This window comes from Lathyrus oleraceus, chromosome 1 (genome assembly GCF_024323335.1).
Source record: "Lathyrus oleraceus cultivar Zhongwan6 chromosome 1, CAAS_Psat_ZW6_1.0, whole genome shotgun sequence".
NCBI lineage: Eukaryota > Viridiplantae > Streptophyta > Magnoliopsida > Fabales > Fabaceae > Lathyrus > Lathyrus oleraceus.
The window spans coordinates 79,027,132-79,099,220 of record NC_066579.1 but is presented as its reverse complement, the minus strand read 5'-3'; the positions used below and the strand labels follow the sequence as shown (position 1 = coordinate 79,099,220).

Here is a 72,089-nt window from a genome sequence, read left to right as displayed (position 1 = left end):
CCTCCAGCTCAGATACGATCTAACGTACGATCCACTCTGATCTTCAACAACTCAAGTAAGGTTTAATGTACGACCAAGTTAGACCTTTATCTCCTCAGATGCTACCTTCGGACAGGTACATTTCTGAATGGTAGTCTAGTATACGGCTACTCCCTTACTCAGATGCTACCTTCGGACAGGTACATTTCTGAATGGTAGTCTAGTATACGGCTACTCCCTTTCTCAGATGCTACCTTCGGACAGGTACATTTCTGAATGGTAGTCTAGTATACGGCTACTCCCTTTCTCAGATGCTACCTTCGGACAGGTACATTTCTGAATGGTAGTCTAGTATACGGCTACTCCCTTTCTCAGATGCTACCTTCGGACAGGTACATTTCTGAATGGTAGTCTAGTATACGGCTACTCCCTTACTCAGATGCTACCTTCGGACAGGTACATTTCTGAATGGTAGTCTAGTATACGGCTACTCCCTTTCTCAGATGCTACCGTCGGACAGGTACATTTCTGAATGGTAGCCTAGTATACGACTACTCCCTTTTAAGCAGATTCAGCCTAACGGACGGCTCGTTCTGCTACTCAGATGCTACCTTCGGACAGGTACATTTCTGATCCCTTATCCCCAGCAGCATATAGCACACGCTGACTCCCCAGCGAAGTCAACAGCATAATGGATGACTCACTATACGGTCTAGCGTGTGACCCGGTATGACACCCATGTCTCCAGGTATCGTCTAACGTACGACGCAGTCTGAGGCCCTCATCATCCAACTACCTGGATGGCATCTCTAAGCCCATCCCCATCAAGACTAATGGACAGGCGCAAATTTTCGGGGCATTCTAGTGTTCAATAATCTTTCACCTCCAGACCACGAACGACACATACCATTCTACTCTCTCGGTTCAAGAATATTGAACAGGGGCAGCTGTCACACCCCAAAATTTGCCCGTTGATATTACAAAGCATTCCTCAAGACCCTCTGACTTGTTCTGCAAGGCACTGATATCAAATGGACAAAAGCCCAGCTCACAACAGGCCCAATCCAAAGGCGGCCCAAAATAGCTTGCTCGCTAGGCGAGCAGTCCCTTCGCCTAGCGAACATTTCATCATGCCACTCGCCCAGCGAAGCATCAGATCCAGAAAAAAGCCCAGAATGACTTGCTCGCTAGGCGAGCAATTCCTTCGCCTAGCGAAGCTTGCGAAAATCTGAAGTTTTGGACCTCATCTTAAGCCCATTAGGTCACCACCACTACTACTATAAATACCAGCTCCTCAGCCACGAAAAAGGGGACACAGACCCAGAGGGAGAAACACAGAAACGCACAAACAGACAGACGAAGAACGAAAACCCTGGTGCAAAAACCCTGCTAACCTAAAGGCAGCCCATCCGCGCCGAAGCTACCGCCGCCCAACTCAAACCGGCCTCCAAGCAATCAGTCCCTTTCACTATCGCAATTGCACACAGGTTTGCGTATCACCGCTGTTTTACGTTTCCAATTGATATTCTTTACATACATGATACATTCCGATCAAAGTATTGATATGTAAATTGATTTCGCATGTGAATCCGAGTATGAATATCCTGTATAATTGTGTATGCTATGTCTATAATCCAATGCCACGAGAGTACAGGTTTTCGGAAGTCATGCTGCATTCAAATTCCAAACCCGTGGCCGCTCGCTAGCTCATCGCTAAGCGAGCCTGCAGCGAGCCTTCGCTATGCGAAGCCGAGGCGAACGGGACAGTGGCTGCTTTGTCTCTTTGTTTATCTAATCATGATTCTGCATCATTTGGCCTGAACTCCTGACTGTTATGTTTATTTTATGATGCAATTTCCAATTGTATTTTACCTCAATGCTCTAATCCGTGTGTTGCATGATGTAAAGGCTAGCATACTTCCAAAGACATAGCCGGCTAGGCATGCCGCTTTAGGTGTGGACATTCTTGAGGAGATGGCTTTTGGATGACCTAAGTTTAATGTGGAGATTCATCTTGAATCACCAAGCTTGATTTTTAATGTATTGATTTCATTGATTTACTGTGGACCTAATTACCTGACTGATTACGGCTATTTAATTAATTGTTAAAATCGGGACTTTAAATAAATAATATCGGACCTCTCTTTATTACCCCACGATCACGTAATACGGTCATGTCCCGCGAATGTAGAGATACCCTTAGCAAAGACCCTTCGGTTAAATCATCAGGGTCCCTCGGATGTTGCCTTCAAAAATACGATTTTGTCCCTCGATGACCCTTCGGTGTAGCCTACGGTTAAATGATGATAGTCCCTTCGAATGCTAAGGTATCCTCACAACTGTTGCCTTCAATGACCAATCGATGACCCTACGATGACCCTTCTACATCCCCAGGATAAAACTACTTACTACTCAATAGTAAAGACAGTTTTACCCTCACAAGGATAGGAAATGACGAGAAAGACCTCGGACAGGTATAACCCTTAATTGCTCATTCATAACCTAAAATATTTCTCCCACCTTACACATTTCAAACATCCTTTTTGGAAAATCACCACTTAGCATACATTCGTACTAGGATCATTGCCGAGTTATATTTTTCTAAATAACTTTCAAATCTAAATGAGATAACCACTTTGTATACATTCATGCAAGGATCATTACAAAGTTAAGTTCTCATTTTCAAAACGTTTTTCACACATTTCTCAACCACCTTTTTCAAACAAGGAAAACATAAATGATTGAGCAATTAAGAGCCCATGGATAACCATGGATACAAAGGGTGCTAACACCTTCCCTTTGTATAACGTACCTCCCGAACCTAAGAATTTAAATTAAGGTCTTTCCTGTTCTTTTCCACCTTTCCTTATGGGATAAAAGAAAAGTCGGTGGCGACTCTTGCTAACCGCGACATTACGATTAAAAAACACAAAAAAGTCAGTTCACCGTATGACACCCACTGAGTTTGTTTTCTCGTGGATGGTTTTTATTTCAATTTCCTCTCCAGTGATTATCTGGATGGAATTACTCGCCTTGAGTTATGTCCTCAATGGGTTGAGTCTTGATTTATTGTTGCTTTCTAGCTCTTACCTAGATGGATACTTTGGTCCCCTAAGAGTCTATTACCCAGTAATTGGTAATATTCTTCTTAGTTTGCAGTTTGTTACTTCTTGCCCAATACCCGGCAAAAGTACCCTTTTTCTCCTCAGTGGAGTCCCCAGGAAATATATCATTGATATGTTCATCTTAACCGGTGACGGATATCTTTCCTTCCCCCGCAAGAGTTTATCCTTGATATGTTCACTTTAACCAGTGACAGATATTCTCATCTTTGGTATTCTATCCAGTAACTGATAGATGTAATCCCTGTTTTTTCTCCCCTTTTCAGAGTCTATCCTTGATATGTTCATCTTAACCGGTGACGGATTTTCTCTTTGATTGGTCTTCTACCCAGTAACCGGTAGTTGTAAATCCTACTTTGTCCCCTCGCAGAGTCTATCCTTGATATGTTCATGCTAACCGGTGACAGATTTTCTCTCCGACGGTTTTCTATCCAGCTCTTGATAGATGTAATTCCTTACCCCTTTTTGTTCAGTTGGTTTATCCTTGATATGTTCATCCTAACCGATAACGGGTATCCTCCTTGACATTTCCAGGCAAGTTTATCCTTGATATGTTCATCCTAACCGATGACGGATTTTCTTCCCTGTTGAGTTTATCCTTGATATGTTCATCCTAACCGATGACGGATACTCTCATCTTTGGTCTTCTGCCCAGTAACTAGTAGTTGTAAATCCTATTTTCTGCAGTTTCCCCAGCAAGGTTATTCTTACCCAGTAACCTGTAATGAATATTCCTCTCATGGAATCCTCAGTGAGTCATCCTTGATATGTTCATCCTAACCGATGACAGATGTTCTCTCTGTCAGATCTTTATTATCTCCTTACCCGGTAACAGGTAGTAGATGATAAATTTCTGCTCCTTCTATTTTGAAGTTTATCTTCCCCAGTTGAGTTGAGTGTGCATTTCCTTAGTGAAACCGTTTTTTCCCCTACGTGAGATGAGTACATCAGTTTTATCCCGACTTACTCGCGTCCCCTACAGACGTCGTGATTTCCCTGGTTAAGTCTTTTCCATATTTGTATGGAATCCCTCTAGTCCCCCAATAATTTTAAGTCGTAGCCTGGCCTACTGTAACACCCCAAAATTTACCCTCCTCATTCATGCATTCATTTTTAGGTCATTTAACATTTCATATTGCATTTCATCATGTCAATCAGAATCAGATCCAAGAAGCTTGAATATCATCCAAGGCACTTTGTGGGTCCTATCTGGGTGATCAGTCAACACAAGGGAATGGCTTGAGATACTTACAACATGTTCAAATGGGGTCTATTCATCAGTCAAAACGTTAATCTTGAAGGAACAAAAGTTTGTTCATGAGATGTCATGCTCGCTAGGCGAGCAGAATGGGTCGCCTAGCGAGTCCCAAGAAAAGCCACCAGAATCACCTACGCTCAGAGGAAATTCTTGAACTGTCATGCTCGCTAGGCGAAACCCACGCGTTTCGAAAAAAAATAAAAAAATAATAAAGAAAAATAAATAAATAAATAAATAAAATATAACAGAAAAATCTTGGACTTGGACCTCTCTCATTTGAGCCCACAAAGCCACGAAATTAGGCTATATATTCTAGACTTCCATCTCCCAAAAAACCCTGACCTAACCTGGGAAAAAGATAGTGAGAGAAGAGCTAACAGAGTTCAGAGCAACCTCCAGAGACTGAAGGGAACTCATCTGCAAAAAGCCAATTCCATCTCATATAAACCCTCAGATTGCTTTGCAAACCCAACCGGGCAATTCAATTTCATTCGATCTCTCCAATCAGGTTTGCCCTATTTCCACTACTTTATACTTTCAACCTGAAATTTTTGATACCCTTTTAATGCATTTGTTTGACAAGAGGTTTAGGCCTCCTACCCTTGATTGCTTTTGGTGAGCTTTTTGTGAACTTTAATGGCATGATTCATGTGACTCTATTATTTGGTGCAACTCTTGATTGCACCCCATCTTGTTTCTCTAACCTGTTTGTTGAGTTTTTTTGTGAGGGCTCACATGACTCCTGAAGAGATAGCCTGTTTGGTATTCCACTTTATTTGTGGGATACCACTGGGAGATTTATTCCGATTACTTGTGTTGACTTGCTTTCTTTGATGGTGCCAGCTTGAGAGATCTCCGGGTTTCTTGTCTCTTTAGTTGCTGTTACTTCGGATCTTTATCCGTGTGGTACTTTTACATCTTTCCCGCATTTTACCGCTTTCTTAGCTGGAAGACCTCGATAGGAGGCAATGTTTTCTTTTGTTTATTTACTTTTGTGCCCAAAGACCTCCCTGAAGAGGCAATTGACGGATAAAAGGGATTAGTAGTCAATCCCCTGTTATTCAGTGCGTCATTCTTTAAGATCACACTACGTGTCGATGCTATAGAACAAAAGCTCAAGATCTTTTGGTTCGGTCAGGCAGTGGAGAGGGTTCCACCTTTCTGAACCCCCACGCCTTGTCATGAGCTCACCCTGTCCAGGGTTAAGAGCTATGAGGTCTTATGCTCATTACCCCTTTTGCATGAGCATCCCCAAACACCACCAACTCATTGATTTTTCTTCTTCTAAGAACACGTTTACTCCTTCTACTACAGGCGAGTAAGTCTCTAAAGGCCGAGCATCCGGTAGATTGCGTAGTAACGTCGTTCATCCAAAACCAACCCTGTAGTTAGCCGAACTACGTTTTGCTCTGATTCTCATTCCAGATGAGATACGTAGGCATGAGACGCGATGTCTTACCGAGCACACTTCCCCTTAACCCATAGGTAGCCGAGCTATGAAGACTCTGATTCTCATATTCAGATGAGATACGTATGCAGTGGATGCGACATCCGTGCGAGTCATTTTCTTTTGACCCCCCTTTTAATAAATAACACATTAGATAAACCCACACCCTTTAGACAAGAACCACAAGAGTGGATCCCGTAGAGTACTACGGATGCGTAGGGGTGCTAATACCTTCCCTTCGCATAACCGACTCCCGAACCCAAGATTTGGTTGCGAGACCTTGTCTTTTCCTTTCCGTTTTCCAGGTTTACTTCGAGCGTTTCCTTTCCCCCCTTTGGGATAAATAACGCACGGTGGCGACTCTTCTGTCATTCTCTTTTCTCGCCGGTTAATTTTTCGGAGGTTGCGACAGCTGGCGACTCTGCTGGGGACCCTGTTTCCCTAAGCGAGTCCCTCCTAGCTTTTGTAGGTTGTTTGTTTATTGGGTGTTTATTCTTTTGTACAGTTATTTATTTACCTGCTTTATCTTATTGCATTGTGTACATATGATTGCCGTATCTGCTAGTTATGTTTGTTGGGATGGGATGTTCTATGAGAGATAAGCCCATTACCCAGGCTTGAGTGTACACACAGGTTTAGAGTGGATAGTCATGAGGCTTGCGTGGCGTGTTGCTACGTTAAGTCGTTCATGAAGACCCACACCCAGACGAGGTTTCTTTTGGATATATCCTGTCCTACGGGTGTTCCGTAACGACAAGATGTTCCTTTAGAAATCGTCGACTCTGGTGACCATTTCCCGAGAACTCAGTCGAGGCCTCTCCTCCGAGACGCGTTTATGTTAGCTCTGGTGGGCGCATTCTTGCTGCTCAACCCGAGGACCCCGAGACTGGGAACTTGCTATTAGGGTGTCCTGTTGAGGGGAGTCAGTGGAGGTCTTTTATCCCGTAATAATGCCAAACCTTCAGTGGTAAACGTATTATTCTCGACTGAAGGGCCGAAGCAGGCGAACTTCTGTTCTTAGAACCTACCAGTGAGGGGCGGGCTAAATTCAGGAAACCTTAACCTCCAACCAACCCGGTTTGTTGAAGCAGAGTTCTGATTTCGTATTATATTCCTCAGTGGGTTTCTCTTCGGACAGTGCAACCTGACAGATGTTCAAGCGGATACAGCAATCCTGATTGACATGGCCTTTGCATTGCATAACATCATCTGCATATTTGCATCCAACATCTCATGCTTATTCATTTGCAGGGTATTCCGTTTCAAAAGGGGGTGCCTTAAAAATGAATAAGCAGCGCATCGCATACCATGCATATTAACCTTTGTTTGTTTTGCAGGTGTCACCGCAGTGTCTAAGGTTTGTTCCCTGTTTCAGGTATTATTGGCCCCAAGCGAGTCCACAGGTACCCGACCAAGGAAAATCGTCAGCGACTAGCGATGGACCAGGTACAGAAAGAGCTGGCTGATATGCGTGAAATGATGGATCAGTTCATGACATTGATGACTGGTATGGAAGAAGGCCAGGAAAAGCTGAGGGAATTGGTTGAGCAACCGAGGCCCGATCCAGAGGTGGAGATACCAAATGCTGAGGGAAACCTTGATAACCCTGGGAACACTGATAACCCTGTGAACACTAGTAACGCGAGTAACGCGAATGCTGATGGAAACCCGGGTAATGTTGGCAACACGGGGAATGTTGGAAATGGTATTGGCGGAAGGTACAATGTGAATCAAGGAATTCGGATTAACGGGCGCCCCGTTACCGAGGATTATCAGTATGATCAATTCTCTTTGCACGACAAAGCTCATGAGACCACTCGCCGTATGGATGAGCTTGCTGAGAAGCTCAAATCTTTGGAGTCTCAAAATTCCTTAGGTTTTGATGTCACAAATCTTGGTCTGGTTCAGGGAGTGAGGATTCCTCACAAGTTCAAACCCCCTACTTTTGAGAAATACAACGGGGCTTCTTGCCCACACACTCATCTCCAATCTTATCTGGGAAGGTTGGGAGCTCACACGGAAGATGAAAAGTTGTGGATGTACTATTTTGAAGACAGTCTGACTGGAGCTTCTCGTGAATGGTATTCTCATTTGTCTCGTATTACCATCAAGAGCTGGAAAGACTTGGCGGAGGCTTTTGTCAAACAATATCAATACAACTTGGACATGGCTCCAAATTGGACCTTGTTGCAAGGAATGTCTCAGACTGCCAAGGAGACCTTTAGAGAATATGCTCACCGTTGGAGACAGATTGTTGCGTCCGTCCAACCCCCTATGTCTGAAAGGGAGATGGCGGATATGTTCATGAACACTCTTCAAGGCAATTATATTGAGAGATTGGTTGCTTGCCCGTCAATCAGCTTTGCAGAGATAGTAATTGCTGGAATTAAGAGTCTGTTGAAGATGGGCCGAATTCAAGACAACAGTGCTTCCAGCTCATCAGGTCCCAAGAGACCGTTTGTTGGTAACGGTCAGCGAAGAAGAGAAGGCGAGACAAGCGTTGTGTATGCCGGCAGAGGCAGGGGCAGAGGACGCCCTAATTATTATCAAGATCAAGTGGCCGCAGTCACTACTCCAACACCTGCTCCTCAACAGCAACAACAACCGCAGTATCATCCGCAACAACAACCCAGGTACAACAATCAACAACAAAGAGGTAATCCGGGTCAGCAGAGACACTATCAACAACGTCCAAGGCAGACGGACCGGGTCATTGAGCCAATCCCAATGCCTTATTCTGTGTTACTTCCCAGGCTGATTGACCTGAATCTGGTTACATTAAGAACTCTGGCCCCGCCAGATGTGCTTTTCACTCCAACGCACCTGGCCATACTACAGATAATTGCAAAGCTCTCCAGCTAAAGGTACAAGATTTGAGAGATGCCCAGGCTATCAATTTTTCTCCGGTGCCTAATGTTATCCAAAACCCGATGCCAGCCCACGGCGGGCAGAGGATTAATGTTGTTGATAGCGGGGAAACTTTGAATTTGGTATCTGATGTGACTAAAGTGAAGACTTCGCTATCGGTGGTTAAAGACCGACTCTTGAAAGGACAGATATTCCCGGGCTGTGGGGAAGAGTGCAGAAATTGTCAAGCTGCCGAGAACGGATGTGACAGTTTGAAAAGGGGTATTCAGCGACTGATAGATGAAGGTTGTCTCCAGTTCGACCAGACCCGTCCAGTGAAGAATGATGTGTTAACAGTGACGATTTATTTCACTCCTGAAGAAATATATGTTCCCGAGAGACCCGCTCTGACAACAATATATTTCCCAAAAGGTACAGAACCAGCAACGGTGAACCCAGAAAGTCCAGCACCAGTTACAATTTACTCTGACAACCCTCAAACGACTTTGGTTAGTCCGGTCACCATCATGGTACCAGGACCTGTTCCGTATGAGAAAGACAGTGCTATCCCGTGGCACTATGGGGCTGATATCTACTGCCAGGGGCAGAAAGTTAACGATGAAGACACTGACACTGGTAGCTCCGCTGTAGACAATGTTGGAGGGGTTGGTAGCTTCACTCGTAGTGGACGCCTATTTTCACCATCAACATTGCGCACAAATACTGAAGTTGAGGCAGCTGCCAAGGCTAAAGGAAAGCAGGTAGCCACCGAAGAGGTTACTACTGAGGAAGCTACTCCTAAGACCGCATTCGAGAAGGAAGTGGATGAGTTTATGAGGATTATCAAGAAAAATGACTACAAGGTAGTCGACCAGCTAAATCAGACACCCTCAAAGATCTCCATCCTCTCACTATTGATGTGCTCTGAGGCGCACATAGCAGCCTTGTTGAAAGTATTGAATATGGCCTATGTTCCACCAGAGATAACCGTTAACCAGCTGGAGTCGGTAGTTTCAAATGTAAACGTTAGCCATGGGCTAGGTTTCACCGATTATGACCTGACATCTGAGGGCAGGAACCACAACAAGGCTTTACATATCACAATGGAATGCAAAGGGGTGGTGCTTTCCCATGTTTTGGTTTATACAGGCTCTTCTCTGAATGTTCTTCCAAAGAAAGCCTTAATGAAGTTGGATTGCGATGACATCATCCTGAGACCAAGTAATTTAGTTGTGAGGGCTTTTGATGGCTCTAAGAGATCTGTCTTTGGCGAAGTTGAGTTGCCAGTTAAGATTGGACCGCAGGTGTTCAAGAGCATCTTTTGTATGATGGATATCCAGCCTGCCTATAGTTGTCTGCTAGGACGGCCCTGGATTCATGCTGCTGGTGTTGTTACTTCTACTCTCCACCAGAAGCTCAAATACGAACTAGAAGGTCAGGTCGTCACTGTCTGTGGTGAAGAGGATATTTTTGTTAGTCACTTGTCTACATTTAAATATATGGAGATGGATGGCGAGATGCATGAGATGTTGTGTCAGGGCTTCGAAGCCATAAACATCAGTGAGGTCGCGCCCGAAGTTGTCTTTTCACCTAAGTCCGAGAAGGTCGGGACTTCTATCTCTTCATACAAGCAAGCTGTTGAAGTGGTTAAAGCTGGTAATGCCCAAGGCTGGGGCAAATTTGTGGAGCCAGTCATCAAAGAAGACAAGTTTGGATTGGGGTTTACTCCGGGGTCTTAGAAGAATGAAGTCGGTACTTTCTCCAGCGGGGGTTTGGTTTCTCCCCACATCATCAATGCTGCAGATGAAGACAAGGCTGACAGTGACTATGACTTAGATAGCTGGATTCGCCCGTGTGTCCCGGGAGAAAAGCTCAACAATTGGTCGTCTGAAAAAGTCGTCCGGGTTACTCTACTGAAAGAGTAATTTTTATTGTTTTCCTTTCATTACATGCATAATAAAGTCTTACACTTTGCCCAAGGTGTAATGACTCATCTGTAAGGCCATCCATTTAGTTACATTTCGCAATTATTTTCATCATCAATAAAGGACAGCTTTTGCAAACAATTTTGTGTTCTCTTTCTTTCAATTATTTTACTTTTACAAAAAATGGCGATGTTTCTTTTTCGTTTTTCTTTCCAAAAAAAATCTCTCGTTCTAAGGTAAAGCATGATCCTCCATCATAATCACCCGGATCTCACTGCTAACGACACTGCTATGGCCAAGTATGACTTCGACAATCCTATCCATCGAGCTGAAGAAGGGGTTGAGGAAGATCGTGAATTGCCTAAAGAGTTAGCCAGGTTGTTGAAACAGGAGGACCGAGCTATTACACCTTATCAGGAGGTGATTGAGACCGTCAACATTGGTACCGAAGACGACAAGAAAGAGAAAGATCGGGGCCAGTCTACAGGCCGAGATGAAAGAACAGTTGATCAGTTTGCTTCGTGAGTACGTCGACATATTTGCTTGGTCCTATCAAGATATGCCGGGTTTGGATACGGACATCGTTGTGCACAGGTTACCGTTGAATGAAGATATACCGCCGGTGAAGCAGAAGTTACGCCGAACTCATCCTGACATGTACTTGACGGTGTTAGAAAGGTCAATGGGTTGTGTGCTCGGTCAGCATGACGAGTCAGGTCGAAAAGAGCATGCAATATACTACCTTAGCAAAAGTTTACCGACTGTGAACAAAGATACTCACTGCTCGAGAAAACTTGATGCGCTTTGGCATGGGCTGCTCACCGACTAAGACAGTATATGTTGACTCACACGACTCTATTGATATCAAAGATGGATCTAGTCAAGTATATTTTCGAAAAGCCGACGCTTACCGGAAGGGTTGCTAGGTGGCAAATGATACTGACAGAGTATGACATCCAATACACTTCACAAAAAGCCATCAAAGGAAGTGTCTTGTCGGACTATCTTGCAGAGCAACCGATTGATGATTACCAACCTACGAGGTTCGACTTTCTTGATGAGGACATCATGTTTCTCAAGTCGAAAGATTGCAAGGAACCACTCCCGGAGGAGGGGCCTGACCCTGAATCCAAATGGATTATGATGTTTGATGGGGCGGTCAATGTCAATGGTCGCGGAGTTGGTGTAGTGTTGATCACGTCGGAGGGAGTTCATGTGCCATTTTGTGCCAGAATAACTTTTCCCTGCACCAACAATGAAGCCGAATACGAAGCTTGTATCCTAGGACTTGATGAAGCAGCATCCTATGCGAATGTTACGAAGCAGGTGGTAGCCAGATTTCTGAAAAGAGATATCATCTGCAGATACGGAGTTCCCGAGCGGATCATTATTGATAATGGTTCGAATCTCAATAACAAAATGATGGTAGAGCTTTGCCGGGACTTCAAAATCGAGCATCACAATTCTTCTCCTTACAGGCCAAAGATGAATGGCACTGTTGAGGCAGCCAACAAGAATATCAAGAAGATTGTGCAAAAGATGGTGGTAACATACAACGACTGGCATGAGATGTTACCATTCGCATTACATAGGTATCGAACTTCAATTAGAACATCCACCGGGGCAACACCTTATCAGCTTGTATATGGCATGGAAGCAGTTCTTCCGGTTGAAGTCGGAATTCCTTCTTTGCGGGTCCTAATGGATGTTAAGCTGGACGAAGCAGAATGGGTCCATTCTCGATACAATCAGCTGAGCCTAGTTGAGGAAAAGAGACTAGCAGCTATATGCCATGGCCAACTATATCAGAGACGAATGAAGAGGGCATTTGATCAGAAAGTGCGCCCTCGGGAGTATCAAGTCGGTGAATTGGTACTCAAAAGAATTCTTCCTCCCAACACATATCACAGGGGCAAATGGACACCGAACTATGAAGGTTCATACGCGGTTAAAAGAGTTTTCTCTGGCGGAGCTTTGATGCTAACAACCATGGATGGCGAAGACTTCCCATCCCCTGTCAACTCAGACGCAGTTAAAAAATACTTCGCATAATTGACCCGCTGGACAAAAAAAAAGAGTCCAGGCAAAAAGGGCATCCCGACGAACCAAAAAAAAAACCAAAAAAAATAATAATAAAGAGGTTCGGGCAAAAAAATTAGGGATATAAAAATAAAAAAAATGTACACCCGGTGAGTCGAAAACCCGAAAGGGCGGCTCAGGCAAAAAAGGGTATCCCGGTGGATTGAAAACCCAAAAGGGCGGTCCACGCAAAAGAGGGAATAAGAGAATGACTGCAATCTGAGTTCATCCGTGTTATATCACCGTTTCATTTAATCCGGCAATCTTCGAAGGTTAAAGATCGACTAATCATCCACTTCAAAAAGCAAGATGAGCAGAGCATCTTGAGGTCATACGAGCCATAGCAGAGTCAAAACTCAGTGGGACCCCGTTTTCACATTGCCATTAGGATAGTTTTCTTTTGTTCAATTTATAGCGATCGCCTCTTTTCAGGGATCAGCTTCCTGATGTACTCGCCTATTCCTGGCATAAATTTTTCAACCAATAAAAGTCGAATCATTCAGTTAAAAAGCCTATTTGTTTTTCATTTATCAGTTTGTTTGCAAAAAAAATGTCCGAATTTTTGATGAAACATATTGCATCTGAACATAATGGTGGCTTTTACAAATGATTTGCATAGGAAAACATTTAAAATTGCTTTGAATATGCTTAACCCCGGACGGTGAAGTCAAACCGAGTAATTCCCCCGGGACATATGTGTGTGATTGCAGGTCACAGGAACCGGATGCCAAGTCATGAATCCTCATCCCCAACCGGTTGACAAAGTCTCCCCTCAACAGAGCATGTCCCCCAGTAGAGTTGCGCCTTGTATCCCCAGCAACAGCGGAGTAGTTGCATACCCAACAGACAAGAGGGTGGTGTCCCCGGTAGTCATCTCATTCCCCAGCAGAATATTTTTAACAGATTTGTTCTGATCATCAGCCTGAGGATGATTAGCAAGTTCATATCCCCAACAAAGGTCGATTCCTACGACATTTCCCCAGGAAGTGTTGTCCCCGCAGACTCTCCTCACAGAGCCTCGCCAAACAAAATTCCCATAGTTGATACTCCCCCAGCAGGGTCAACTTTCCAGAGAGAGCCGATTTATTTTCGGTGGCTCCCCGGTCCCGGCAGACGGATCATTCCCCACAAAGCATTCAAGGATTGATACAGCGATCCGTTCCCTACCAGAGTTTGCCTCCCCAAGCAGATTTCTTTTTGCACCACGCATAACATTTGCATTTGCATGCATATCAAGCATACACATAAGCTGATAGACAGGTTCTTCAAAGTAGACTGAAGAATTACTTTATAACCAAAGTCATGAGATCCAGCCAGAGGATCAAGTGCGTGTGATCCAGCATGAGGGTCAATTCGAAGATTCAGCCTGAGAATCGTTTTCCAAAGAGCCAGCCTAAGGTTCAATTTGAAGATTCAGCCTGAGAATCGTTTTCCAATGAGCCAACCTAAGGTTCAATTTGAAGATTCAGCCAGAGAGTCGCCTACAAGCGTTATCTCCCCAGCAAGCCAGCTGGAGGAGTAGATTGACAGCTCAACAGAAAATCAACCTACAAGAGGATCCAGCCCGCGGATCGAAATTTAAACAACAAAGTCTAATTGAAGAGTCGTTGCATCATGTTCTAGCCTGAAGAATATGTACGAAGCCCAAAAAAGTGGAATATTCTCGAAGCTGCATATCTAACATGAAGATTGGGTGTAGGTTTCGAAAGAGGGTCAACCAGCGCATGCCTCAGATGCAAGATCCTGATGATGGGAATTTACCATCAAAACGAAGCAGATCTAGCCAAAAGATCGAAGTAGATCTAGCCAGAAGATCAAAGTCAGGTCTAGCCCGAAGACCGGAAATAGATTCAACCAGAGAATAAAAAAAAGAATAGATTCATCCAGAGAATTGAAACAAAGAAAGTAGATCTAGCCAGAAGATCGAAGCAGATCTAGTCAGAAGATCGAAGTAGATCTAGCCAGAAAATCGAAGTCAGGTCTAGCCCGAAGACCGGAAATAGATTCAGCCAGAGAATCGAAACAAAGAAGATCTAGCCAGAAGATCGAAGTCATGTCTAGCCCGAAGACCAAAAATAGATTCAGCCAGAGAATCAAAATCGTATCCAGCCCGAGGATCAAAGTTAATATCCAACTAGAGGACTAAATTGAGTATAGATTCAGCCAGAGGATCGAAACTCCAGATTAAGTCAGAAGACTGATTCAGATTCAGCCAGAGGATCGGAGGAAAAATAAACAGCGCGGTGTATTTCAGCATTTTTGTGGTGTTCTCAGAGCGCAAATTTTCGGTTTGTCTTTGGTATTCAACCACAGCTCACCCTGTTTGTCTGATAAGTTGTTCGCTTTCATCCTGCTCGGGTTAGCTGATGACTGAATCGGGGCAGCTGTAACACCCCAAAATTTGCCCTCCTCATTCATGCATTCATTTTTAGGTCATTTAACATTTCATATTGCATTTCATCATGTCAATCAGAATCAGATCCAAGAAGCATGAATATCATCCAAGGCACTTTGTGGGTCCTATCTGGGTGATCAGTCAACACAAGGGAATGACTTGAGATACTTCCAACATGTTCAAATGGGGTCTATTCATCAGTCAAAACGTTAATCTTGAAGGAACAAAAGTTTGTTCATGAGTTGTCATGCTCGCTAGGCGAGCAGAATGGGTCGCCTAGCGAGTCCCAAGAAAAGCCACCAGAATCACCTACGCTCAGAGGAATTTCTTGAACTGTCATGCTCGCTAGGCGAAGCCCACGCGTTTTGAAAAGAAAAAATAAATAAATAAATAAATAAAATATAACAGAAAAATCTTGGACTTGAACCTCTCTCATTTGAGCCCACAAAGCCACGAAATTAGGCCATATATTCTAGACTTCCATCTCCCAAAAAACCCTGACCTAACCTGGGAAAAAGATAGTGAGAGAAGAGCTAACAGAGTTCAGAGCAACCTCCAGAGACTGAAGGGAACTCATCTGCAAAGAGCCAATTCCATCTCATATAAACCCTCAGATTTCTTTGCAAACCCAACCGGGCAATTCAATTTCATTCGATCTCTCCAATCAGGTTTGCCCTATTTCCACTACTTTATACTTTCAACCTGAAATTTTTGATACCCTTTTAATGCATTTGTTTGATAAGAGGTTTAGGCCTCCTACCCTTGGTTTCTTTTGGTGAGCTTTTTATGAACTTTAATGGCATGATTCATGTGACTCTATTATTTGGTGCAACTCTTGATTGCACCCCATCTTGTTTCTCTAACCTGTTTGTTGAGTTTTTTTGTGAGGGCTCACATGACTCCTGAAGAGATAGCTTGTTTGGTATTCCACTTTATTTGTGGGATACCACTGGGAGATTTATTCCGATTACCTGTGTTGATTTGCTTTCTTTGATGGTGCCAGCTTGAGAGATCTCCGGGTTTCTTGTCTCTTTAGTTGCTGTTACTTCGGATCTTTATCCGTGTGGTACTTTTACATCTTTCCCGCATTTTACCGCTTTCTTAGCTGGAAGACCTCGATAGGAGGCAATGTTTTCTTTTGTTTATTTACTTTTGTGCCCAAAGACCTCCCTGAAGAGGCAATTGACGGATAAAAGGGACTAGTAGTCAATCCCCCGTTATTCAGTTCGTCATTCTTTAAGATCACACTATGTGTCGATGCTACAGAACAAAAGCTCAAGATCTTTTGGTCCGGTCAGTCAGTGGAGAAGGTTCCACCTTTCTGAACCCCCACGCCTTGTCATGAGCTCACCCTGTCCAGGGTTAAGAGCTATGAGGTCTTATCCTCATTACCCCTTTTGCATGAGCATCCCCAAACACCACCAACTCATTGATTTTTCTTCTCCTAAGAACACGTTTACTCCTTCTACTACAGGTGAGTAAGTCTCCAAAGGTCGAGCATCCGGTAGATTGTGTAGTAACGTCGTTCATCCAAAACCAACCCCGTAGTTAGCCGAACTACGTTTTGCTCTGATTCTCATTCCAGATGAGATACGTAGGCATAAGACGCGATGTCTTACCGAGTACACTTCCCCTTAACCCATAGGTAGCCGAGCTACGAAGACTCTGATTCTCATATTCAGATGAGATACGTATGCAGTGGATGCGACATCCGTGCGAGTCATTTTCTTTTGACCCCCCTTTTAATAAATAACACATTATATAAACCCACACCCTTTAGACAAGAACCACAAGAGTGGATCCCGTAGAGTACTACGGATGCGTAGGGGTGCTAATACCTTCCCTTCGCATAACCGACTCCCGAACCCAAGATTTGGTTGCGACACCTTGTCTTTTCCTTTCTGTTTTCCAGGTTTACTTCGAGCGTTTCCTTTCCCCCCTTTGGGATAAATAACGCACAGTGGCGACTCTTCTGTCATTCTCTTTTCTCGCCGGTTGATTTTTCGCAGGTTGCGACACCTACGCATAACTCCTTTTTATCCCCCAGAGTCTTTGTCTCCCTAGTCAGTTTTCCTTACGGAATGCATTATACTCCTGTGGGCTTTTGGTCTCTCTGATTTCTTTTCCTTTGTGGCTTTATTTCCCTACAGAGCATTAAGTTTTGCATTCATGTCATATGCATCATGAGGTCTCTTAGGGACCAAAATTTGTTTCTATATGTTGTTATTTAAGCCCATTCTACTGAGTCGACATGAAGATTTTAATCTTCGCCTCCTTAGTTAGAATGTCCTTAAATAGGGGCAGCTGTAAGACCCCAATTTTGATCCTAAGATCCCTCATGCAATTCCATCATAAGCATTAGCATTGGGATCATGTCTTGGCATCCTCCTTACCCATTTTTCATTGGGTTTGTTTTGGGAGAGATCACCAAGAACTTTGTGATTATATCATCCTTGTATTTCATCATTTCACTAACCAAAATACCAAAAATATGTCTTTGTATTTGTCTAACTCTTTTATAGGAAGAGCATGATCTCATTAATTCATCAAGATCACATCTAGGGTTTTGAGACCTTCATGAACAAAGAGCACAAACAAGAATTGATTCAAGAATGGTTATGAATATCATATATGAGTCCCAAAGATCTCTACATGTTATATTGATCAAGCTTTCTTCAAGAGTTTGAGGGTGATTTGTCTTGGAAACCCTAGTTTGACTAGGTATCTTGAGTAACTTCTCCAACAAGCTATCTCACCAATTGATCAAATTTCTCAAGGGACACTTCAAAAATCATCATCTTATGAATATATGATCTACCATGAGCCAATAAAGTCAAGAAAATTGGAAGTTAGCAAGTTAGTTGATGGTGGTTGGCCAGATGAATTCATCTGATCAAAACTGGGTCTCCCTAGACCCTATCTCCTATAATTTTCACCATATGAAAATGATTCCAAGAGAAAACTTACTCTAAATGACATTCTAAACAACTTTCATGTTGAGACCTAGAGCTATTTTTGCTTGGAAAATCATTTTCTATGTTGAAACATTATAGGTTATTTTGTCTACACCCTAATTTGAAAGTCAACTTCCCAAGGCCATAACTTTCTCAATTTTTATGATATGAAATATTTCCAAGTTGAAAAATCAAATTCAATGTGTATACTTCAACTTTGATGTTTGGGGTGGGAGCTAATTCAACTTTTTTGAGCATGTTATATGAGGTTACATTATAGGTCACTTTTGACCTATACCATTGACCAAGTGATTTTTCCAAACTTCAAAAATGCATAACTCTATCATTTCAAATCCAAATGATATGAAAATGGTAACCATTTTGAAGTTATTTGAGAGATATACAACTTTGATAAAGATACTTTTCTCATTTGAAGCTCATATAAAAATTTAAGCAAGATGGAATATTGAGACATATGGCTTGACACTTAGAAAAATTTTGATATGTCAAAAATTTCCAAACTTCACCTCAAATTTCTCCAATTTCCAATCTCCAAATGAAAAAGTGTTGAACATAAAAGTTGTTCCTCTTGATCTCACCTTTCCAAAGAGCTCAATTTCATTCATTTTGGACAAGAAATGCATAGGCTGCGCATGGCATAAATAGGGTGACATCACTTGGCAAGGATCAAACTTCAAACATCAATGCACACTTGCCTTGCAATCCAAGCTTAATTCAGACCATCCAATATTCATTTGTGGACCTCAAGCAATCATTTCATGGGCCTGTGCGCACCCATGCACCCTTGCATCACCATTTGCCAAAATTGGAATGTGATTCGGAGTGTGCAATTATCAACTGTTTTGGCTATAAATAGAGCTTCAATTGCTCATAAATTCATACACATTCACGCCAGCTTTGATCCCCCATCTCAAACCCTCACTTTGCAAAGGATAAGCTTGAAAAATTCTCTTGAATTTGAGATTAATTTCCACTGTTTTGAAATTCAATTCTCCAGGAATCCACAACCTCTTAACCATCTAATCCTTCTTCTGTAAGCAAGTGGAGTGAGATCAAGCACAAGCAAGATCAAGATCAATTGAATCCAAACCTACATTGAAGGTATTTTCTAGAAATTTTGAACTCTTCGATTCTCTCAAATTCTTGCTCAATTCTATTGATTCTTTGGTTGTCTGAAGTCCTACCAATGTAGGCAAGAAGATTGAGTTGCTTTGAGGCCAAATTGAAGCAACTCAGTTCATGTACCTCAAATTTCAACTCCATGTATCTCTCAATATACTTGGAGTTAGAGTGAATTGAGGCCAGATTCGAGCTCAGTGTCATTTTTTCTTTAAGATCATGTCCTTGTTTTTCATTTTGGTGATGGTTGATGGTGGACCAGTCCGGTGAGGTCCACCGGAGAAGATGACCGGAGCTCTGGCTCCGGCGATGCGTTGGCAAGACTCTGAACCACATGATCCATTCCTTTTGTTTTAATCTTGAGCGTTGGTTTTAATTACCACCTGTGCAGCGTTGTTGACTCAAGACCATGTGGAGTGCGCGCTAGGGACCATCTGATCTGCCACCTCAATTAATGAGGGAGATCAGATAGTCCACGTATTTTTGATTTTCAGAATTTTCATTTTAATTGCATTATTTTCAATAATTCATATCAAATTCAATATTGATCCAAAAATATTGGACTTTCACCAAAAAAATTCAAATATTTTTCTCTTTCATATTCTGAATTAAAATTATATTTTGGATCATTATTAATATTTTTCATGAATTAATTGATTTTGCATTTGTTTTTAATTTTTTAAAAATATTTTTAAATGTCCAAAAATTATGAAATTTTTTCTCCAAGGTCCTTTGACCTTGGTTGACCTATGATAAATCTCATGGCCATTTCTTTGGTGTTTTGATGAGATTTTAGGAATTGGACAAACCATATTTAATTTAAAAGCACTATTTTAATATTTTAATTTGAATAAATGCCAAATAAATTTCTTGACCAATTGTGATGACATTGTTTATGTTTGACTCTTGTTGTTGGGTCTTGGTCAAGGTTGATTTGACTTTGTCAAATTAATATCATTGGATTTAGGGGATTGATGGAATGTACATTCCATCTCCCAAAATGAATGAATGATATTAATTTGGTAAAAGTCCTCCTTTGACCAATTTGTGATTTCATTCATCCCCCTCCCACTTCATCTCATTCCTCTTATCCATTCATTCATTCTATTTGGCCTATGATATCTCAAAGTCCTAATGCTAGTTGATTGAAAAATTAACATGAGTATGGATGAGATTAGGCCACACCTTTTGCATATTCTTTTTGTGTGTGGTATGTTTCATGAGCATAGCTCATTATACTATGTCTCTAACATGCACTAACACCAAAATTCTTTTGCCCAGCCTCAAATAGTTGTGACTTCTACAATAAGTCCAATTACGATTGCTTAACATACCACTAAATTTGTAACATAAAAGGCATAAGCATTCTAGTTAGTGAGATTGTAAGTCTCCCCTCTTTCATGGTATTGTGTGGAAACATGGCTTTCTTTCCTTCCTTTGGAAGATATTTTGGTTTAAGGATCCATGCTTGTGATAAGTGAGTTGAGTGTCCTCCAAAGAATGTCTTGAAATGAAAAGCAAAAACAAAACAATACTAACTCTTAACCAATTAACTACTAACTTTTAACTTCAAGCCTTTACTTTAATGTAATTTAATTTTAGCACTCTATTTCATTTGCCATTGTTCATATCATTCTAATTGTTTATGTTAATGCAATTTTTACTTTGTCCATTTGGACCATATTGTGTGATATATTTTGTTTGTGTATACTTTGCTTGTTTGTGTGGTCTTTGACCATTAATGTACATAATAATAAAAACCCTAAAATACTTTTGAGTGGACTGTTGGCTTGATCTTGGACAAATGGACTTAGAATCTAGGAAACCTTCATGTGCTAATGGACTTGGCAAATGCCAATTTATTGAAGAACCAAGTGCTTACAATTTGAAATTCATCTGATACATCTTTGAATACATCTTTGAGTTCATCTGCAACATGATCATTGTGAAGCTGTTATTTTGAACCTGTGACTTGTGGAATTCATTTGTTGCATGGGATATTTTGTTGAAGATCATGGAATGGATAAGCTTGGATGAGGCCATCTTTATTTGATGCCTTGCTCTTCAAGATAATATAATTGTGCATTTGTATATTGCTTGATTCTAAAAGTCCAAGGGAATTCTGGGTTTCTATTGACATTCTTGTCTATTGGATTGCTACCCATTTGGTCAAATCTTTTCAACTCTAAACTTTTAATTTTGTACATAGGGTAGTCTCTTCATCTTCTCCCCATTTATTTAATTTCAAAATCTCTCCCTCCATTTTTCAAAATCTTCTTTGTGTGAACTATTTTTGTTCTAAACTTTGACCACTTTTGCAAAAAGATAGAAACTTTGGCCTTAGGCCATTGCATTTTCAAAATTCTTTTCTTAAATCAAACTTGTGAATAAACTTAACTATAATTGACCTAAACTTTTAAAAAGCCAAAAGAACTAACTCATTCAAACCATTTTTAGGCCTTTGTGCCTTTCAAACATAATTTTTGTTAAAAGTAATGCATCCACTTTGAAATTTGTACCACGAAGTACGATGTTTTGATCCCTCATTTTTATGTTGGTACGTAAACACAAGTCTAAAGGTCTTGTCAAACATAAAAAATATAATTAATGAATTCTTTTCTCATCCCCCCATTCTATTTGTTTGTAAACATCACTTTGTACAAAATACATATGCACACAAAAAGGGCTCCCTAGGAGTACCTAAGACACTTTGGATGCTAACACCTTGCCTCTGTGTAACCAATCCCCTTACTTGTGATCTCTGACTTTTATTAGTTTTTATTTGAAAATTTCTTACTTTTTGGGTTTTGTTCGTATTTTTCCCATTTTCCCTTGGAAACAATAAAAGCATGGTGGCGACTCTTGTTAATTGATCTCTAGCTTGTCAATAGCTTGATGATCATGAATTTCCCGCTACACCATCCTACTTCTCTAAAGATTTCTCCACACAATCTCAAGAGAAAAATTTCAATCGGTACTAAGCCGATAGAGAACTGCATGTCTCTCTGTACTTGGATGAAAAACTCTTCAAGTGTTTCTCATTTATGGAAGTCTTCAACTTTGTTGGCTTAAGAAACTTTGTTTTTGAAAACCTCAAGAGAGGTACCCTGAATTGGTAAAAAGGTTTTATAAAAATCTTAACTATAAAGATGGTACCATTAGTTTTGAGACCAAGAAGCACCGTATCACTTTGTCTCTTGAAGATTTGGCACAAATTTGTAACCTACCATTTATTGAACAAGATTATGATCAAATGGATCTTTAAGGTAATGAATTTAATTTCAACATTTATGCTCATACTCTCCTAATTGGTCCTTTTTTCCATAGTTCCATATCCATTCAACACCGGCCTTGTACGCCCTGATAGTAGGTTAATTCATTATACAATGATTCATGTTCTTTTCCCAAGGAAAATCAATTTAGCACCATCCAAAAATAGGATGTTCCTGCAGTTTGGTTTATGGAAAATAAAACAGGGAAAAATTGGGTAGATGTCATACTTCATCACATGCTGGATAGCAAAAAGAAAAAGTCCACTCTACCCTAAGGCAAATCAATCACAAAACATTTTACCTATACCAGCTATAGCTTTGGAGAAGAAGAACCGAAATTTATGCACACGGTGATAGGAAAAGGGCTTGTAAGAAAAATGGGGTATGACATTCAAGAAATAGAGCTTGTTCCAATACCACCAAGAAAGGCATGACAGCGAAAAAGCAATGACCTTCCTCCATCCTCCTCAAATACCCTCAATGACATACGTGATGAATAGAGGAAATGAATTAAAAGATTAACATGTTCATTGAAATAATGGAGAGAAGAAACCTTGTCTCTCCAATAGCCTAAAGTGAGGATGATGATGAGATGAAATAATTATTTCTTATTTGCTTATGTTGCTTATTTCTTTTTCTTGCAATTTCCCTTAGTTTTTACTTTTCCTTTAATTAAATAAATGATGTTTTCCCATTCCTAAATGTCTAACTTACTATGTTTGCATATTTAAAATTATCGAACTGCGTCTTTACCCACCTTTTTTTATTTCAACAAAGGGGGAGAATTATACTCTCAAAGGGAGTAGAATATACTCTCTACTAAATTGAGGGGGAGTTTAATTACTCTAAAAAATGTGTTATTTCTTTTACCAACTCCCTGAGAGGTGCATTTTAATCATCAAAATGGCGGAGAATATGGAACATTATTTTGTAAGTCGTTGATCAAGGAATCTCTCTTAAAGATGAACATGCTTTGGATGATGACAACTAGTTCCTGATGAACTAGATCAATAGGAATTGATAAACTTAACTCTCTGATGATGACACCTAAATGGAATATAACTCAAGCCTCATCTCAAAGTAAATGTCAAGCAAGTGTCTATAATATTGGAAGTATCTAGCTAGTCTTGATGTATAAGAAATCTCTTCTTAATACGTCTGAGTGAATATACATTATAAAAACATAAGGGCTTTCTCATAAACTTATGTGGGGTCAATCAGTAATCCTAGAAGCACTATGGGGCATTACACTGACGAATTCCAATGAAAAGAATGAGGTTTTTCTCTCCATATTACATTGGTAGTCACTGTGTGGATGGCTACGAATATAGTGGAGTTCTTCTCAAATCTTCAGATAGTTCATCGCTCAATAAATCGATGGGATCAATGGGTGATTTCCATACACGAAGACTGTGAAGAGAGTGGTGAAGTTGGAAGATTCAAGAAACGTGAATCGAGTAAAGATTGTGGTGAAGAGTTTGGAATTATACTATATACAAGTCAAGATCCAGATAGGAGGTTTATTTTTATCAATATTATTATGGATTAATGATTGTATGAACTCTTGCAATATTTATCAAAATAAAAAGGAACACAACAGGTTCCAATGGGAAACCATTTAAGAGTGGAGTAGGAAAACCGAGGATGAATGTTGAACCACTATATATCTCGATGTACTCTCTCTCTCTCTCTCTCACGCACACACACACACAGATACACACACACACACACCTACAATTGCTATCATTTATTCAATTGGTAGAGATTTATTACGTAAGGTTAGAATTTGTTAGAATTGGTGCCTAATCGAGCTTTAGTGGTGATTAAATTCTGAGAAACTATTTAGGTTAGAATTCATTGATATTTAACCGTTGTATAAACACACCTTGTGAAATATACCACTGAATCAATTGATTACCTTTTGTGTGTGATAATAAAACCATCTTTGGTATTTGTGAATTAGTTAAGTGTTAACATGATCAAGTTCCAACAAAAGTATAATATTCATATTTTCTCTTTAAACCTTTCCCACACATTTTTGAAAAACCTCTAATAATCCATTTTGGAGAATCGGTCAAATTTTAGAATTATTTTTAAAGGTTGTATTCCCCCCCCCCCCCTTTACACCGTTTCATTACTCCAAATTCTCACCCAACATTTGGCATCAAGAGATGGTCTTTTGATTAAGTTTATTCGACTCCAAAAGTTTGTGAATATGTCGGATGATGATGATCCAAAGCGTAGAATAGAGCATCTATTTTTAAAGTCGAACATGTATGTACACTTATTATCAGTTAACAAAAATATACGGGTGGCCATCATTAGGGACCATTTATCCCTACGAGAGATTATGACGTTGTTATGCACCCAAACAATTGGACGGATTATGAAACCAAAAAAAGGCTTCATAAGATTTGAATGCGAGGAATATACTTATCTCTGCTTTAAGTGCGAAAATATTCTACTTAATTTTACATCACATGAGTGCTACAGGTATATCACACACTCTTCAAACTCTCTATGAGGGAACTGGTGACGTTAAGGAGTCTAAGATTAATATGTTTACAGAGGCATTCAAACTATTTTGTATGGAACCAGGAGAATTCGTGAATTCCATGCAAAATGGATTCCTCCACTTAATCAACAAACTAAACAATTTGGATAAAACCTATTCTAACAAAGATTGTACTAGCAAAATATTAAGATATATGTGCATGGAGTGACAACCAAAAGTTACTGCTATAAAAGAGTCTAATGATTTTAATAATTTTGATATTATAAAGTTGTTTGGGAAGTTAGCCGGATATGAAAATGAGCTGAAACAACTTGCGAAAAGAAAAGTAAAGTCGATAAAGAAAGAGAAAGGGAAAGAAGAGAAACATGAACTTTCTTTGAAAGCTTCATCATCAAAAGTGAATAAGTCAAAGGAAGAAAGTGATAACTCTGACGAAAAAGCTCATAAGCAAGAGGAGATGGTTTTATTCGTTACATACTACAATATATACTTGAAAATAAACAAGCTCAAGCGTTCCGACAAAGAAATAGTAAATTTCAGAAATACTCACCCGCCTAAGAAAGAACACAAGAAAGGATGATGACATTACATGTTACGAGTGTGGAAAATCAGCACATTTTAGAATCATTTATCCATGTCTCGCCAAACATCATAAAAAGAAAGATAAGGAATTCTACAAGACGAAAGCAAAAAACTCCAAAGGTCATAGAGCATATATCATGTGGGAAGAAGAGAATGATAGCTTCTCCTCATATTCCTGTTCAAGCTCAGGTGATGAGTGTGCCAACTTTTGCTTGATGGCACGTAAGAAAGGTGAAACTACAAAGGTATATACTTTTGAACCTGATGATGAATATTCATACAGTGAATTGTCGAAAGAGTTTAATGATATGTATGTGGATTCTATAAACATTTTTAAGAATATTTCTCTCCAAAAAGAAATTATTTTAAAACTTGAAAATAAGATAAATAATCTTAATCATGTTTTGGATTCCCTTAAGGAAGCGCATACATCTCTAGTTGATAAGCACTATAATGTTTCAGACACTTTAGTTAAGAATGTAGCTAAAGTAGAGTGTGTTACTTTTCCATTTTTAAAACTTGAAATTGAGACTCTCAAAGGATAAATAACTCATGTTACTTAACTATCTTGTAATTGTTCTAGCTCTTCACTAGGAGAAATAGAAAAGGCATTTCATCTAAAGCTATTTATCATTATTGTAGTGATAAGGATCACATTAGGCCTCTTTGTCATATTAGGAACGTTCAAGTTCCCAATGCAAAAATGACATGGATTCCTATGTGTACCTCAACTAGCCCTAAAGGAACCACTAGTTAGGGACAAAAAAATTTTATTTGATTGTCATGGGAAAGTCTTGTCTCCACGAAAAGAATATGGTTTATAGATAGAAGATGCTCAAGACACATGACAGAAAATGCTTCCATGTTCATCAAGTTCAATGATAAGTAAAACGGTCACGTCACATATGGGGACAACACAAGAGGTAAAATTTTAGGAGAAGGTATTGTGGGAAATCCCTCCATAATAACCATTGAAAATGTGCTTTTAGTTAAAGAGCTTAAAAAAACCTACTTAACATTAGTCAATTATACGACAAAGGGTACACGGTGGTTTTTGATACTGTCAATTGTTTAATTAATCGTAAGGCAAGTAAGGACCTTGTGTTTAAGGGTTTTAAGATTGATAATGTCTATATGTTTGATCTAGATGATGTGTCAATGTGCATTTCGGCTTAATAAAAAAATAGAATCCAAGAATCTAGTATTTAGTCCTCCTAAAATTAAATTTTCAAAAGACAAATTGTGTGATGCCTGCCAAATGGGAAAGCAAACGAGAGTGTCGTTTAAATCGAAAAAGGTTATTTCGATATCAAAATCTCTCGAGCTTCTCTGCCTAGATTTATTTGGACCTTCGTGAACAAGAAGTTTAGGAGGCAATTATTATGGGTTTGTGATTGTTGATGACTACTCTAAATTCACTTGGGCGTTATTTTTAACCCATAAGGATGAAACTTTTAAGACTTTCTTTGATTTTGCTAAGCTTGTCCAAAATGTTTTTAGTTTGAAAATCATCACACTTTGTTGTTATCATGATGGTGAATTTGTTAACCATCAATTTCAAAAAAATTGCACCAAAAATGGGATTGCTCATTAGTTTTCATGTCCGAGAACTCCACAACAAAATTGTGTTGTTGAGCGTAAAAATCGTGTTTTAAAAAAATTGGCCTGAACCATGATAAGTAAAATGAGTCTGCCTAAGTACTTTTGGAAAGATGCGATTAATACCGCATGTCATGTCTTAAGTAGGATGGTCGTTCGACTCATCCTAGAGAAGACACCATATGTGTTACTTAAAGGTAGAAAACCAAATATTTCTTATTTTTGCATTGTCGGTTACAAATATTTTTATTAAATAACGGAAAGGACAATCTTGATAAATTCGATGTTAAGTCCAATAAATGGATATTTTTAGAGTACTCATCTACGAGTAAAACTTATATGGTTTACAATCATAGAACTGCTTCAGTAGGAGAATTTATTCATGTTGCATCACCCCAAAAGACGGAGAAATGTGTTTTTTATGATGTTTCGGGTGTGATAATAGAGAAGTTGATCAACGGAGAAAGTTCCGATGGGGATCTTACTCCTTCATCAAAGGATGAGGACATTAATTAATATAAAGAGGAAAGCTTACATGAGGATAACAAACAAGAGACCTCGAACCAGCTTCTTCAAGATTGGATAATCGCAATAGATCATTCGTTAGATCAAATTTCAGGAGACATAAAAAGAGGTGTAAGTACTATATCACATGTCAATAATTTATGTAAGTAGAATGCTTTCACTTCTCATATTAAACTTAAATCGACATTTGATGATTTATTTGACGAGGGATGGTTACTTGCTATGTAAGAAGAACTTATTTAAATTAAACGTAACGACATTTGGGACCTTGTTCCGCGTCTAGTTGATAAAATCATCATTGGCACTAGATGGGTATTTAGGAACAGGATGGAAGAAAATGACATAATTCTTATAAATAAAGCAATATTAATGGTAAAAGAATATAGTCAAGCTGAAGGAATATACTACGATGAGACATATGCTTCTGTAGCTCGTCTAGAAAAGTATAATCTTCACATTTTCGCTTTAAACCTTTCGCACGCATTTTTGAAAAACCTCGGATAATTCATTTTGGATGATTTGTCAAATTTTAGAATTTTTAAAGAGTTTATTCGCCCCTCTCTAGACCATTTAATTACTCCATATTCTTACCCAACAATTGATACTAAAAATGTGAATTGTCATCAAATATTGATACTCAACACTAACCATCTTTCTTGTTTTGCGGTGGTGCTCCAAATTATACAATGTAACGTTGACATTGATCTTAAACATATGGGGAGGAGCCACGCGCTATATAGTAAACTGCAACTAGACTATAGTTCATTCTGACCATACACAATTGAGAAGATTTCCTTGTTTTTATGATGTAAACTAAAAATAAACCAAACACGTCACTTTATACGAATTCATTTATATTGTAGTCTAAAAAAGTGCCGATGCAATCGATAACACATAAAAGAATCTATTGACATGTTATATATTACAAAATTTGGTCAATGCCAAATTGATCATATTGTAGGATCATGATGTATGCCAAAATACCCTTTGCATAAGTCTCAATTACAAAATTTGAAATTGTATGTTACACTATAAAGGTTCATTTATTAAGTAAAAATACATATGAAGTGTACAAACATAAATAATAACCTAAAAAACTTCAAAAAAATAATAATTAAAAATAAATAAATAGTAACATATAAAATTGAATACATGATAATATTGTATACAAAATACATGATAATATCCTCTTTTTCATCATGTTTATCGGTAATGCATATTTAAGTCATCGGGTACAATCTCGCGAGAAAGTATCATATGGCGACATGTCTCGAATGTGAGGACATGCAGGGCCTAAACTACCCACACTTCCATCATCTTTTGCCTCCACTGCAAGAGCTTCGTCTCAGTTGCTATAAGAGGTTATTCATCCCATGGTACAAGGTGAAAGGATATTACCTTACTAAAGTTAAATATAAAATAATACTTATGAGACATAACATAGACTCAGTTTCCTCAACAAGTTGTTCATGTCATTACTAGGCCTTCTTAACATGTGGGTTGGGGCCCAAATTATAGGCTGCTGTCTTTACTTATAAATAAATTAATACCAACGTTGACCATATGGATAAGAAATAAGATAACATGATTGACTGGCTCCTCACATGAAAACAAATCCAAATTAACTCTCTTTTGTTTATATATGTTATCATGTTTGGAATACATGAAAGATATAGTAGCCATTGGAAGAAAATGAAGTTTCTAAGTGTTCTCGTGCTTGTATTATTGGGAAGTAGCATCAAGGCCTATAGTGAAATTTCTCAAATTTCTTTGAAAGAAATCAGTAATATCAATAGCCAAAGACCATATATTGGTATAGTTGTGCCAAATGCCTATGAGTTGAAGCCTCTTCTTCAATCACCCAGCTTTTTGCCTCATAACAAGTTTCCTTACTTTGACTTTGCTGGTAACTTTTACAAATAATATGTTACTTAATATATATGATTTTTGATAAAACATTATACATTGTTTTGATTTTCTTGACATCGTCATAGGAAGACATTTTCGCATTGGTGAATTGGAAAAGAAGAAGGTTATTGTTGTTATGAGTGGAGAGGGTATGGTAAGTTTAGTTTCTAATGTGTTTATGTCTTTACTCAAACTTATATGGTTATATTTCATACTTTTTCTTAGTACTTTTGGTATTTTTTTGTAGCTAAATGCAGGTCTTGCCACTCAATTGTTGCTTACTTTGTTCAATGTAGAAGGAGTTCTTCATTATGGAATTGCTGGTAATGTAAATTCTAAATTCCAAGTTGGAGATGTGACTATTCCACAATTTTGGGCTCACACAGGACTTTGGCATTGGCAGGTAGATACAAAAGTTACTTCAATTATTTGGAGATTTTCAAATAGTCATAACAATTTTAAAGGTCCTCAAAAACCGCTCTAAAATGATCATTAGTTCAAACTTGATCAATAAGATATTCCACTCTTTCAATTTTAAAATATATGTATTAGTAATTTTTTGCAGCATACTAAATATAATAACTTGATCTAACTTTTTGATTTAATTGAGCAGAGGATTGGTGAAGACAATGGAGATTTCGGAAGAGACTTTGATTATCTGAAGTTTTCAAATTACAATAACTATACAAAACATTCCAAATCAGTGGAAAATCTTTTGAACAAGGTTTGGTATGAACCAGAGCAAATTTTTCCTGTGGATGGAACTCCTGAAGTAAAGCAGCATGTTTTTTGGGTTCCCGTTGACAAAAATTACTTTGAAATTGCAAGAAAGCTCAAGGTGAGTTCAACCTAATCCATCTTTTCAGTCTAAACCTTTTGATCGAGGTCGGAGGTGTCTGTCATTTTTGGTGAAAATTTATTATTATTTGTCTTAGTACAAATGAAAGTATATAGTTATTTGAGGATAATTTTTCACGTATTCTCTGCAGAATGTTGAACTGAATAGTTGTGTTAACAAAACTTGCTTGCCAAGAAAGCCAATGGTGGTGAGAGTAAAGAAAGGAGTAAGTGCCAATGTGTTTGTTGATAACAAGGCTTATAGAGATCATTTGAAGTCCAAATTTGATGCTACTCCAACTGACATGGAAAGTGCTGCTGTTGCTTTGGTTTGTTTCCAACACAAAATACCTTTCATTGCCATTAGAGCATTATCTGATTTAGCTGGAGGTGGTTCTGCATTGACTAATGAAGCCTCTATCTTTTTATCATTGGCCTCTCAAAATGCATTTGATGTTCTTGTTAAACTCATCTCTTTGTTATAATTCAGTAGCTTTAATGGGTTTCTTGAAGTGTAAGCAAGAAACATTTTTAGAGGGAGAAAGAAATCATGTGTTTCAAATTCTCTCTTATGTTATGTATTCAAAAATAAAAGCATAATGGAATCTACTTATTTTGTTGCAAAAAAAATCCACTTTCATCACATTACTCCTCTTTTTAATCTGTTTAGATGCAACATTCTTTACAACTTAACAATTCAATCAATATACATTCAGATTTCTATCATGTTTTAGAGAGAGAATCTCTCCCTTCTCTCTAGAATGGTGCTACTGCATTCATGTAGTCTTCTTGCAAACAGACATGGGTTTAGTTTCCTTTGAAGGACATCTTATTCTTAAACATGCATTCCATTATTGTACAAATTCATCATCTTTAGTATTTACCATTAGAGTTGTTCTTCTTCGTTATAACCCATCACGTCTATGGTTTTTGAGTGCATCTACTTAGATACCATAACATCCATTGCATTTTTCTTTTTCTATATGGACCTTTGAGTGCATAAACTTGACTTCATATCATCTTCTTGAATTCATAAAACACTTGCATTCATCTTCACATTTAAACACCTTCATATTCTCATAAGCATTTTGCATTTGCATTGTTCTTTCTGGCTTTATTTATGCTGGTTCTTGGTTGGCTTGGGTGAACTTCTCTGTTGTACATGGTGGTTCTAAGAGGTTTGTCGGGTTATGTCCGGTCAAGTGAGAAACGTTGGGTGTTTTGTTAATTTAGTGATTATAAATATAAGAGGTGAGTGAACTATGATATTTAGAAATTTAAACTATTTTTTTAAAAAAATCTTAAAAACGGTTTATATTAGTCCAACAAAGATAAAGCAACGGAGAAAAAGAAGATGGAAATAGAGAGGAAATAAAAAAATAAATTATAGAAAATAAGGAGATAGAGTTAAAGAGATTGCACCACAGATTTATACAAATTCAACCTAACACTTAATTTACTCTTATCCCCAATAGTTTCCTCTTGAGAGTTCCATTAATAATAAGTCTTGAGCTTTTAAAGATATGTCCACGATATTTCTTACAATAAATGAGAGATCTTACATAGGCTAATCCCAAATCGAATGGGATTTTTAATAGGCTAACCTCACAAACCAAATAGAGATTTTAATTGACTGATCTCAAGAATCAGACAGATATTTTCACATGTTAAACTCAAGAACCAAATAAAAATATTACTCAAAAGAATCACACAATTGTACAAGAACAAATGTAGCACTCCACCGATACAAGCAAATTCTCACAAGTAGCTTTCACTTTCTTGTCACTAAGGCAACTTTAGTGAAGAATAAGAAAATAGGAAGAAGAGAGAAGAAAATGAGATAGAAGAATTTTTGCTTCAAAAACTGGTGTGAAATAGAATGAGGAAAAACCATTTATTTATAGAAAAAGAATTGTCTCAAAAAGGAAATGATTCATGGATATTTTTAATGTTATAATCGATTAATTTTGGGCAACCCTAATATGGAAAGTTTTTTAATTATGTCGTCATTAATCAATTAAAGGTTTTTCTAATTGATTGGAGGCGTTACAAATATGTTAATCGATTAACCCAAATTTGATAATCAATTAACCAGTGTAAACAAACTCTCCTAATTGATTAAATAAGTCAGTAATCAATCTTGTTTATGATAGCTTTACTATGCATAGCCTTTTCCAATGCCCGAATAAAATAAGAGGATAATGTTAGGCAGTCCGCGACCAATGTAAAACTTTGTCGAATATATATGGCATGGATCAACTACGAAATAATGTGAATGTTATGGTTTTTCCAATAAGCAACAATGTATGGCTTGAGTGCATTGTCAAAAGGGAAAGGGCAACTACATCGCCGCTTGGATGCAGTGAAAAATAAGTAAGGGTTCCCATATTTTTGTGAATGGATGTGGGTATAGAATTTATTTTATGATAGTAGGATTTGTTTTGGATTATGGAATATATACACGCTTATTAAAAAATATATGTAAATAGTGGACACAATGGTTATGAGGAAGATTATTATTTACAAGGAGTGGAAAAAGGATATTATGAATGTGAAAAGAGTTGGAGATTGAATCATAGCCTTGAAATTTATAGTGGAATAAGATACATTTAGGCTTTGTTTAGGAGTTTGGAGAGGAATGAATATGGGAATTTCAAAAATGGAAGGATAGAGTGAAAAGAATTAAATGATTTTGGTTGAGAGGTATTTGGAGGGTTTTTTTTATTCATAACACAAAATCCCCTTAATTTAGGATAACTCAAAATATGCATGGGAGGAGAAGTTTGGAGGGCTTACATAAATTTTTCAAATATATATTATGTTGTTATAATATTCTAAAATTAAAAATAAAAATAATGATAAACATTAATTTATCATTTTATACAAAAGCACAATTTAAAAAAAAATTAAAGATTTCTCTATCTTTTTTACAAATCCCTTTCCCTAAAGCCCTTCCAACTCACAAACAAATCCTTAATGTTATTAGTACTTATGCACTCTAAGTTGGATTAGAAGAACAACTTAAAGTAAAATTTTGGAAGGATTTAGAAGGCTTACTTCATGATATACCCTCGATGAGATAAGATTTTTATAGAAATGGGTCTAAATGGATATGTAAGGAGCGTGGCAAGAGGTTTTGAGGGCGTGTGTGGGTAGTATGGTCTCGGAAAGGTAAATGCAGTGGGTAAATCCATCTTGCAGTTTTTATCGAATTTTGATCTTACTATATCCAATATCTAGTTTAGTAAAAAAGATGAGCATCTTACCACATATAAGAGTGGGATGACATATTATCACATAGATTTCTTTCTTATTAGGAAGTCGGATAGGAAAAATTGATTGGACTGTAAATTTATTCCAAGAGAAATTTTGACTACTCAACATTGAGTATTGGTTATAGATATAATAATCACGAGGTAAAAAAGAAAATAAATCACATGGGAGTGTCACAGATAAAGTGGTGGCCTTTAAAGGGTGAAAACCAAGAAAGTTTTCGACACAAGATCTTAGATGGAGGATTTGGAAAGTCGCGAGTAAGTGAAAATGATATATTAAATGAGATGGCCTAGGAGATTTCAAAAGTAGTTGAAGAGACATTGGGAGAATCAAGAGATTTTGGACCTAGAGATAAAGAATCGTGGTGGTGGAATAAAAGTGTGTTCAGAGTAAAATTAGAGTGAAAAGGATTGTTTTAAAGAATGGACTAGGTGTAAAAATGTCAAAAATTGGGAAAAGTAAAAGAAAGTTAAGAACAAGACTAAGAAGACGGTGAGTGAAGCAAGAGCTCAAGTATTTTACAGACTATACCACTCTTTAGGAACCAATGAAGGAGAAAAATCTATATATAGGTTTGCTAATAAAAGATAAATAAAGATAAGAGATTTGGATCAAGTGAATCATGTTAAAGATAAAGAACAAAAAAGTATTGGTTCATAAAAAGGATTTAAAGAAGGATATGATATATCACCGGACTCTAGCAGGCTCAATAGTAGAGATGGGAATCGAAAACATAATTACTATTGTCGGATTCATAAAACAAGAGGTAAAAGAAGCATTGAAAAAGAAGAGTAATAATAAGGCAGTTGGACCAGACAACATACATATTGAAGTTTGGAAAATTATTGGAGAGAGGGGTATCGAGTGGCTCATCAAACTTTTCAATAAAATTATGAGATCAAAGTAAATTCCAGATGAATGGAGAAGAAGTGTTTTAGTTACTATATATATAAACAAAGGGGATATACAAAATTGTGAAAATTATAGGAGGATTAAATATATAAGTCATACCATGAAGTTATGAGAAAGAGTGAATGAACAAATAATAAGAAAAGATACTCAAATCATTAATAATCAATTAGGTTTTATGTCTATGAGGCCGATCATGGAAGCGATCTATCTTCTATGGCGTGTGATGGAGCAATATCAGATAGACCAACAAGACTTGCACTTAATTTTTACTAACTTGAAGAAGGCATATGATAAAGTTCCTAGAGATATTTTATGGAAATCCCTAAAGAAGAAAGGGGTTAAGATTTCATATACTCAAGCTATCCAAGATATGTATGAAGGGGTATCGGCTAGTGTGGAAAAATAGGCGGAGAGACGGAGGATTTTCCCATTACAATAGGTTTGAATCAAGGTTCAACCCTAAGCCCGTACTTTTTTTGTTTAATTTTGAGTGTACTCACGAAACACATCCAAGATCTAACACAGAGATGCGTGATTTTTGCATATAATATAGTCCTACTTAGAAAGTCAAATGACTATTTAAATGAGAGGTTGGAGACTTAGAGACGAGTTTTAGAAATAAATGGCTTTTGCTTGAGAAAAAGTAAGATGGAGTAAATGGGATGTAATTTTAGCAAAAGGAGAATTGTTTCTAACCTAGAGGTTAAAGTTGGAGACCATATCATCACATAAGTCACGTGGTTTAAATGTCTTGGGTCCATAATACAAAATGATGGAGAATTAGAAGGGGGTGTAAACGATCATATTAAAGCTGGGTGGCTGAAATGGATGAAGGATTCATGGATTTTATGTGCCACAAAGATACCGCTCAAGCTGAAGGGAAATTTTTATTGGAAAATGGTAAGACCTATGATATTGTATGGGATAGAATATTGGGTAATTATCAACACAAGAATAAAGTAAGTGTAGAAGATATGAGGAAGTTATGTTGGATGTGTGGTAAGGTTAATAAGATAATAATAGAATGAAAATATTAGAGAGAGTATTGGGGCAGCACTTATAGTAGAAAAGATGGTGGAAATATACTTCAGTGGTTTGGCCATGTAAAGATGACCTATAGATTATGTGGCAAGTAGAGTTAATCAAATGGAGAGGAATCACTCAACTAGAGGTAGAAGAATATTTCGTGGCGTGAAAAATACCATAGCGTACGAACGATTTAAATACAACAGAGTCGCCACCGAAGTTTATTTTTTTAAGGGAATGTCGGTAAAACCCTAAAAGAACAAAAATATGGTTGTCGCAACCAAATTTGGATTCGGGAGTCGGTTATGCAAGGAGAAGGTGTTAGCACCCCTCACATATGTTATACTTAACGGGAACCGTTTAATTAGCTTTGCGAATAAGAGTGTTACTTTCGTTTATTTGTTTTCTTATAGTTATTAAAAGTTTGAAAGGAAAAAGAGAAGGACTAAAAATAAGTTTTTTATTAGGGTGCTTGGCGAGATGTTGAATCTCGCTCCTACTATCCCCAGGTGCGATGGGGAATTCAAAGCTACGTAGTTCTTAGAAAATAACTAAAAAGCTTTTTTTATTATGGTGCTTGAAAAGATTGCGAGTCTTGCTCCTACTTATCCTCAGGTGCGATGATGAATTCAAAGTTATGTAGTTCTTGGTAGCAAATGTTTATTGGTTGGCCGATTTTAGTGAAATGTATTTAGTCGCATTCGAGTGGAAAACATTGCTTACTACACAAACATGTAGAAGTGAACATTTGTGTCGTGTCAGAAAGGACACCATAATCCGGATCTTCACAGATTTATGTTTTCATCGCATTCAAGCGAAAACGTTTTTACTAATCGTGTATGATAGGAACAAAGCATTGTTTGCCTCATTTTGCAATGGATGAAGCATCTTTTGTTTATGAAAAGGTTTGAGATTTGATTACACTTGGGCAAAATTGAGTTTGATTGGTCGAGTTTATTTTTGGGTGGATGGCGAGTATTCAAACGGTAAGCTAATTATGACTAGCATCCAAATACTCGGGGACTAGGATGGTTATTATGTCCAACTAATCCTTTTTCATTCGATTGGTTATGAAATTTATGAGGCGAATTAAGTCACGATTCCTTAATAGAAGACAAGCATTTGAACGACAAGTTAATTACGACCAACATCCAAATACTCGAGGACTATGATGGATATTACGTCCAACTAATCCTTTTTTCATTCACTAAAGAACAAACTAGGTTTGGTTTATTATTGTGTTTTAAACGAAAGACATGTACTTGAACGACAAGCTAATTACGGCCAGTGTCCAAATACTCGAGGACTAGGATGGATATTACGTCCAACTAATCCTTTTTCATGTGGTTTTATTGAGAAAAATATGTTTGAATAATAGTTGAGTCGAGATACCTCAAAGATGAAGAGTACTCGAATGGAAAGCTAATTACGGATTGTGTACAAATACTAGGGGACTAGGACGGATATTACGTTCAACTAATCTTTTTTCACCTGCGAAGAAACGAGTTGAAATCAATTGCGATTATTAATTTTTTAGAGGTAGACGAACATTCGAACAGCAAGCTAATTACAGCTTGTATCCAAATGCTCGGGGACTGGGATGGATATTACTTCCAACTAATCCTTTTCCATCCAAGTTAATTTATGAAATTGATTTTATACACTTTTGATTAAGTTTAGACAAAAGACTCGATGTTGATCAAGTGTTTTGATTGATTTTTATTTTAGAAAGATTGATTTTAATGGCTTTTTATTTATTTTCATTTTTTTATTAACTAAATAAAATAAAACAAGAAAAGGAAAATAAGATAAAAAAGCAAAACAAATGGTAGGTGCAAGAAAAAAAGATGGGGTGGTATGAAAGCAAAAGAAAAGAAAAGAAAAAATGGGTTTGGCCCAAAACAAAATGAAAATAGAAAAGAAGGGGTGCAAGTTGGAAATCCAGGGATGTGGCGCTAGCAAAGTTCTTGGGCCCAAGTCTGGAGTCCAAAACACCCTTAGTCAACATGAGGGAATGTTGACTCAATCAAAATCGTCTAATGAGTCTAACAACATGAGTCAATATGATCTAATGGTTATGGTAGGGTGCACGCATGATACAAATGGGGACTCCTGTACATGAGTCCCTATGTCAACAAAGAAGTCAACAAAATGAAGGGCTAGGATGGGGGACATTTGGCATCCAACGTTAGGGGATGAGAGTGAGATAAAAAAAAGGGATTATGAGCTCCATATCTCATTTCTCACATGCTCTTTTCTCTCCTCTCTTGAGCACCCTCTACATTCTCTCTCTTCGTAAACACAACACACATACACACACACACACTTTTTCTTATATTTCAGATCAAACAAACTAAACTACGTGAATATATCAACAATACCAAGAACGCTCATGAGTGTTCTTCAACCCCATTTCCAAATTTCATCAAATCACCCCAAAATCAAAAACAACAAACACTAACCCCAACTAAAAACACCTGTTAAGCATGAATTCAAGCACAAAGACAACATCAAGCAACAAAATCAAACCAAATTGGAGCTTACAGTTCTGAACCCTAAACTTACAAAATCATTTGATCCAAGCCAAATATTAACAGTTAAGCACAATTAGCATAGGGAAAACAATTAAGTCATCCTCAAAAACCTAAATCAAGAATAAAAACGCGAAGAAGAGTTGTGGAGATACCAAATCGGAGAGAACAACTTTTCGGCGAGTGTCATACCCCAAAATTTGTCCTACCATTCACATTGATCATATAGGTCATTAACCCTAATCATTTGCATATAATTAAGCATTCATTTCTTTTTCATTTAAGCCTATTTGTTCATATATCCATTTATCATATCCACCATTAAACCATTTTATCCAATTTCGTATTCATGTTTCGATTTTAATTCATCGACTCGATTACCAAAATCCATATCCAAATTCTTAAGTCCGTTTCCATATCCATTTCAAATATCCAATTAACCCATCTCACATTTTAAATCCAATTTAACTCCATTTTTATTTTTTATCCAATTAAATCCAATTCATTAAGCCATATCCAAATCCATTCATTTTATCCAAAATCCATTTTAAATCATATACATTCAAATGACCCAATTCCATTTTGACTCAATCACTCATTATCCAATTTATACAATAGTCCAAACCCCATAAACCAAGTATTTGCATCTGCAGCATCCAGGTGAAATGCAGCGAAACGCCAAACCACAAGCTAAAACGGATAAAACGACAATGAAAAGTAAAACGCAGATAACATAAGCGAAAATAGAAATTGGAAAACGGCGGTGTGAATTACCAAAACGCAGAATTAAGTTTCTATAAGTACATGATTTCACAGGGATTTGGGGGGCTCTCCAATTTCTTCCAAAACTCTTCTTTTCTCTTTCTCTCTTCTGCAACCTCACCTTCAATCTCTCTTCCAACCCCTTCGCCAAACGTAGAACCTCCATTTCCATCACCTTCAACACCTTCCAATCTTAACTTCTTGAATCCACTCCAATCTCAATAACCAACTCTCATACGATCTTCAAGGACCTACAATTCACGATTTTGCTTTCCCTAACAATAACAACAGAAATAGAAGAAAAGAGATGAAGGATTCCAACAGAAACTCACGATCATTTTCATCAGCACCGCATGAGCACGGTGTAACGTCTTCGTCGTCATCAAGAAACTTGGACTCAAACGCGACCTTCATAATCCACAAAGAGAGACTGTGCGCGATGTTTGCACTGAGGGACTCGAGTCTCTCTCGACGAGGACTTCAGCGTTGACGGTGAGAACCTCTTCTTTCTGTGTTGATTGAGTCATCTGCGATGATGCTAAGTTGAATCATGTTTCATGCGTTCGTTGTTCGATTTTGTTCTGCCACATCGCGTTAGAATCTGATTCAGTTAAGTATAGTTGCTTTTGTTTCAGATGGGAGGGGGAAGTGAGCTATTCGTTGTTTCGATCGCCGTCGTTCTTTCACTTACCTTCTATTAGAGCAATGAGCGTGGAGAGAAGGAGGATGGAACCTCCGTTAGGTTTTTGTTCAATTGTTGCTTGGGCCTTTAGGCCCGATGTTGTTCTGTTCTTGGCACCCTCTGTGATTTGTCCATACACCCTCTCTGTGTGGGCCAGGCTTGATTTAAAGCCCAGGCTGAGGTGATTTGGATTTTAATGTTGGTTAATTAAGACTTAATTCAGATTAGCTAGATTAATTGTGTGAGTTAGGATATTAATCATGTTGTTTTGGATAATTGTTAGATAATTGGATTAATGATTTTTAGAATTGACTTGGTAATTGTTTTAGAAGTTGTTTTTTGTTAATTGTTTAGGAATTAATATTATAGAATTGTTAGATTAATTTTAATGTAATTGAATAATTTTGTAGATAATTGGACTATTTTTTAATTATTTTAGAATTTATTTTTGTTAATTGTTTTAGAATTTATTTTTGTTAATTATTTTGGAATTTATTTTGATATTATTTTTAATCTTAGAATTGCACTTGATTTTGATACTTTGGTGATTGTTTTGACTTTTAGAATTTGATTTTTATATTGATATTGAATACTCTCTGTCTTAATCACTAACATCTAACATCTAACAATTAACTCTAACTTTTAAATTTTCGCATTCTAACTTTTACATTTCGCGTATAACTCCTAACAATTTATTTCTGGTTAGTTACTTACTTTACTTTGCTTTTTTTGCTTTTATATCATGTCATCATCTATCATTCACCTCCATCTTAAAATGAACTAAAAAATGGCAATGACTTAAAAAATACAAAAATACAATAACTACCAAGCATGGAAAGGACCTTGGACAATGGACTTAGGGACTCATTATGACCCTTGCAAAAGACCTTGGATGATTATTTGACTCGAACATGGAAGGAGCATTCAAGACTCAAGAAGACTTTGTAATCCTTTATGCGCTTTCTAGTTTAGGACATATGCGCTTTCTAGTTTAGGACATAATGCGCACACAAGGCTTTCTCTTGGACTACCTGACAGTGAGACCTTTTATTTTTGCACTCCCTTGTACTTTACATGTACCCCCTCCCCTTTTGAATGTATGATTTTACTTGCTTTCTTTATTAATGCTTGCTAGTTATCCCTTAGGCATTAGGAACGATCACTCTTTCAAAATCAATAAGCAAATCCTTGATCCAACGTCAAGCGGTCTTTTTTCAAATCAAACTCAAAAATACAATAAGATACGATTAGGATTGTATGTCACGAGCCTTAAGTGGTAAAGAAGGGATGAGAATGGAGATTTCCTACACTCGTTCTGAATGCTTCAAACACAAGACGTTTGGCTTGGTACTTCGAGGTATTCACTTGTATTCATAGTCTTTAGTGCAATCCGAAATTAATAACACTTTATCAAAACGTAAAAAAAAATCAACACATTAAAACCTTTTATTTGAGCCTTAGGGCGACACAATCGAAAACCCTTCTTCAAGGTAATAAAATCAATAAAGCAAACAACATTTTATACCTACGAACTACGGGGCTCTGATTTCTCACTTCAACAAGTGGACATACGTAGGCACGAGGACCCAAATCCTTGGCGAGCACACTAATTTAAAATCTACCTCCAATCCACAAACCTTTGGCAAGCAAACATTTCGATAATGACACTCATTCAAGCGCAAACATCCTAGATGTTTCCCATGAAGTACCATGGATGTGGGGGTTGATAATACCTTCCCCTTGCATAGCCGACTTCTGAACCTGTTCGTGGTTGCGATGACCATTCTTTGGGGTTTTCTCGATATTTTCCCTTTCCTTTGGAATAAATAAAAACCGATGGTGGCTCTGTATTTTTTGCGTAGCGATAACGAGCACAAGAATTTTTCGGCGAGGCTCAAAATCTCAGGTAACATGATTCCCTTCTTGTCTTCCACTTCTCTTATACTTCTTATGCTCCTAATTCTTCTTATAATTTATTCTCCAAATTATTTGTGTGACATGTTTCTAGTATTGTGTTAAGGATGTTTAAGCTCGGCTTAATTAGAGTTTCAAGGCGAAGCTTTAATAGCTATTTTAGGGATCTCTAAGTTGAAGGTTTTGGGATTTGGGATCGATTGTGGATGCTTGCTCAGAGGAGTTTTTTGTAGCTCTGAATTTATAGGTTCAATTGTGGTTGTCAATTGCTAGAATTGTTTAGATTTATATAGGGATATATTACGTTAATTTTAGTGAGTGTGTGAGGTATGTATGTGTGTGAGGTATGTAAGTGTGTGAGATTTGAGTGAAATGGTTATGAAATTGTGTGAGCCTAGTGAGGAATGAGTTTGATTCTGTTATGATTTTGGTGTGAGCATGTGAGTCTTTTGCGAACTGTAATTGTAAGTGACTATTTGTAAGGTTTTTGTTCTTGATTTTTTGTGATAAAGATCAACCGTGTGAGGTTTTGTGGTCCATGTGCAACCTTGCACTCTCAATTGTAACAAACTTGTAATTCAAATTGTAATGAAATGTTAATGAAATTCTCATTTTGTTAAATTCTGCTTTTACTTTATTTTGTTTATTTTTTTAATTGAATTTGGATAATGATGATTATGAATATTGTGAAGCAAATGATACACTGTTGAATCCAATTTGTTCATGTGTGGAATTCCACTTTGTTTCATGCCTTTAAGATTCAAATATTCCATGATGCATGGTAATGATTATGATATGATGAATGATAATGACTAAAAAATGGAAAATAGATTAGAAAAATAACCTTGAACCAAATGTTAAATTCCTTTCTTTTTTTTACTTTAACTTATTCTAAAATGGTGCAGTATGCACATGGTTGTAAGAAACAGAACAATTTAGAATGATGCATGTGAACACCACTAGATTAATCAAATGGACCCAATGTTGATTTCTTATTGAATTTGGTTGAAAAAGACGTCTTTTAATGAAGGAAAAATGATAAATAGACTAATATGAATGAATTAGGAAACTAGGGCAAGTTGGTTTCAAAATAGTCAATAGTTGACTTTTGGTTGACTTTAAACTGAACCAATGCATGAATGGTGCAAATGTCTTGATGGATGAATGAAATGACTTGGAGAAAATTGGGGTATGACATAAAACCTAGAAAAACTATAAGAGAAGATATTAAGAAAGATATTAAGATTAATTATTTAGATAGAAGCACAGTCCTATATAGAACATTATGTCTGAAGTTAATCCATGTAGTTGAATGTGTGAGAGCTACCTTGTTTTTGTTTTTGTTGTTGTTTTAACAAATAACATAGGATTCAAAACATATTTAAATGTGTGAGAGCTACCTTAGTATCTCGAGAGTTACTATTATACATTTACATTAAATTGATCACGCGTACATGAATTAAAAATAGAACCATACGAGATTTCATACTTTCTCTCTTTCACAACTTTAGAGCTCAAGTTTTCTTGCTTAATTCATCATTGATTTAGAATTTCATCTAGAACTTGACTCTTATAACTTATGAGGCTTGAGATAGCTTATTTGATCATATATCATCATCAGAGATTACTAGATAGAGGTCACCAAAGACTTCATTGACCGTCGTTTGACCTTAGGTGTTGTATCATCAAAACCACCAAGATCGTTTAATGGTTGCATTGTTGGTGTAAGCCCTAGAGGTCAATACTTTTGGTACTTGTATCGAATTATTTATTAATAATAAAAGGATTTTTCTTTATTATGTTTGTTTAATAAAGTCCCTAGAATAGCTAGTCCGTTTAATGTATCAAGTGTGACTTAGTCATGAGATCACATTAAACATAAGGACAATATTCTTAAAGTATCTGTAGTCGAGCTTTATTGTGAAGTGGGATAACATTAAAGCATTAAGACTATTATGTATATAGACTGATGATCACATCTCATGGATCATGGATAAGGAGTTATCAAGTCTTAGACATAGGTATGAATATTAAGAGTAATATTTATACTGGATTGACCCTCTATGAGAATACTATATAGAATGTTATGCAAAGTATCATAAGTTATTCTCATGGTGATAATGGTGTATACCACCCTTCGACCTGAAACCACTATGGACCCTAGATGTAGAGTCGAGTGTCTTATTGTTGATCAAACGTTGTCCATAACTAGATGACCATAAAGACAGTTGATGGGTGCTCCACGAAGCATGCTGAGGGACATGAGTGACATAGATGGAATTTGCTCATCCTGCATAACAGGATAAATGTCTATGGGCCCAATATTGAACTGGACAAGGATGACACGGTCTATGTCTTGTATTCAATATAGACATAAGGGCAAAAGGGTAATTGTACACATAAGTATTATCACAAAAGGATTTGTCAGATCAAATGACATTTTCGTGTCTTGGGTAGCAGTGATGTGTTGCTAGATACTGCTCACTGTTTATTATGTTAAATATGTGATTTAATACAATTGTCAATGCCGCGAAAACCTACAGGGTCACACACAAAAGGACGAACTGATGAGAGATATAGTAACTAAGGAACACCGTAAGATACGGTGCACTTAAGTGAATTGTAGAATATCATAAGGTACGATGTACTTAAGTAGAATACGAAATATGGTAAGGTATCACGCGCTTAAGTGATTTTGGCATATTATAAGATATGGGCCACATACAGTTAAGTGGGCTTTTTAGCTTGCAGCCCACACAAGTGGTTTTATAAATAGAACCCTTGTGCAGAAGCATTTATGCAATTGCAATTTCGTTTCTCTCTCTCTCTCTCACTCAAAGCCTTCATTCATAGTAGCTAGCACTGAGATTGAAGGAATCCGTTCGTGTGGACTGAGTAGAGGCGTTGTCACCGTTCAACATTCGTGATCGCTCCGTAGATCTGCATCAAAGGTTTCAATCGCCACAAGAAGTAAGATTCTATCACTAATCATGCTCATTCGTAAGGATCACTAAAGGAGAAATTTTTTAAATTCCGCTGCGTTTTGGATTGCTCTTCTCCTTCATACACACAGTTGTACATGCAAGCCTTCATTCATAGTAGCTAGCACTGAGATTGAAGGAATCCGTTCGTGTGGACTGAGTAGAGGCGTTGTCACCGTTCAACATTCGTGATCGCTCCGTAGATCTGCATCAAAGGTTTCAATCGCCACAAGAAGTAACGATTCTATCACTAATCATGCTCATTCGTAAGGATCACTAAAGGAGAAATTTTTTAAATTCCGCTGCGTTTTGGATTGCTCTTCTCCTTCATACACACAGTTGTACATGCAAGCACATAGTTCCATATCCCTCCCCCTCTTTTAGATGATGACAACATATCCCCCAGGGAGGTGGTAAAAGAATAAAAATAGATGGATAAAAGATTAGACTGGTTAAACTCCCATCACAAATACATAAAGTATACTCTACTCCCCTTGAGAGTATACTTTTTCTCTTTGGCATAATAAAAAATGAGCTTGAAAATATTTTTGTTAACCCATTTTAAATGGCATTGAGAGCACGATATTTTTCATGAGCTTCTTTATCTTCATCGTTTGATCAATCACTCTCAGACCTCAGAGATTCATCTTCAGTTGTATCCTTTAGGGGTGTCCATCATTTTATGACTAATTTCTAAGTTTTACAATCCATAGACTTGTGAAAAGTGACAATGCGAGCTTTTCAATAATCATAGTTTATCTCATCTAGAATAGATGGCCGATTTACAGATCATCCTTCTTTAGAATTGTCCATTTTGAATAGAATATTTAGATCCCTTAGAGCTCACCCTACTAGAACAGAGTTCCTTCTCTGATGTCAAATAAAATTATGTTCTATGGATACCAAGATCTCAGACACAATGTTGTAACAATGTGTATGATAAGTGTTGTGTGTAATCAGCAAAATAAAGGCGGTAAATAAAATAACAGAGGAATTGGTAATCCAGATCAGTGCAAAGCAACCTACGTCTGAATGGCGTTAACCCAATGAAAGGAAATTCACTCTTAATAGTCAAAAGTACAAATTGGTTTGATTTGAACTCTCCTAGTTCAATGCCTATTTTTCTAATACTACTTGTGAATTTCTATTCAGGACTCCCCTTGAATATGAGACTTATATCACTTTCACTCAAATAGTATCGCTATTGTTTGGACAATTACAAATATTTATGAATGATGAAACAAAATTACACCTCAAATACTTTATTCCCTTAACATAGGAATAAGACTCAAGAATGGAGTATTACAAAATAAAACAAAGCAAAAAGATTCAAAACAATTAAACATGTCTAACTTGATTGTGCAAGGTTTGAGTCTTTACAATGGAGAATGCCTCCTTAAATAGCAACAAGGTTCATTTAAAAAGCTGATTAGGCTTTTGGCCTTTGAACGCGGTTGAACTTCCCAAAGACACAAGGAATCAATCTTTCATTATGTTGAAAATATTTGATTGACTAAATCTTGATCATATCAGAATTCATCAAAATTTAATCTTGCTAAAAATGTTCTTGAGAGAAACTTTCTTATTCTAAAAAGTGCATAAAAGATTAAAATCCGATTAGTTAAATAAGGAAACAAATCTTTAAATAGCACGAAAATCACTCGGTCAGTCTTGCGTGCGAAGCAACTCAGAGCGAGATAGGATTTCTCACTGTATGAGGGACATTAGACTTACATGTTGCTTCCTTATATGAACATCGAGAAGCATGATGTCTCACATCTTGCTTCACATGTTGTCTATAAAATATCGTCAATCATATGTATTAACACGACCCAAAGACCTAAAAACACACTCCGAATTTTAAAATCCAATTCATTTTGGATTTTTAGCCTTTATGTTTGCAAGCTCCTCTTAACATGTGGGTTGGGCCAAAATAGGCTCCATGAAATTGACACCCATTAATGCAGCGCTGGCTGTGTCTACTTGTAAATAAATTAATGCGAACGTTGATCATGTGTATAAGAAATAAATTATCATGATTGACCGGCTCTTCACATGAAACCAAATCCAAATTGATTTTCTTATGTTTTTTTATTGTTTGTTCATTTCTTATATACATTTATATATATTATCATATTTTGAGTACTTGAAAGATACAACCATTGGGAGAAGATGAATTTTCTAAGTCTTCTTGTGATTGTATTATTGGGAAGTAGCATCAAGGCCTATAGTGAAATTTGTCAAGTTTCTTTGAAAGAAATCAGTAATATCAATAACCAAGGACCATATATTGGTATAGTTGTGCCAAATGCCTTTGAGTTGAAGCCTCTTCTTCAATCATCCAGCTTTGTGCCTCATAACAAGTTTCCTTACTTTGACTTTGCTGGTAACTTTTACGATAATATGTTGCTCAATATATATGAATTTTGATAGAACATTATTCATCGGTTTGATTTTCTTGACACCCGAAAACATTTTCGCATCGGTGAATTGGAAAAGAAGAAGGTTATTGTTGTTATGAGTGGAGAGAGTATGGTAAGTTTAGTTTCTAATGTGTTTATGTCTTTACTCAAACTTATATGGTTATATTTCATTCTTTTGTCTTAGTACTTTTGGTATATTTTTGTAGCTAAATGCAGCTCTTGCCACCCAATTGTTGCTTACTTTGTTTAATGTAGAAGGAGTTCTTCATTATGGAATTGCAGGTAATGCAAATTCTAAATTCCAAATCGGAGATGTGACCATTCCACAATATTGGGCTCACACAGGACTTTGGCATTGGCAGGTACATACAAAAGTTACTTCAATAATATGGAGATTTTCAAATAGTCCTATAAATTTTAAAGTACGGATACATCTTAACATATACGTGTCTGATGTCTACCATATATCAATATCTGATACAAACACGATATTAATTTATTTATTTTTAAATTATTATATGTGACAACGTGTCAGTGAGAATGTCATATTTAGTTTCACGTTTATGTTAATGTTTTTTAATTTAATTAAGCAGAGGTTTGGTGAAGACGATGGAGACTTCAGCCGAGAATTTGGCTACCTAGAGTTTTCCAACTACAATAACAATACAAAACATTTCAAATCAGTGGAAAATCTGTTGAACAAGGTTTGGTATCAACCAGAGCAAATTTATCCACAAAAACTCTTGAAGTAAAGCAGCATACTTTTTGGGTTCCAGTTGACAAAAATTACTTTGAAATTGCAAGAAAGCTCAAGGTCAATTCAAAATGTTTTTAGTGTGCATTGCGACCAAATTTCAGACTAAACCGTTCGATCGAGATTGGATAGTTTAGATGTGGATAGTTATTTGAGGCTAATTTTTCACTTATTCTCTGCAGAATGTTGAATTGAATAGTTGTGTTAACAAAACTTGCTTGCCAAGAAAAGCTATTGTGGTGAGAGTAAAGAAAGGGGTAAGTGCCAATGTGATTGTTGATAACAAGGCTTATAGAAATCATTTGAACTCCAAATTTGATGCTACTCCAACTGACATGGAAAGTGCTGCTGTTGCTTTAGTTTGTTACCAACACAAAATACCTTTCATTGCCATTAGAGCATTATCTGATTTAGCTGGAGGAGGTTCTGCATTGACTAATGAAGTGTCTATCTTTTTATCATTAGCCTCTCAAAATTCATTTGATGTTCTTGTCAAATTCATCTCTTTGTTATAATTTAGTAACTTTAAAGGATTTCTTGAAGTGTAAGCAAGGGACATTTTTAGAGGGAGAAAGAAATCATGTGTTTCAAATTCTCTCTTATGTTATGTACTCAAAAATAAAAGCATAATGAAATCTACTTATTTTTTTGCAAAAGAAAATCCACTTTCATTTCATTACTCCTCTTAATCTCTTCAGATGCAACTATGAGAATCAAGTCTCAAGACTAAGCTGGATTAAGGATAAGTCTTGATGGTGCTTTTTTTATAAGAGAAGCCAATTTTTTGACACTTGATTACAAGGTCAAGTAAGAAGTGAAGGAGATAAGATGGAAGCTTTCAAGGATGAAGTGCAGTGTTTTATGACAGAAATCACCAATGAGTTGGCTAAAAGGAGATTCCATCTCGAAATTCTTTCATGAATGCAATAGTAAGAGAATGAAGGTCAATGGAATTCTCTATTTGAAAATGAATGGCAAAATTTGAGGGTCATACTGAGTTTTGGTTCAGTATATGTACATGGTGCTGCAAACGAATCTCCATGAAAATAAAACAAAAGTTACCAACTTAACAAAAGAATATATAGGTAAAAAAAAACTGTAAAGAAACAAAGTTCAATATCAATAACTAACATTACCAGCCATCTGAATGACAAAAATAAAGGTTATATTGGCACTGTGCATGCTTTGCATAAAATTTAGTAGGTATCTATCACATATTGCAAAAATAGTGCTGCATAAGAGCTCAAGAAAATCCTTATACAACATATCGGTATGTAACATATCTGCCTGCAGTTTCACTTGGCCGGATAATCCTGACAACTTGTCCACGCCTTAGTCCATAATATTTCGCAATAGGATCCGTCATCAGGATTCTAGGTAGCTGACAAGCAGATTGTAAGTGTTAGATATAATGAGCCATAGCAGAAATTTGTAGTCGAATACTATAGCTGCAAAAAAAATAACAGACAAATATATGCATACAAGACAAATACATTTACTAGACAAAGAATGATGCAGTTAACGCTAAGGCCTAACAGCTACATCTTCACCAGAACAAATTGCCAAACTAAATAGATTCAAAAGCTTGCAAGACAAGAGAATGGCAAGGATCATAAAGCTGAACTTTCACTAGGCTTGAATAAACAAATACTAATTGGATCGCTTTTCTGTTAATTATGAGATTAGCAATTGTGACAGTAATCTATTAGTGGTTGTCAGTCGCAGATCACAGAAATTAGCAGTTTATTTGAATTCGGCTAGGCAATAGTACTACAGCACCGTTATTTTGCAATATTTTGAGCTAAATAGCTTGTCAGGGAATAATAGGGATTTGTTCAAATTTCAACTACACCATAGTACCACATTAGCCTTTAATGAAGCACGGACATGATACGGGTATCGGATACGATACGGAGATACGTCAATCATTGATATGATACATATCTAATATGGAGATATCTCTATCATTGATATGATATGTATCTGATACGAAGATACGTCAATCATTGATACGATACGTTTAAGATACTTATATAAAAAAAATTAACATTAAACATTAGTTAAATCATTCTCTAACAAAAACCAATTGAGTTTGCCAAATTTGATAGTAATTGGTACAAGAATTATGAGAAAAAGAAAAGATAGTTAAAGTAGAGAGAAAAGTAATTAAAGGTAAAGTTTGATTCTTATAAAAGAAAAACGAAAGTGATGAGGTAATGAAAGTGATGAGGTAATTAAAGTTGAGAAAAGAAGAATTAAAGAAGAGGAAGATTGATTCATGTTCTAAAAATAGGAATAGTCAAAAGATTAACTAGCCGTATCCGCAGCGTATCAGAGACATGTCGCCGCCGTATCGGGACATATCATAAATTTTTATTTTTTTATTTTTTAAATAAAAAATTCAGATACTCCTTCGATACATATCGGCGGCGTATCGGCATATCGGTATGTATTGGATACGATACGGCATAGATTTTAGAGTATTTGTGCTTAATAACGACCGTTATTAAACAACTATGAAGCACGGATACTTTAAAATCGTTGCCGAATCGTATTCGATACGTACCGATATGCCGATACGCTCCGATACGTCGCCGATACGAATCGAAGGTGTATCCGAATTTTATTATTTAAAAATAAAAAAATAAAAAAATTCTGAAACGGTGGCGACACGCGCCGATACACTGTCGACACGTCTCCAATAGGTAAGGGATACGGCTAGTTTATTTCATGATTGTTCATGTTCTTCAAACTTTCCTCTCTTTAAATACTCTTCTCTCAACTTTAATTACCTATTGACTACTCATTTTTTATAATAAGAATCGGATTTTCTCCTATTTAATTACTCTAATCTTATCTTTCCTATGTAAACGTTAATTACCTCTTATCTTTCCTATGTAATTTGTGATACACCAATTTAATATTCTTTCACTATTACTATTTTTCAAGATAAGTTTCTTTTTTCATAATTCTTTTACTCATCATGAAACTTTGCAAATTCAATTGGTTATTGTTGGACATTGGTTTAACTAGTGCATAATTCTAAATTTTATAAACGTATCTAAAACGTATCGTGTCCTTATTCTTTAATGACTAGTGTATCGAGGTATCAGATACGTATAGTATCCGATACCCGTATAGTCTTCGTGCTTCATTGTTAAACAACATTCTATGCTATGTTGTTTTAGCAAAAAAACTCAGACTGAATTATTCTATCTTTTGTGTTCCATCAAATATGAAGTGATTTTATTCAACTGGGTCACAGAATTTAGCATTTCTTTTGGATTTTGCACATCACTTTTTTGGCACTCCCTATATGCATTGTCCAATCCAAGATAAATGTAATAGAATTTCTATGAGTTTATTAAAGGTGGCCTGAATTTCTGAATTGAAATATTTTCTTATTAGCTTTACAGAGTTTATTTTCCAATTCGGATATCATTGTCTTACAATGCAGAATAATTATCTTAACCAACAAGCTTGTGATTTTGTTGTAGAAAACAGTTTTGTTGTTTCAAATGACGACGGTTATAGGAACTAGGAACACATCAAATTCAGTACAAAATTACAGAAAACATCAGAAACAGTTATATTTACAACAAAAACATATCAGAAGTTCTCATCTACATATTATAAGTTCTCGTCTATATAAAAATCAGATATATACAAAAAATTATTTAAAATAAAAAAGTACAAAACACTAACCTGTGTTTCTTTGACAGTGTATTTATTGAGCAAGGCCCTTTTCTCAGCATCGGTGAGCACCTGATGTGGCGGTACAAGATAGTGCATCGTGATGTTAACCAGAAGTTCATCTTCCTGCACCATAGACAATTACCTCAACAAACGTGAGACTCCTAATATTCTCCTGATCACAATATCAATTCGTAAATTTGAAAGACTAAATTGCTCAATACTTACAATATCAATTCGTAAATTTAAAAGACTTAGGGTATGTTTGGATTGATGGATTGTGACGGAACAGAGCAGAATGGTAAATAATAAGATTACATTCCAGTCTTCCATTCCATTCCGTTATGCTCCATTCCACTCCGCTATGTTCCATTATCTTATCTCCTAATAGATTACCTGATTAACCTAATCAATTATTTAATTAACCTAATCAATTATCTAATTAACCAAATCAATCATCACCCTTTTCAAGTAGCATTTTCCAACATCTATATAACTAACAATTTAGGGTTTATTATAGAGAGGTAGAAACAATTACCAGAAAGATTTCAAGGCGACACTTCGACGCCATTTCACTAACAGCAGCTCTTCCATAATGCGAAAGCGGATTCTGACAAATCAAAACACCTCTGGAAACACTTTCTGTAAGCATCCTTTGAATGATACCTCTAACAGTCTTAACACCGATTTTGGCATCATTGACAAAGAAGACGGAGATTTTATCAGAAGGATTGTTTTTGTAGCTTTTGTTAATAAATAGGTCTTCTCTCTTCATGTGATCGCCGAAATTCGATTTGAATTCTTGTCTCGACATGTTAAGCTCTGCATCTGAAACGACGTAGTTTCTGTCTCTTAACATTTGTAAAACGGTTTTGTAGATTCTGTGTAGATGTGTTATCTCTTCGTCGGAAAACACCATTGTTGCTGTTCGTCGTCGTCGGCTTCAAAACTCGCCTCAGTTCTGCGTTTTGTGTGACTCAATTTCTTAACTCTTTGTTTCAAAACCCTATAGACTGATACTGTGTTTGTTTAGATAGGTTTAGAAAAGAGAGAAATAATGGGATTTTTTTTTTAAAATAACCATTTTTTTAAATTAAATACGAAAATAATTAAGTTTTTAGAAAAATTTTCAAAATAATCATGTTTGGGAGAGGATGCGCTGGGGGAGTTGGCGCATCCCTTAAATTTTTTTAAAATTTTAGGGCAGGCGCCAGACGTATTGGCGCCAATGCATTTGGCTCCTAAAGGAGGAGCCAATGCAATTGGCGCCTGCTTGGGCCTCCTAAAGGAGGCGTCAAGGGGAGTGGCGCCCTAGTATCCCTCCTAAGGGAGGCGCCAATAGGCATGGCGCCTTAGTCTCCCTCCTAAGGGAGGCGCCAATAGGCATGGCGCCTTAGTGTGTGTGTTATTTTTTTTTTTTTAATTTTTTTTAATTATAATTTTTTATAATATTTTTTGTTTTTAATATTTAAAATTTATTATTTAATACATAATAAATAAAAATAAAAATAAAATGACTTCATTAAATATATAATAATTGATTACATTAGAAAGATCAAAACCCTAATGACCCGCCCGATTATAACGTCCCCCGGTTCCACATCCCGGTGCGTTAGGTTGTCTCCGAGGTCTCCCACGATTTTCTTGAGGTGTTTGTGGTCTTTGGGTGCTGACCTGATCGAGCGATGGCTGGTTGGAAGGTTCGGTAGAGGTTCCGACGGTATTTGACAGATGTGTCATCATTTGCTCCCAATATCCGGAGGGGCTGTGGCCAACGGCGCTTCCGTAATGGAGTTCGGTGCCCATGTCATCGTAGTTAGGGCGTTGGGGTTGGGTGAATTGGGGACGGTATAGTTGCCCAAATTGGGTCATTGAGTCGTTTTGAAAACGAAGCAATGGTTCTTGGGGCGTACTATAGTTAAACAGTGGTTGGGTGTTAAATGGTGGGGGGCTACGATGACGTGACCCATATGAATCATTTGTGCTATAGACGGTTGTGGTTGCGGGGTTTGGTTCTTGGTTTTATGTTTGGGTGGGTGGTATGAATGGATTGCGACGTTGGATGGTTCGTTGTTGGATGGTTGGCATGAACGGGTTGCGATGTTGGGTGTGTGGTTGTTTTGTGTATGTGGTTGGTTGTTGTGTGGTTGGTTGTTGGGTTAGGGTGGGTTCACATTGGTGTTGGGTGGTGAATTGATGTGGAAACTTAAATTTATTTCAAAGTACCTCTGTTGCAATATATGGAAAATTAATTTTACTTCATAGTAGACGACTGTGACGAAAAGACAGTTGTTCATAAAAAATAACACAAACAATTAAAACAACTAGAATACAAAAACTATGCGATTACAACCATCAAAACAATTTTGAACATGTACTGCATCGTCCTACGAGCGTCTTGGTCGGTCTTAATATCCACCCATTCACGCACTTCTCCGTTTTGGTTGAACGTGGACACAAGTCATTGTATTCTTCTAATCCGTTCACCCTCTCCAATTTCTCCCTCTAACCAACTATACAACGTCCGATTAAGACGTTCAAACGTATCTGTGTTCCAAAGTCGAACTTGTATCGGAGCCGCAACGGCAGAAAATATTACATCAGCATTTCGTTTCTGAATGTATGTAGACATTGTTAAAACAAAGAAAATTAAAATTGATGGTTGGACTAGACTAGGAGATGAATTTGAGTGAAAATAAATGTGTGCAAGGTGATGGTATTTATAGAGACGAAAGATAAATCCGATAATACACATAGGCGCCACAAAAAGTGGCACCTTTCACACACACACACACTAAGGCGCCATGCCTATTGGCGCCTCCCTTAGGAGGAGGCTAAGGCGTCATCCCTATGGGCGCCTCCCTTAGGAGGGATACTAGGGCGCCACTCCCCTTGGCGCCTCCTTTAGGAGGCCCAAGCAGGCGCCAATTGCATTGGCTCCTCCTTTAGGAGCCCAATGCATTGACGCCAATACGTCTGGCGCCTGCCCTAAAATTTTAAAAAAAATTAAGGGATGCGCCAACTCCCTCGGCGCATCCTCTCCCAAACATGGTTATTTTGGAAAATTTTCTGAAATCTTGGTTATTTTCATATTTAATTTGAAAAAGATGGTTATTTAAAAAAAAAATCAAATAATGGAGAAAGAGATGGCGAAGAAATTGGATATTTTTATAGTTTGGATAAGTGAGAAAATGAGGAGAGAAATACATAATGCGTGGTAATTTTAATAATTTAGAAAAAAAAAATTAAAACATACATGCTAATCTTAATAAGGTTTAAATGTAGTTTTGTTTTTTATTTTTATTTTTATTTTTTAGTCTTTTTTTGAAAAATCAGGTTTTAGGTCCGTGTTTTGAATATATATTTTTTTTAAAATGGTCTCGTGTTCTGATTTGGTTATGTCGTATGTTCATTTTTGATGTGGCAAGGATATATGGACCAAATTTGAAAAAACTTTTGTCATGTCATTTAAAACCAATTTAGAAATTCTTACAAAAATAACCCACTTTTTCAAGGAAATTCCCAAAATACCCCTGGTTTCAAAAAAAATCTCAAACTACCCCACTTTTAGGAGGAGTCATCAATTGAATTGGAGACTCCTCTTAAAAATTGAATGGAGCCGCCAATTGGATTGGCTATGGCAGGTGCCCTAGCCAATTGGATTGGCGCCCCTGTGTAGGACTTAAGAGGAGGCGCCAATTCAATTGGAGTCTTAGTGTAAAATGATATTTTTGTGTTATAAATAGATGTGTTGTGTGAGTAATTGTTCCACATCTCAAATAATCATTTGGCAATCATGTTTAGTGTTCGTCGCTGATACGGTAAGGTGATTTATGCGAGAGACAAACCTCAGATGTTGATGTTGTTCTGGAACATCACTACGTTCGATCAACTGAAGAGGGAGCTGGTTTGTTGGTTAGATGGGAAAATACCAGAAGGGGAAAAAATTATAAGTATTGAGAGACTTGACAGTATCTTTGGTTGGGTGCGAATGAATACTGATAAGGATGCTAGGGAAATGATGTTCGGTCGAGACGACATCAATTTGATTGTTGTAATCAGTTAGAAATATTTCTGTTTTCAAATAGTTTATTTTGTACTGATGTTTGTTGTGAACCTCGTTGTAACAAAAACTTAATGATATATAATGATTGAAGGTTACATAAATACAATGTTACAAAAGGCTTAAGACCTAGATGATGCTCCTTGATTGGGACAATTGTTCTTGTTGTGTCCTGGTTGACGACAAATACTACGTAATCTTATTATTTTATCTGTGAAATCCATCTCTGTTCTGATATGCATGTTGTTTGGCCTTCCTTTTTTCTTTCTACGCATCTCGTCATTGTGCCAAACAATATCACCTTCATATGGAGGCCAGTAATCCTCCATTGGTAGTACCGAGAAGCTTTGATTATATACATTCATGACGGTGTCGGTCTTGTACACATCAGATAAATGGCTGTAAGCATCTTGACAAGTATAAGCGCATGCTGCAATGACATGGGAGCAAGGTATGCGGAAGGCCTGGAATTTTCTATAATCGCACCAACTTCTATTTAGTCTAACAGCGTAGGCTAAATTTGGTCTCCCTCGTTGTGGTTCATTGTTTCCTGGACGCTGAAATTTTGCCTATGTCGGTCAAAGACTGTTACAGCATGTGTGGTAGCTTTGATGCTCTCCTCTTTCATGACCTTCATGCAACACTCACTGAATACTTGCCCGGACATTAACACTGCACTCCATCTTTCACCTCTGGTTGCGAACGTAGAAGCCAACCTATAATAGGTTGATCTTACCAAGGCGGTTATCGGCAGATTTTGAATTCCTTTGAATACCCTGTTCATGCATTCCACAAGGTTTGTTGTCATGTGGCCCAATCGACAACCTCTGTCAAATGCCCTTGTCCACTACTCTACTGGTATGTTATTTAGCTATCTCCCTGCGTCTTCATTAGACAGTCTAATTTTATCACGATAATATTGAAATGACGGTTGAGTTAAAGCATACCCAACATTCACCACCTTCTTGCGAAGATTCCTATCTTTTATAGTACGCATGAAGTTTTGTGCAATATGTCTGATGCAATAGACATGGGTAGAAGGAGGATCATGCCATCCGTTGTCATGGTTGTTGTAGGCACTCTCAATGGCAGCATGTCTATCAGAAATCAAATAGAGATTGGCTTGTGGAGCCACATGCGTTCTGAGATGTCGAAGAAAGAAACCTCATCCACCATCCGTTTCACCTTCAACAAGAGCAAAGGAAATGGGAAAGACATTGTTGTTGTCGTCTTCATCAACGACGTCCACTTCTGCTTCTGCTTCTGGGTTGACGTCATCTGACCATTGTGGATCAAATTCACCAGATTCATCCAAACTGGTTAGTTGAGACTGTTGAGATGGTATACATGATTGAAGAGTAATGTACAACTCAATAGAGTTGTAGCCTGAATGTTCATGACTAACAAACATGTATTCAACATCTTCATCGTCTCGTACCTTAAGGGGGAAATACTTGCATTGACTATTCTCAAAAAATATTGGATTTTAATATGTGATCTTTGACACAATACCCGATCCTATACAGGATTGTATTCTTTTTTTCAAATGCAAGAAGGTTGTATTTCTCTTGATCGTGAGTCTAATGGTATCGGTGTTTCGAAAACAAAAACCATATAGCTCAGACTCATGTTTCACCGTTGCAGTGAACGTTGACACTATATAATGATGAAGATGACATTGTGTAGATGAAAACTATTTTCTTACTGCAGATGAATGCGAGTGAAGTGTCTTGGATGTTGATAGTAAGACACTTAAATAGAGGAGTGAAGTGTCTCACATGCTAGCTAGTTCGAAGTGACGTGTCGCACATGCAAGCTACTCCGAAGTGACGTGTCGCACATGCAAGCTACTCCGAAATGATGTGTCAACCATGCAAGCTACTAAGAAGTGACATGTTCAGCATGCAAGAGAGAGGACAGCCACGTGTCAGACATGCAGACACACACTTCATATTAATTGGTGCCCCCACTCATTCCTTGCACATGGGCGCCAATCCAAGTGGAGACACCTTGTCAAAGCATGCATTAAGACCTCGAAACCAAGCAATCAGACCTAGGTCTTGCATGCATGTCCCTATGGAGGCGCCAATTTGAATGGCGACCCCTCTTAAAGGTTGTACATGGTCGCCAATTCAAGTGGAGACACCATGCAAGCAGAACTTTTCATGCTCTCATCCATTTGCCTATAAATACATCCACTCCATCAACACTTCTTCCACACCATCACTCTCACTACTTCTTCTACAATTTCATTTGCAACAACTTCTTGTAGTTTCATCTACACCAACCCCCCGACAAAATGTCTATCCTCACAATGGGCGAATCACATAGAGGAACGGTTGCAAACATCGCAACATATGTAAGTTTTTTCTTTTGTTAACTTTTTATCTTTCATCTTCACCAACCCCCTTTTATTTTAACATACCAACTTAGTCAAGTTTTTTGTTCTTTCTTTTATAGGATGTATCAAGGTTCCGAACTCGGATCCACGAATATGTCCATATGGATCCGATGATTCAACCTTATGTTGAACTCGTCGATTTTGGTCATATAAGCAAGATTTTGTCTTAGTCCGTAGATAACAAATTCATTCTAGCTTTATGCGAAAGATGGAGACCAGAGACACACACATTTTGGTTCCCAACTGGTGAGTGTACCATGACGATAGAATAGGAAGTTACAGTTGGGGATCTGCTTATCTAGCCTATCTCTATAGCTCCTTGTGCAAAAACTCACACAAAGCCACATCTACATTTTCTGGATGTATTGTTTTGCTACAAGCATGGGGTTGGTCAAGACTACCGTCCCTAGCACCCGTCAACAACAACCCTTTCACATTTTCGTATGCACAAAAGTAAATTGTTTAAATTGCTATATCTTTACTTACTTCTTTAAAGATTATTACCTCTAACTAATATTTTTTGAATTTTTCGTGTAGATGGTCTGCACGTGGTATGAGTTACAACAGATGTCCAAGACACTGTATTACTCAGTACCGCAACCTGTTGGATCACCTTCGACCGACAGACGTAAGAAAAATAACTTAATTATTTCGTTATATTTTGTTAACTTCTTCTACCTTGACTATAATCCAATCTTCTTTTACATTTCAGTTTATTTGGCGTCCATACCTTAATTTGGATCATGACCATCAAGTCAACGCTGAAGACGCGGCCGTATGGACTGCATGCACACCGATAATACGGTTCACAACTGTGGAGATTCACAACAATGATCGTGTGAAGCGGCAGTTCGGTATGCCCCAAAATATCCCAGATCCCCCAGCTAGCCTAGGAGAATGGCATATGCGCAAAGTTAACGACCAATGGAACTTCAATCCATGGCAAAGCTTCGCAAGATCGGAGTGTCGCAAATGGAAGCACCGTTATGACCATGTGTTAACTGACACAGTCATGCCAACTGAAGAAAAACCAAGTTGTACTTATATGGCTTGGTACATATCGGTTGGTTTTCAGTTTATCGCCGAGGATATGTACTTGTACGACCCACATCAGATGACTTACACACCTGACACCTCAACATCAAACCCCCAACAACAGTGTCAGACCGGATACACACAACCCCCTGTCCGTCAAATGTTCCGTTCAACCAACACACAAACATACAACCAAAACATTCCATACACCCAACCCCAATACCAAGAGCATACCCCATACCACCACCAACAAATTGACCATCAACCTGATACTCAACATCGCTTCGTACCCACCCTATCACCCTACCAAAGTCACCTAAGCCAGAACACCCAACGATCATTCAACACCAATCGCCCCTCCTCCTACCGTAACCAAGAAGCCCAAACCTCACAAAACCAAAACATCCAACAACCCTATCTCTACCAAACACCCCAACAACCTTTCCAACCTTTTCTCGACGCATCGTTCACACCCATGTCTCCCTTCAACCGTCCCGGTCGCACATCAATGAGTCAACCACATCCCAACTTCTCTGGCATGGGTCATGAGCTCAGCTACGGCGGTACACCATCGATGCATACTGAAGACTATGCCGACTTGTCTGACTACCTCAACAGACCTTCTCCTGTAGTTGGTAGTGACGATCCTGACCCTTTAGATGCTCAAACACCGGTACCGAATCATCAACGTGGGTTAGGGCCACGAGTTAGGGTAGCTAGAGGATGTGGGACCGGAGGTCGGTTAGGTGATCCCGGTCATCACCATTAGGTTTCTTTGTGTAAACGGCAAATTTTATTAATATCAATTGATCCTATATCAAATTTATCTATCACGTATATCATTTACCAAAAAAATAGCATTTTGCACTGAGGCTCCAATTGAATTGGCGCCTCCTCTTAAGTCCTACGTAGGGTCGCCAATCCAATTGGCACCTCCATTCAATTTTTAGGAGTCTCCAATTCAATTGGCGACTCCTCTTAAAAGTGGGATAGTTTGGGAATTTTTTTGAAACCAGGGATATTTTGGAAATTTCCTTTAAAAAGTGGGTTATTTTTGTAAAAAATTCAGTAAATGTAACATTATTTATTAATTTTGTTAATTAACAAAATAAATATTTTGATAAATTTTTAGGGACCTTAATATTTGATTAGGTATATATCATTTGTCCAATGGTTCACTATCAAGTCATTATTTTATATACGCTTATTTAAAAATAAGTTTAAGTTTTAAATAATTTTGATATAGGGTTTTGCTGTCCAGCATAATTAAAAAATGTAGTAGAACTTATTTTAAGAATTACCTCTCACTCCGAGCATAAGTTTTATTAAAAAAAATATGCCATCATTGAGTGTTTAATGCATGCTTATAAATTTAGTCTACCTAACTTTTTATTTGGTTATATTATTATAATTTGTTAAAGAAAATAATTTGTTAAAGAAAACTTGAAAGGAAATTTGAGCGATCAGATGCATTTTATAAAATGTTTTATAAATCGTGTAAGATAAATTATTATGGAACCTAATTTCTAATTTATTGATACATGTCAACTATTATTGCCCAATATAATAACATGATCAGATCTGATTATTTCTGTACTGAAACACAAGAAGGTGATTATAATTTTAAAGTTGAAACACAATACTTCTTCCGTCCTACAATGAATGAATGATCCAGTTGACAATTTCACACAAATTATAAATAAATAAATAAACGAGAGAATGGTATTTTTATTAAAATACCTTATCATATGTTAAAAATGATAAAAATAATAATAATTAAAGGATAAAATTGAAAAAAAATGTATAAGAAATTAAAATAGATCATTCATTTTAAAACACTCTTTTATTTTAAATATATCACATATTGTAGAATGGAAGGAGTAGTACGCTGATAGTATAACTTTTTATAGATATAATTTTAATGAATGAATCATACATTTTGGAAAATAGTTGAAAGTGGTTGACTAATACATTGAGAAATGCAGTAACACTTGTAGGAATGTAGTTGGGTTGTAGAAGATATGTGATTGGTGTTTGAGGAAACACATATTGTGCTTCTTTATTGGATAAACATTTTATCAATATTTCTAACTCATTTATTATTTAAAAATAGCAAAAGTAAACTCTTTAACTATCAATCTAAAAGTAGAAACTATAGTTGAAGATCAAAATTGTAATTAATAAATAATAAAACGTTAGAGCTTTGTCAATTATATTCACGATTTTTTTTGGGAGGAAGCAAAAGATTCCTTTTTGAGACATAGAGATTATGTTGCATAGAAAATAACCACTGAAATTCCATCATTTAAATATATGATTTATGTATTGCTTTCTAAAATTATACTTGCATGATTAATTATTTGCATGTTTAATTAATTTAGAGACGAGCTATTATTCTTAGAGAATAACTTTGCATCTTTGTATGATATTGTTATGTGAATGGATTCTTTTTTATTATTTGTCTAATATATACTTTTAATGCAATTTATTTTCTACTCGCCAATTTAAACTTATCTGTGGTTTAAGTTATGACATAAGCTGTGGAATATATAAAAGTTTAAAATAGGTATTCTAGCACGAATACAAATAATATTTTTTTATGATAAATTTTATACTTCGAATAATAAACAATTGAGGGTATAGCTTCTGGGAGCGCCTTTTTAAAAAAAATCAATTTTTCCTCGAGTTTTACAAAAATCGACATAAATAGTTGCTTATGATTTGAGATTCGATTCTCAACTCCTGCAATTTTATGTTTTATTTGAATCCAAAAGGCGCATTTATTTATTTTTATAGATTTTACGTCGGATATTATACCTCAATTTTTAAATAAACCGAGATAAAAACTCTCTAATTTTTTTATTCCTTTTGGAACCAAAAAATGCGCCATTATTTTTTATAGATTTTACATCGGATATTGTCGCGACATTAAAAATTGAGATTAAGCTATTGATTAACTTAACTAAAAAAAATAAGAGTCGCCACCGAAATTTATTATTTCCAAAGGGAATGGAAAAAAGGTCGAACAAAACCCACAAAAAGGTATAAAAAAGAGAAATTTGGATAAGGGGGTTGGTTATGCAACTAGAATGTATTAGCACCCATCACATCTATGGTACTCCACTTGCAATTTTGTGTTTATGGAAAAGCTGGGTTATTTGTTGAGTGATTTTAACTTGAAAAGATATTTTGTTGTATTCAAGTGGAAAAACTCAGTTTACTACCCACAGTATGAGAAAATGAGCATTTGCATCATCTTGGTATGAATGACTTTTACTTGAACTTTCTCACAAGCACATCTCAACATTCAAGTGAAGAATATCAATCATTTCTCAACATATTGTAGAAATATAGTGGTTTGCATCACTACGAGAATAGACTAATATCCAATCTTTCAAAAAAGTGATCTTTAAAAAAAGTGCACAAATGCACAAAAAGAAGTTTGATGAGGTTTGTCTTTTTTAGAAGTTTGAAAAAAAAGTTTAAGTATGCTTAAATGTTTTAGCATTTATTGAGAAAAAGGTTTTCTGAATCAGTTGACAAAGTCAGGGTTGTTAAGAAAAAGGTGTGACGTTTGAAAACAAAAAGCTTTTGAAATAGAGAGAAGTTTTGAAAATTGAAGAAGTGGGAGGGAGATGACGATACTACCTTAAGCATAAAGTAAATGACATGAAATAAAAGGTCTCATTGTAAGGTATCCCAAGAGAAAACCTTTGTATGTGCAAGTGTACTGACCACAAGATGGAGCAAGCATTTGACATTGGTCAAAACAAGCATTCCTTTCTCTTTGGGTTGAGCCACAAGATGAAAAAGAACATAAGTAGATGAATATCAAATGACCCAAATGAACAACAAAGCCACAAATCCATAAATCCATAAAGGAACATCTAAGTCTTGAATTGAAGATCAAAAGGTCTGAGGGATCACAAGGTCTCAGCAAGGGAAAAAAACCAAGTCTTAAGGTCCAAAGTCCAAAATACTCCTCAAGCAAGGAATAGTAACACAAAGTTCACAAGATCAGATTAAAGCTTTTTAGAGTTTTCGCCATTTTATCATTTTTTTGTTCTTTTGAAATGAGAAAGCAATAAAATCGTGAAGATTAAAAGGCAAGAATGCCAATGACATGAATGTAAATGACATAAATGTAAAGAGTATAAATGTAAAGAGCATAAATGTAAAGTTTGGTGTTAGGTGTTAGATATAACAAGTTAGTGATCATGAGGCAAACAATGTATGTGGAAATCATGTTAGAGTATTGATACAAAATCAAACTCTCAAGGCATGAAACACAACTGTTCAAACTCAAAGAAGAAATAAAAGAACAAAAGGAAAAATGAAAGAAAGCTTAAGTGTTTGACTTAAGATCCACTATCAAACAAGTCAAGGGACCCAAACATATGGCACAACCTAGGGATGGTCTATCGCCAACTCAAAGTGCCAAAAATATGATCAAATGATCATCTATCAATATATAGATTTAGAGAAGATTGAATCGACCTAAGAGACCATCTATGGACGACTTGAAATGTAGAAGCATTGATCAATACAGTAAACAACTCAAGCTCAAACATCAAGTTGCACAAAGATGAACCAAAAAAGATTTTAAAATTGATTAAAAAGGGAAATTAAATAGGAAATTCAAATCAAGCACCAAAACATAAAAGAAATGGTTCAGAAAATGATAGAAAGTCGATAAAAATACAAGTAAATAGATCTCAAAAGTTGTACCTCAAAATGTTTGAAAATACAAGTAAATAGATCTCAAAAGTTGGATCTCGAAATGTTTGAAAATGGTTCAAAATAAGAAAATTAACTGTTTCTTTGAGGTATCAGACTCTAATGGTTTCCGAGTTTTCTTGGCTATCAAAGTTTGCAAATGAAGGTAAAAGCTTCCTCTATTTATAGGAAATGAAATGAGATCATGGTACGTGTGAAATGGAGGCTAATTCTTGTGAATTAAGTCAGACTTTTGATAATTTGCAACTTGGGTGAAATGAGACATGAAATGCGTGAGTTGATGATGAAACCAAGTCATTTTGCACTTGTTCAAATGGGTTTTGCTTTGTCAAAGAGGTTGCACATAAGCATGTGGTCCCATTTTGATATTGGCATGAATTTCATGACTTGAAACTTGAGCAAGAAGCAGAGCTTGAGGTACCATGCTTGAGCTTAAGTCAAATGAAATCCACTCGTGTGTTTTGAGATATTCTTTATGCCAAATGATCTCCTCATGGTGAAGAATCAGATGCAAAATCATATAAAATCAAAATAATGCTTGAGTTGAAAATGACATGGATGGAAAGTTGGGGTCGTGACCTGAAATTCTAGGTCATGCATTAGGTCAACCAGGTCTTGGGCCTTCTTTTGTGCACAAATGGGCATCTTGTCCAATTCAAAAATTGATGGGTTTTGAGGCAAAATTGATGTTCGACCCTTGAAGCAAAGTTGTAGAGGAGTTCAAATGTGACATTTGGCTCGAAGTAGATTCTAAAAATACTGAGAAATGAGATAGTTATGGTGTTTGGACCAAGGGACATGCCATACTTGATTTTAGGTCAACCAAACATCTGCCAACTTGTGATTTGTTGCCATTTTGTTGAATCCAAAGGCCCAATGATGAACACTTGAATACCAAATGAAGGAAACTTGATTGTCCTTTGAAGAATCTTGATAATCGCTTAAAATGGGATGGAGATGGCATGAAAATAAACACATAAAGCATACTTGAATCAACTTTAAAAGCATGCACCAAATTTGAACTTATCTTGATCAAATGATGTTGAATGAAGCTTGACATGAACGTGACCTAAGATTATGGGTTATGCCTTTAAGTAGAAGCTCTTATGGACCACTTGTTGACCAAACTTTGAACTTGGGAATAAAAATCCTAATTTAGAAACCAAGCTTAATTCTTTGATTGCAAGTCCCTACCTTGTACAATAAGAAAAAGGAAACAACACATATTTTCTTATTTTGAAAAAGGTTAGCAAAGTTAGAATGCAAACAAGCAAAAAGGTAAAAATAAAATACAAAGGGTGCTTGATGATCTCCCACAAAGGCAAACCCAAAGAGGTAAAGGTGATGAGGATATCATGCTTGTGATCTTGGTTGAAATGCAAATGATATGATATGTGGAATCTTAGGGTAAAATTAGGGTATGACAGCTTCCCTTATTTAAGTTTCTTCTATCTAGAGACATGAAGATTGGAAATCTCCGTATCAACGGGATTAAAGAGATTTAAATACAAAATATTATTTATTTAGCAAACAAAATTATAGGTGGAGAGAGGGGAAAATGAAGATCTACAATCATTAAATAAAGTTTTAATTGTTAAAGAACAATATGTAGATAACAAATTAAAGAATTCTTGTCAAGAATTGAATGCGTACTTGTTTTGTAATATAACTTTATCTATCATATTATAATTTTCTAATGCAATCTGAAAAGTCATATATTCGATAAGGGATTGGAAAACCACTCAAACCACATAATATATAATAAACTCATATTTTAAACAAACATTAACAACAACATTCATCAACAACAAATCATAAACAACATATGCGAAGAATGTTTTAGAAACTTACATGTCCCATAATGGCATCCACAATGAAATAAGGATGAAGCTGAAGTTAGACCTGCAAATGTGTGTCTATTTTGAATGGACGTCATTATGAATCTTTCATACAAGTTTGCAACTCCATCATCGTTATTGAAACAAACATCCATACCTACAAGTCAAAACAAGCAGACCATTCAAACATTATGAAATAAGCTATTGAAACATAAATAATAATAGATAAACAGATTTTGGAACATAAACTATAATGAAGACAACCCTGTAAAGTAGCCATTTGCTAAGATTTGATGAAACAAAGGAATACTTCGAAGAAGACGAGTTGGATGGATATATTTGGAGTTTCCATATGAGTGTGATGAGTGAGAGATATATTAGGGTTTTATTTTGAGAGAGAGGAGTGAAAGAGATGTTAGGGTTTTGTTTTGAGAGAGACGACTATAATGTAATGAAGTGAGAGATAATTTCTCTTATATATAAATAAGTAACAATTTTCACCATGGTTGAAAATACGAACCGTTATGAAATGATTGCAACCTACACCACGGTTGATTATAACAATCCTGGTAATATAAAAGGTCAAGCCCCATTATGTCACGAAAAATAAAAAATTGTTGGTGCTAGGATTCGAACCATTTCACTCTAGGTATATTTCACTATGGTTCGTACCTATGACCGTTATGAAATATCCTTTAGTAAAAAAAAACGCCCAAAAACGAACTATTACAAGGGTTAACAAGAAGATCGTTGTATAATTGGTGTCACAAAAGGTCTATTTTGTTGTAGTGGTTGTCATAGATGGTCATATTCAGATGTCCATAACCAGAACTGATGTGATCTAGAGAGCTGAGGATGCTAGAGGTTATGACGAGTAGGTGTGGCTGCACATAGCGTATGTTATGAGAGGATAACTACTATATTTGGTTGGTACTTTGAGGACTTCAAGTGGATCCATGAATATATCCGGGGGACTACTTGTTTGGTCTACTTGTACTCGAAGTTATCATATGGCTGTATGTGGAAGACGAAACAGGTCACAAGCAACATCACACAATTGGTTGTAATATTTATTGGTCTTTTATGTTTTATGTCCATTTAATTTCATCTTTACAACTCCATTACTGATGATTTAGATGTTCCAAACTTTTCAGGCTTGGATCCTCCAACACTTCCCGCGCATCTCTGGTTGGGCGAGTGTACCGATTTACACTAAGGATATGACGCGTGCTATTGCATTTTCCCAGCTCGGAGGGAACCATGCGATAAAGTCATTCAGAGTGTATCTTGACCGCTTGGTTGTCGAGGACATGCACTTCAACAACTATGTCGATCATCGTGAGTCACAGCCATTTGACGAGATAATGCTATACTCAGGATGATTGACTTATGAATCACGTCTCACTGCTCTTCATCTGCCCGAGCGTGTGACGTGGAAGTTCGACTACACTCAGATAATTCTCGAACACCCTATTGTCTCTGCTCCCCCTACTTTGACACGTAGGCAGATGAATGTCATGTTTGATGATTATGAGAGTCATCTAGTACCAGAGGAGGCACAAAGTACCATAGTTGAGAGCTATTAGAGCTACATCGACGGGTACATCAAATGGTCTTTCAAGATGTCATATTTGTATATGGTGCAGGTTTCTCTAGGAGATCCATTGAGGCCAACTCATCAAGATATACTAGAGGAGAAACATGCATAGTTAGATCATGCTGAAGATATCTTGCCTAGATGTCGCCGTATAGTGGAGAATGTGCAGACATATGTTAACACATGTATCTTCCCTGATGGATCTGATGTGAGGCATGTCCTAGATGCTATGATGACGGAGGCCTGGGGGACATTGATGTATCAAAGATAACGCTGGAGGACGGGTGTGATTGATGGCAGAGGAGGCAGAGAAGATGTAGTCTGACATACGCAGTAGTGCAGTAGTATATAACAGTTATACTTTAGATTCATTATTATGGATTCTTTTTTATTTTCACCTCATGCTACTTTATCTTGTATTTTGATTTTATTTATACATGGGAATTTTGGACCATCTAGATGTATATACGTCTCTTTTTGCATATCGATTGTATGGTAAAAATCTCGTCACTTATTGGGCTAAATAACGTTTATCAATCTTCAACTGAATAAACATAAATAAAACATAACATGCAATATTCTAAGATATTACGAAAATGCATCTCTATAAAATAACCAGTGATACATCTCCGGTACAATATGTGTGCCAAACCTTTCAGAGTTAATGCATGGTGCATGACTCTTAAAATATTATGGAGATATATCTCTGGATCTTTTAACGTTTCATTGAATATATGAAGATATATTTCCGAAATCTGAGAGACATTTAAGTATATTCCCATTATGTGCTAATAAAATATATGATACATTAAGAAATTCCCAATTATAACCCTTCTTTTACTTTGACAACTCAGTGGCATTTTCAGGAATACTTAAAAAGTTTGATAAGGCAATTTAGTACTAAAATTAACTATTTAGTATAATATATAGTATTTATGTAAAATCAATAAAATTTAGGGAAACATTTTTCCTATTATCTCTTTCATTTATTATAAGAGATACAATGTTCATGAACTCCTCATTTGCAATTCATCTACACCGTATTTTACTGTTCATCAATATGATGAACAATAAAATATTATAATAATATATTATTTTAAAAATATATATAATTTAAAAAAAAAAATATCTGGACATCTATTAAGCAATTCCATAACTTTTTAAACCAACTTTAGAATTTGTATTAAAAAACTTCGGTGACTACTAAAAATTATTTTTAATATCTGGATGTTTATTAATCAATTTCAGAGTTTCATTAACCAAGTTTTTACTTTTCATTAATTAACTTTGGTTTATCACCAAAAATATATTTTTAATATCTTGAGGTTTATTAACCAACTTCGTCACTTCATTAACCAATTTTTTATATTTAATTAACCAATTTTTTTCCAGTACTTTAAGTCATTGTTCACGTACTGTTCATAAATATATTTTTTATTTTAAAAATACATTGTTCACTGTATAAATGCGATGAACAATGTATACAATGTAAGTAGTTGACGTCAAAAAAAGATGTAGAAATATCATTTATGTTTGTAATTCTCATGTCAGCACAAGAGAACATCGGCTTTGCATTATCTGACCCATTTGCAATTCTCAAGTCACATAACTCAGCCTTATTTTGACGACCCATTTGCAATTTTCAAGTCAGATAACTCAGCCTTACTTTGACGAAACTGTAGTAATTTAATTTTGTTCAAAAATTTAAAAAATTTATTAAAAAAAAATAATTTTGTATTTTTATTTATCATACTTTAATCATTTAAAAGAATGCAAAAATATTAAAAAAAGAGAGGTCTGATTTAGTTTTTTTAATTTGGTTCAGAATTGATTATACCATCACTAATATTTTCCTTTAAATTTACAACAAAAAAACTAAAATATTTTTTTATTTTAAGTATAAATATTTTATTAAAAAATGAAAAAAATATAATTAACAATAATTATTTTGTTAACATAATCTTGTTTCCTTTTATTAATATTATTATAGGTCAAAGGTAAATCGTATCATTCCTCTTTGTCATAAGATCTTTTTTTTAATATGACTGGATAAAAAAAATAAAACAAAAAGGAATCGTTCCTCTTTTTGCATAAGATATTTTCTTTTATTTTGTTCTATTTCTATGTTTCAAATAACACAGTCTGCTTGTACCATTACTCCATCCCACCAGCCTGCTCTGAATTATCTGTAACAAACAAACAAAATATTTAATATAAAGAACAACCTCTGTACTATGCATATTATTTAAAAAATAATATTTAATAAAATTTCAGAAAATGAATCAATTTGGCTTTGAGAGAAACCGTTCGCACATAAAAGTGATTGCATGTCAAAAATGTCTCTTTATACATGTATAAGTTATATCCATACAGTGCAAAATTATCTTGTACTTGAAAACATGATAAGTAATTTTAATGTGAGTCGACTCATTAATAAGAGAGAATATATAGTAAAAATAATGAAAAACTGAATATAATTTAGTATTTTGTTGATAATATTTTATGAATTATCTAATCAGTTACAATGATTTTATGCATTGTGTTTGCATCGTTAAGCTTATATATACTTACGTATGAATGTAACTTATACATGTAATGAGACCAATAATCAATTACAATTTTATATTTGAGTTCTCCCCTATCACATCACTTAAGTATAGAGATGATTTTTGATATTCGCCATCTTAATTACAATTGTTGTTGGAGTAATGGTTAAATGACTTCTCTTAATTGTGTCCATATTCTTCTCTAGCCAAATTTATGTATTTCATGAAATTTCAATTTTAATTAGTCTAATCTAATGTCTATTTTTGCCAATTAAATTAGTTTAGTTTTACTTGTTAAATAAGAAAAGTGATATATTATATTAATCATTGTATTTAACTATTAACATAATTTTAGATATTTTTGTGCTAACAATGAATTAAAATTTTCATTCTTTTATAGCCTTGCTAATCTTTCAATTCGAAATTTTTTATTGTCGAATACCTTACATGTCTTAATAGGCTTATTGATAATGTGTTTTAACTTTTAGTTTCCTAATGTCTTATGTGGAATTTGTGTCCATATCCACAACATAAAATCTATTCTTAAAATAATTGGGTGAAATGAAATTAATAATGCTAAGTTTAGTTTTCTCTATGGTTTATTATAGCAAATACAATTGTTCTCATTTGTCCATTGAGGATGAAAATTACCTTATAAAATAGATATCATACTAGGTGGTGAATATGAAAATGTAACGCTTTAGATAAAAATTGTTGAATGGAAAGACTTGTAAAGCTTTGAAAGATTAAAATTCTAATTTCTTGTTAACACAAAGATGTCTAAAATTGTTTTAAAAGTTAAATAAAATAGTTAATATAATAAATCATTTTGTTAATTTGCAGCACCTTATAGAAAAACTGCAACAAATCATCACCGCGAAGAAAAAATTATCTCGATAACTTCTTCTTTAATTATTTTAAAAATCCAAAAACAATACGACATTCAAAGTAAAGTTTCCTTTACCTCATTTTATTTAATAAATTTCTTAAATGTTTACATTGTTGAATTGTAATTCTTTGTGTCGAAACAGGTTGTTCGACAGAATAAGGAAGTCTTGAACCACCTAGTATGTTGAGTTGTGTTAGTGTGTCGAAGTGTCGAAGCATTTTGCTTCACACATGATTTCGACTTATGACTATTTTAGTAGTGTTAGCAATTTTGGACTTTTATATAAATTTGAGATTTTATAGTTTTTGGCTTTGCCTTGAGGTCCAAGTTAACCTCAATCCATAAATAGAGGGGTAACTCTTATTCTTGTAATGAAGTGAATAGAGTATTCATAACATTTGTATTCATAGTATTTGAATTAGATATCATGTTTCATTTTTCCTAATTTCCATAATGTACCCTAGCCTGAGGATTGTTGGATCTGTCATATCAATTAATTGAGCTAGATCCAATGCTCCGTGTTTTTTCTGATTTATTTCTTTTTCTTTTTTCATTTTAAATTGCATTTTCTTTTAAAATTCATAGAAAATTCATCTTTTATCCAAAAAATCCCAAAATAATTTCAAAAATTCTCTTTTGTTTTTCTTCATCTTATTTGTATTTGTTTACATTTTATTTTCTTGATTTTCTATTTTTCTTGAATTTCTTCTTTTTTCCTTTGTTTTAGTTGATTTAAAAATACTTTTATGCATTTTAAAATTCTGACAATTTTATTCTATGTCTCTTATTTTATTTCCAACCTTACATAATTTTCATGGCCATTTATTTGGTATTTTGAAGGGCTTTATGGATTTTCTCTTTTATTTCCCTTTTAATATTCATTTTAAAAATATTTTTGATGCATTTTATTTTATCTTTTTGCATTTTTATGCTTGTTTGATCTGTGTTGACTTATGTTGGCCTTAGATCATGACTATGTTAATCATAGGTCTCATCAAACTCAATGAATCTTGGGTGTTGATGGGATGAAAAACCTAATCCACCAAAATGGATGATTGATGTTGATAATGACTTGATCAAGCATCTGATCAAATTTGGATTTGATTTCTCTTATCTTCTTCTCCTTCGTCCCTTTCTCTTCCTTTTTCTTTTGATCAATTGGATGGTTTGTGCCCATCTTGTTCATGACATGTGGATTGGTGTTTGATGAACTTTCATCATTTCAAATCTACCTCTTAATTGATCATGGATCATTTAAGGTACTTTGGATTGATGCATAAATTTGTCCTAAGTATCATGAAGTATGGATTGAAGTAATAAGCCATCCTCCTAGCCTTTGTGCTTGATCCATCCTTTTTTGTGGCATAACATGTATTAACACAAACATTATTATTGACCCGCCTCAGATAGTTGTGACTTCTACATAAGTCCAATTATGATTGCTTAACATATCGCTAAATTTGTCCCCGAAAGTAAGTCATTTTCATAAGTGAGATTGTAAGTCTCATACTCCTCATGGTACTATGTGAAAGGTATTGTTTCCTTTTCACCTAAGAGAGCTAGTGGTATACTTGTTGATTTTATCTAAGTTGGAGCCTTTCTCATCAGTGATGTAAAGGTCCATAATTGAGTGTTCTCCCAAAAA

General features: G+C 36.2%; 3 protein-coding genes and 1 long non-coding RNA gene across 5 annotated transcripts; 3 read left to right on the top strand and 1 right to left on the bottom strand.

Annotated features, from left to right (window-relative positions):
* Positions 1–29,228: 29,228 nt before the first annotated feature.
* Positions 29,229–31,027, top strand: LOC127116970 (bark storage protein A). Its single transcript, XM_051047414.1, has 5 exons — positions 29,229–29,545; positions 29,634–29,701; positions 29,795–29,950; positions 30,161–30,385; positions 30,537–31,027. The coding sequence occupies exons 1-5, from the start codon at positions 29,290–29,292 to the stop codon at positions 30,867–30,869; spliced, it is 1,038 nt and encodes a 345-aa protein (XP_050903371.1). The 5' UTR covers positions 29,229–29,289; the 3' UTR covers positions 30,870–31,027.
* A 7,668-nt stretch (positions 31,028–38,695) lies between these two features.
* On the top strand, positions 38,696–40,694 carry LOC127117018 (uncharacterized). 2 transcript variants are annotated; one of them, XR_007801786.1, is made up of 2 exons: positions 38,696–39,383; positions 39,527–40,694. It is a non-coding gene; the product is annotated as an uncharacterized LOC127117018 (long non-coding RNA). The 2 variants fall into 2 exon arrangements; XR_007801792.1 differs by having other exon boundaries at positions 39,512–40,694.
* Positions 40,695–46,622: 5,928 nt separating this feature from the next.
* Positions 46,623–48,684, top strand: LOC127116986 (bark storage protein A). Its single transcript, XM_051047415.1, is given in 5 exon segments — positions 46,623–47,003; positions 47,098–47,253; positions 47,485–47,623; positions 47,626–47,705; positions 47,828–48,684. Coding segments are annotated over 5 exon segments (726 nt in total). The 5' UTR covers positions 46,623–46,985; the 3' UTR covers positions 48,161–48,684.
* A 60-nt stretch (positions 48,685–48,744) lies between these two features.
* Positions 48,745–52,393, bottom strand: LOC127117002 (DNA-directed RNA polymerases II and IV subunit 5A). Its single transcript, XM_051047416.1, has 3 exons — positions 51,877–52,393; positions 51,351–51,464; positions 48,745–49,026 (listed from the first exon to the last, which is right to left on the bottom strand). The coding sequence occupies exons 1-3, from the start codon at positions 52,255–52,257 to the stop codon at positions 48,901–48,903; spliced, it is 621 nt and encodes a 206-aa protein (XP_050903373.1). The 5' UTR covers positions 52,258–52,393; the 3' UTR covers positions 48,745–48,900.
* Between the last annotated feature and the right edge of the window lie 19,696 nt (positions 52,394–72,089).

Bases quoted from the DNA above. Each gene is read 5' to 3' on its own strand.
- LOC127116970 (XM_051047414.1), top strand. From the start codon at position 29,290: ATGTTTGGAATACATGAAAGATATAGTAGCCATTGGAAGAAAATGAAG. The intron at 29,546-29,633 runs GTAACTTTTACA...ACATCGTCATAG, and splicing joins TCCTTACTTTGACTTTGCTG to GAAGACATTTTCGCATTGGT. The intron at 29,951-30,160 runs GTAGATACAAAA...TTAATTGAGCAG, and splicing joins CAGGACTTTGGCATTGGCAG to AGGATTGGTGAAGACAATGG.
- LOC127117002 (XM_051047416.1), bottom strand. From the start codon at position 52,257: ATGGTGTTTTCCGACGAAGAGATAACACATCTACACAGAATCTACAAA. The intron at 51,465-51,876 runs GTAATTGTTTCT...TCTATGGTGCAG, and splicing joins GTCGCCTTGAAATCTTTCTG to GAAGATGAACTTCTGGTTAA. The intron at 49,027-51,350 runs GTTAGTGTTTTG...TCTGCTTGTCAG, and splicing joins ACACTGTCAAAGAAACACAG to CTACCTAGAATCCTGATGAC.